We start from the raw sequence: 68,069 nt of genomic DNA on the forward strand, positions 1-68,069 counted from the left end.
GAAGCATCTTAGGCCTTGTGAGAGCCAGGGATCCCGAGGTCTGGTCCTGAGATCCGTGGCTGTCAGAACTCCAGGGAATTAGCTATGAAGAGGGGCCCAGAACTTCAATGCCTCCTGGACAACATCTAAAGGCAGCGTGGCAGGATGTGACCTAGGGACAGTGAGCAATTGGCATCTCCTAGCCTTGGGAGGTCAGTTTCACTGGGATTCCCAGCTGGCTCAGAGGGAAACCACTAGAGCACTCATAGGGACCATGCTCAGGAGTTAGTGGAGTTGGGCCCCTCTCTGATGGGAGCCCCCCCACCTCCTGGTGGCCGACACTCATGAACTGGAGACGATGCCCCTCTGCCCCATAGCGGAGGGCTGCCCCATTGACTCCAGCAGCTAGGCCACCCTGCCCTGAATTCAGGGGCCTCTGGATTGACTCTGGCCACTTGGCCATACTGTCCTGTGCTGGAGGGCCAGGGGATTGACTATGGCCAATAGGCCATGTTGTCCTGGAAGCAAGGGATGCTGCATTGCTCCTAACCATTACACCACACAGCTCAGAACCCAAGCACCGCTGCTTTGGCTCTTACCTTTGGACCTCAGCATGGTGAGACCCCAGACAGTCAGGTAGACATTAACCCACACTAGCCAAATTTGATTGCTTGGGCAGCACAGCTCTGTCTGCTGGACACTGAGGCAGAGCAGGGGTGTGCGTTTAAACCCAACCTGGTCCTAGAATCTTTCTCCCTCCCCAGCTAGCTCTGAGAGTTGGTTCAGAAGCTGCCTACATCGTTATTGGTCATCATGATGCCTAATGAACTTCCACTCACTTCACCCAATGAAACTCACAATTAGGGAACATGTGGGGGCCCTGCTAGCCGAACACAACTCCTCTCTTTTATGTCCCATTCCAGCGGGGATCAGACTTTTGTGCATAAAACCCCAACGCCCAAACCCCAACTCCTCCTGCAGTTTGAGCATTGAGAGGAAAGAGCGGGAAGGTGAACTTGGGAATAGTTTCAGGGCGGCAAATTCCTTTTCCTAAAATTGGGATTCACACATCGGAACTTGATCCTGTAGGGAATAATTCTGGACACTCAGGGTGCAGGTGAAAACAAGCAGAGGATTTATTGTACACCAGCGCTGGTGGAGTACCACCCAAGGGTTAACCTGGTAAGCACTAGTTAAATCAAAACATACAGTGAATTATATAGGCAACAAATGGACGGAGGGAAGTAATTTGATAGGTCTAGCAGCAAAAACGTAATGAGTACATAAGTCAATAAACTACAAAGGTTACAGAGAATCTCCGCCCATTGCCAATTACACATCTTAATAATACAGGTTGTTGTTCCTAACAAACTAAATAAGCCAACATAAACAAAGGCATGTTGTTGGCCGGAAATATAATGCATCTACTGCAGGGGTGATATTGCCTTGGGTTGGCATGGCCCTTGGGATCCAAGCTTATTTTCTAGGAATAAAGCAGACAGTGAAAATAACTCCCGCGCCGTTTGTCTGGTACCGGCCACTCTGATAAGGCCCTCCTGGAATGTGGTTGCCAGGGTGACTAAGGTCCAGTTAACTGCTTGTGCCGTGTTCCCAGGCCTGTCTCAAATTTGGGATTTGAATGAGAGTTCTCAGCAAGATGCCATGGGCTGCTTCAGTTTACCCCTACAATCCAATGCTGCAAAAAAAAAAAAGATGACTGTTCAACCTTTCAGAGATTAACAAGCTCGCTTCCTTTGTAGCAAAAATGAAACTAGAGATGACTGCTTTTACTTGGTTGAAAGATATTTGAGAATCCGGCAGTTCTTATCATGTGTGTCCAGAATGAGCAAAAACTGAAAAAAACTTCTTGTTGGCATGTTGAAAGCTGCCTTGGTCACAGAGCATGAAAGTTGTGTGCACTAAGGCCTAAGGGGTTTCGCACTTTGGGTGGCAGCTTGGAAGGGTAGGCAGCTGCTGTGAGGCTGTGAAATTTTTTTATTTAGCTGAGCATCTGCACGCATGTCCATTTACAGCTCCCAGTAATGTGGTTCGACATTCTAGTTGTAGAAGGTGAAGACATGGGGGGCGGGGGAAACTCCCTTACCTAGGGCTGTGTCCAGACTCAGGGTTTTTCGGGAAAAGTAGCCTTTTCCCGAAAAAACTTCCCCTGCGTCCCGACTCAAGCCGCGTTCTTTCGAAATTATTTCGAAAGAACGCGGCTTTTCTTTCGATGGCGGTAAACCTCGTTTCACGAGGAAGAACGCCTTCTTTCGAAAGTTCCTCTTTCGAAAGAAGGCGTTCTTCAATGTAAATAGGGCTTCCTCGAAAGAGAGCATCCAGACTCGCTGGGTGCTCTCTTTCGAAAAAGCGGATTGCTCTTTCGAAAGAAGCCTGCAGTCTAGACATAGCCTAGGAGTTCGAGTTTTGCTCCTCCGGTTGCTCTGCTGTGGCATGACCCCACCCCCAAGTCACCTTCACAATATATAATATAAAACAGTTTTGGTTTTAACATGAAATATCCCAGGTTTTTATAAACAGGGGAGGAAATTCTCTTGTAAGGAGTGAAGGCAGCCATGGTGATATTTCAAAAAATAAGGGATTGGTTATTAGCACCCCCTCCCTATGGTATTATCATTAGTTACTATACATTTTAGAGAGGTTGTGTGTCTGTCTCTCTGCCTGTGTGTCCGCCCGTTTGTCTGTGAGTCTGTTTGTTGAAGAACTTCTCCTAAACAGTAAGCACCCGAGCCATGACGTTTGGGATGCAGCTTCCTCTTACGGTAACCTGAAGCAAGATCAAGGTTAGGTTGTGTCACGGCTCACAGTTCGTGCTCAAACTTGGCCCCTTGGTTCCTGGGTAGGATCCCCCTCTCCAGTAAGACAGCCCTTTCTCAGGGAGTCCACTCCTGTGCAGCGACCCTCTCTTGGGGGGCCCATTCTCACCTGCGGGGTCTCCACCTCCGAGATGGTGCCTCTCTGGGCCTTCAGCCACCTGCCTCCACCGTGAGCCCAGAAGGAATAGTGCAGCCCTATTCTCCAGCCCAGAGCGACACTCAGCCAACACCAAACAGGAGGGTCTATTGAGCTTTAAACACCGCAATGGATCTCACAGGCCAATCGGCCTTGGCCCTGTCCCCACACGTCAGTCTCCCCTGCTGCCGGCTGAGTCCTGCCTGCTCTGCCTTCTGCCCCAAACAGTCCCCCAGTCTCCCAGAAGAGCCTCCAATATCCCCAGCCACAGCCTCTCCCCAGTCCATTGTCTTTCCAAAACTCCCCACTTCCTCACAGGTTGTGCCAGGACAATGGGATGTGCCTGGAATGGGATTGGTTTACTGTAGAGGACAAGGGAGGGGTGTGATAGAAGGGACAGTTCTACACAGGATTGACCACGGGGGCGGGGGGAGACTAATCCCAGTCCTGGGCAATGCTGGACAACACCAGGTAAATCTTCTAGGGTATGTCTACACTAGCCCCCTAGTTCGAACTAGGGGGCTAGTGTAGACATACCCCTAGTTATCAAGAATAACAACTCAGCAGGCTTCATCTACATTCCCTAGGGGTGTTTCTTGCTCTGTGGTCCCATCTGCACTGAAGGTCCAGGATTGGGAGGGGAGTGGTGCGAGCCCAATGGGAACATTGGACTGGTGGTGTCCCATGCTGATTGAGTGCGGGCCGGGCCATTTCCCATTGAACTAAGAGCTGTCCCTTGTGACACCGGCCTGCTGGTCCTCTCAGGAGCTGCTGGGACAGATGCCCTGAGCAGCTGGAAAAGCTCCAGTGGCCTTAAGAGCACTTGCCAAGACTTTTTCCAGCCATTTACATTCACCCACCCCTTGTCCCGGCCGATGCTCACAGCTGCGGGTTGGTGCGGTTGCCGACTATCCTGTGGCACTCACAGAAACCTCCACAGAAAATAAACACACGTTGCAATTTGGAGACGGCCGCTGGAGTTGGAAAGAGTTAATTGTATGAGTGAGGAACCAGGCTTCTCGTAAAGTAGACAGCAAGGCGGGGTAAGCAGGGTTGGGTTGTGTTGCTTCCTATTTGCTCAGCGTGTGTCTGGGTTTCCCCTCCTGTGTTTCCTGTCAGAGCAGCAGAGAGCTCTACGCAGAGAATGGTGACCAGGGACTCTGCAGCTTACTGGGTCTTGGTGCCCAACCTCACCTAGTAGAGCTGTTTCTCTGTCCCCTGCAGAGTGATGGCTTCTTGGGAGAAACCCACCTGGGTCTCCTTCTGGTTCCTGTCTCTCTGCTCTGTTTCCTTAGCTGGTAAGTGACCCCTGCCCTCCCTGAGTCGAATCCCCCATCCACGTTTCTCTCCTCCAGAGCTGAGGGAGAAGGTTTTTGTCCCAGATGCCTCGGTCCTGTTCTCATTGCTGTCTCTCTCCTTCCTGCAGGAGTTCGCCGTCTCTCTTGCTTCCAGGTCATCTCCCCTTATGCAGACCATGGCCTGCCCAAGCGGCTGAATGCAATGATCGTGAACGACCTGTTGCTTGCAGTCTATGACAGTGACATCGGCAAGTTGGTGTCTCGTAATGGCTACCGCACGGCCCGTCAGTTCTGGAGTGAGAGCTCAGCGAGGTACATGGCCTGGAACTCCTGGGTGGAAACCGAGTATGAGGGCCTGGTGCAGAAGATGAACGCCAGCTCCCCAAGGGCAGGTGAGTCCCTGAGCCCAGCAATTAAGCTTGGCTTCAGAAGGGGATGGGGACAGCAGAGGGATGTAACCCTTCTGTCACAAGGAGTAAGCAGCGACCACAGCCGGGTATCTAAGGGGTCCTCCCACCCATCCAACACAAAACTGGCTCCAGCCCCCACCCAGTAATATGGGAAATTCACATCCCACCCTTGCGTACCTCTGAGAGGCAACAGAGTTTGAGTCCTGAAAAGAAACTTTTAATAAAAGGAGGGGAATAATGGTTTCCCCTAGCAAAGGCAAGTGAAGACAGATCCAAGTACGTAAAGGAGCCAAACTAAACAAGAGATGCCAGCTAATTGTAATATACTTTGGCTAAGTCTACACTACCCGTTTTCTCGGCAAAAACTAGTCTAATGAGCAGGGCTCGACAAACCGCGGCACAGCGCCGGTGAACGGGGCGAATGGAGAGACCGGCTGAAATCTACTCACCACGGGCGAGTAGAAACAGCGATTTGTCAAGCCCTGCTAATGAGGGCCTCATTTGCATGAGTCATGATCTCATTTGCATATTTTCTGCCCTTCCGTTTTTGCACTGGGGTTCTTGCAGAAAAACAAGCCGTGTGGATGTTTTCTTTCTGTGCAAAATCCCCTTTTCCCGCAAGATCCCTATGCCCCAAAAAAGGAGGCTTACCAATCTTGCGGAAAAAGGGGTTTTTGCGCCAAAAGAAAATGTCCACACGGCTTGTTTTTCTGCAAAAACCCCAGTGCAAAAACGGATGGGCAGAAAATATGCAAATGAGATCGTGACTAATGCATCCCTCATTAGCATATGTTTTGCCAAGAAAACTCGTAGTGTAGACGTAGCCTGGAATACTGGCGGAAGTCAATTTTGTCAACAAAGCCAACAGCAAAGTTTACATTGGCTCTTTGCCGACAATAAAGGGAGGGGGAAAGAAAAAAAAGCCTCTCATAGGAGTAGAAGCGGGTTTTGTTGGTCATCAAAACTAGGCATGTTTTCCTGACAAAAGTCTCATTGCGGTGCGTACATCCTCGCTGTTTGGTCTTCCAGATGTGGTTTTGGACAGCAAAGGTCTGTCTGGACAAGGACAAGAGGTCTGAAAGTTGGAACCCAGATAAGCAAGGGTCTTTCTGCTAACGAAGCCCTTTCCTGTGTAACAGAGTCAACACAGTTCCGCGTTCACAGTCCCACAATAATTACAAACATCAGCAACTGTATTTTAGTTGCCCCTGCATGTTATACAATCGTAGCTGGTGTTGGGTCCCAAATGGAATTGATTACAATGAGCAAAACATGGCTCTATCTGCTGAGTATCTAGCAAATCTAAGCAAACAGGAGAAAACTGTGTTTACATAGCTCCACCTCTGGCCCTTTCCACCTTACAGCTCATTGCCAGGGAAGAATTTACATCGGGGTGGGCAATAATTTTTGAAAGGGGGTGTCACGGCGTGTCGGGGTTCCCCCGATTCCTACACCCCTGTAATGGCACAGACAGACTCCACCAGCCAGTAGAATAGAGGGAGTTTATTGCTTCTCCAGGTTACAGCACAGCACGGATGTCATCTGGTTACAGGGCTGGCCTAGGATGCCTCAGTCCCCCTTGAGATGGGGGAGACTGGGCCCCTCAATCCCAACCCCTTGCTTAGGCTGCTTCCTCCATGCTACCAGCCAGAAACTAAAAAAATCTCCTCCAGCCCTGCCCCCCAGCCAGGGGTTAGTCTCCGCCCCCCTCCCTTTGTCTGACTCCCTGGGAGGCAACTGGTCAGACAGGTTGGGAGCCCCTTGCCTAGTGACTCATCTGCTGTCCTGCTGGGCCGTGCTACAAACAGCCGCCAGTGGAGGTCACCCAGAACCCACTGCCCAGCACAGCCACCAGCACTACATCATAGGAGGCCACTTCAAAAATTTTCCAAGGGGCGGTGGGCTGCCCTGGAAGGGGCGTGGCCTAGTGCGAAAGAGGGTGGGGCCTTTAAATAGAAAGGGCTCGCGTCTCCTGGCCCCCCTAATGAGTTGCCTGATGCTTCCTGGTTAGACTGAGGGACAGAGCTGGAAGCCAGGACTCATGGAAACTACATGGAAGAACTTTGGCCTGTCTCTGCCCCGTTGTGGTAGCTTCATACTCAGCTGCTCCGTTGCTCACTAGGCCCCTCTGCCCGCAGAGCCCTACTACATGCAGGTCCTGAAGACCTGTGAGCTGGACGATGACACGGATGCCGTCCGAGCCGTCACCCGATACTCCCTCAATGGGGAGGACGTGGTGTGGTACGATGCCGAACAGAACCGTTGGTTCACGGTGCACCCGGCCGCCTCGCATGTGGCAGAGCTCTGGAACCGTGAAGCGAAGACGTTTGGTGAGTTGAAAGTCCACACGGAGCAGCACTGCAGGTTCGTGATGAAGATCACTGAGGCTTTCATCACTGAGAAGACAGGTGAGGGCTCTGCTGGTGCCCCTCAGTCCCAACCTGCAGCCCCTGCTCTCCCAGTCCCTGTGACTAATGATTCTTTCTCTCCCCCCCAGCCCAGCCCACAGCCCGTGTGGCCCTTGTCCCAGGGACCCAGGCCCGGCCAGGCCGCCTCGTCTGCCATGTGACGGGATTCTATCCCCGTGACATCGAGGTGACCTGGGAGCGGGGGGGCCAGGTGGCCCAGGGGGAGCAGCTGACCAGAGGCATCCGGCCCAATGGGGACACCACCTTTCAGATCCAGGTGTCCATCGAGCTGGGGAAGGAGGGGACTGGTCCCCCAGAGCACGTGTGCGTGGTGAGACACAGCAGCCTGGGCAACACCACCCTGAGGGTCTCTTGGGGTGAGTACCAATGTTCCCCATAAGTAGTGCTCAGGAGAAATTCAAATGCTGTCCAGCTGACTAGCAGAGCGCCCGCATGTAGGTTTTCTGTGTCTGTTATTGCACATACAAATATTCCGCACGTAAACGGAAACGATTAAAAAAATTGTGAGTTCTGGGGAGTGGGGGAGGGGGAACAGTGGGGAGAGGGTGGGAATGGGGCTGTCATGGCTCACAGGTCGTGCCCACACTTGGCCCCTCGGCTCCTGGGCAGACCCCCCCCCTCCAGTGTGGCAGACCCTTCTCGGGGACCCCTCCCCTCCAGTGGCAGTGAGACAGCCCTTTCTCAGGGAGTCCACTCCAGTGCGGCGACCCTCTCTTGGGGGGCCCCCTCTCACCTGGGGGTCTGCCCCTCCACCTCCAGGTCGGTGCCCCTCAGGGCCTTCAGCCGCCTGCCTCCACCGTGAGCCCCTTGGGGGTCTACTCTCTCTCGACACCTGGGGCCTCCACCCCCAGGAGGTCTAGTGCCACCTTGTTCTCTAGACCAAAGAAACTATCAGCCAACACAAAACAGAAGGGTTTTTTCAGCTTTGAACACAGCAACGGGTCTCTCAGGCCAGTATCCCTGGGTCCTCAGCCCCACGTCAGCTTTCCCCTGCAGCCAGCTGAGCCCTGCGTGCTCTGCCCTCAGTCCCCAAAAACAACCACCCCCAGGCTCTGAGCAGAGCCTCCAATACCCCCAGCAACAGCCTGCCCCCTGTCCATTGTCTTCTCCCCAGATAAGAGGGTCACCTGGGCCCCTCTTCTCTTCCGCCCAATGTTCTCCACTCGCTGGGGTCAGCTGGGTTGGTTCCCAGGGTCCCTCTCTGCAGCCCATTGTCTGTCATCTGTCCAGAACTGGCTGTATCCTCCAATCAGGGTCGGGGTCACCAGGGTCCCAGACACCATGGCTCCAACTCTGGGCTGTTCTCTGAAACAAGACTCCCCCCTCCTTTGTCACATTCAACCATTAACTGCTGGGCACTGAGCGCCCCCTCCTGCATATAACTCCCCCCTTTGAACCTCCAAAACTCTCCACTTCCTCACAGGGGCATCTCAGGGAAATGGTTTTGGGGGGCATCAGAGGACAGGCAGATAAAGAGGAGTACTGGGGAGAGGCAGATAGAGACCATTTTGGAGAGGCTTAAAGGGACGGGGCAGGCAGAGTCTCACAGTCGGAGGTGAGAAGGAGGGTTTTTGGGGGCAGTTCACACATAGGAAGGGTGATGCATAGAAGGGGTTGTGGGGAGAACACAGAGGAGGGGAAATGAAAGGTGGGATCTGGGGGGCTACAAACAGGGAGGGGGAGACAAAGAAGGGGACGTCTAGCAGCAGGGGTTGAGTGGCTGAGACTTCAACTGGGGGATGGAGGCACAGGCGTAGAGTTGTCAGTCTGGTAGTGCAGGGGGGACAGGTCCGAGGGAGGCGGAAGGCAAAAGGGTTTTGCGGGACCCACAGCTCAGTCTGTTTTGGGACATTTCCAGATTCCCAGCCTCCAGGCCTGGCTGGTGTCCCATGGATCGTGGCTGGCTGCATCCTCGCTGTCCTGGGAGTCGGAGCCCTGGGATTGCTCCTGTGGAAGAGGCCAGGTGAGTGATGCTCCCAGGAGCACAGCGCCCCCTAGAGACCTACTTGGGTCAGCAGTAAGAGGCAGGGGAGAGCGCCCCCTGCTGAGTCCCCCTCTCCCAGCCAAGTATCCGCCAGCCTGGCCCTGCTTAGCCTGGGATCCCGGGGGCTCCATGGTGGGGCTTGGAGGGATATAGGGGTTGTTCTTGTTAGAAGCCACCCTGATTTATGATCCCCATTGCCAACCCCCACCACAAAAACACTGTTGCTGTGGAAAGCTGGGGCAAGCCTCAGGTTGCACAGTCCCCAGATGAGCCCACTCTTGCTTGTTTTTCCCCTCTAGCGGGCCAGAAAGGGCCGTATCACCTAGCACAGATGCAGCCAGGGACCCTCAACTCTGCTCCAGCCACGGCTCAGCCAGAAGGACGCACCTCATGCACAATAATTACTCTCCCAGATGGAACCGAGTGACCAGACATGGAGCCAGATGGGCCAGGGCCGTCAGCTTGGACTGGAGTCCTGTGGATCCACCCTGGCAAGGAAAAATCCTGGGGGAAGGGTGTCATGGATAAAATCAAAATCCCTGAGGTACAGAGTGAGAGGTACCTGTGCTGAACCTCCATTCTGGTCTCTTCATCATTCTCCAATCACGCAGGTGCTTATATTACTCATGAGAACGTAAGAGTGGCCAGACTGGGTCAGACCAAACGTACTTCTAGCCCCATGTCCTGTCTGCCCACAGTGGCCAATGCTAAGTACCCTCAAAGGAGGGAATACAACAGGAAATCCTCATGCGATCCCTCCCCTCTCACCCACCTCCAGAGAAACAGAGGCTAGGGACACCGTTCCTACCCATCCTGGCTAGTAGCTATTGATGGACCCAACCTCCAGGAATCTATCTAGCTCTTTTTTTAACCCTGTTAAAGTCCTGGTCTTCACAACATCCTGTGGCAACGAGTTCCACAAGTTGGCTGTTCACTGAGTGAAGAAAACCTTCCTTCCATTTATTTGAAACCTGCTATCTATTAAGGATACTTCTTTCCAGTCTCTGTCCCCACACAGACATCATCTCAGTTTTTCTCTGTATGGGAATTGGTGGCACTTTTTGATGCTTGACCCACTGATACAGTTTGCACCTTCACGATTTTGGGGAAACTGCCCCCCACCCGCCTGAATTAGCTCTTGAGGTGAAATCCGTCAGCATGGAGTAAACTCTGGTCTGGCTGCTACCATATCTGAACCTGAGGATCAGTGGCGGAGCTAAGAGTGTATCATTCTTTGGTTAGCTGGTTCTGGAAATTGTTTAGGAGATGTATACCCCCTCCCTGAACTATGTCCTGAAGCCTGGATTTACTGAACATTTCAACTATTCAGTTAGCTAAAGTCTTCTCTCTGGTGTTAACTCGTTAGACCTAATCTTAATGGTCACAGCTGTAAGGGTTAAAATGATAGAGAGTGGGTCCTAGAGAGTCTTTAGGAATGCTAGGGAAGCAGGAAGTGATTTGACCCGAGGCCAGGGGAACCAATGGAAACAGAGTATGGACTTTTGAATTAGAAGCAGTGACCTTCCTGTTCCTGCCATGTGGCCTGAGCAGAGCCCCTGGAAGGACTTGTGAGGAGCCAGGGAGCCAGTCAGGGAGAATCCAGTGATATCTCTGCATAGGGAAGGACTAAGTCTGGAAACTACAGTGATGTGAGTAGAACAGGGAATGTTTAGTCAGATGTGATTAGGTTGTTTTCTTTATTTTGGGATTGGTTGGACTTTTCTGTGCTGAGCACATGTATCTTCCCCCTTACACTGTAGCTTTCCAAACTGAATTCCAGGGAAGCAATTCCCTGTATTTCTAATCCTTGTTTTTTTAAGTTGCTCTGTAAAACCTTGCAACCAAGCAATGCCACACACAGTGTGTGTCTTTTTTTGTAAATAAAAATCACCCTTTTCACACCATGCTCTGATTCCCGTGTCCTAGAATGTGGGAGTTTCTGTGTGCACATGCGTAAGACCGCACAGCTGAGCTGCAAAGAGAAATGACATGTAACCCCCTTTTTCCTCCTCGGATTACTTGGGAGCAGGTCACACTCACAGGTGTGCCTGGATGCCTGATGGTCTTAACATAAAAGGAGATCCTGAGCACCCCAGATGATGTTTAGTTGGGGAAAACCCTATCCATCCCCTTGCTGCAGTCCCTTGCTCATCAAGAATATACAGTGGCAGTGCCTCCACCTGTCTGGCCCTGTACACACTTACTGGTGTGCCTTGGGAACCTCCAGGAATAAACTTATTCCAGCAATAATCTGGGTCTAACTTCAGAACAGCAATTACATATCTTAAATAACGTACATCTAACAGATTACAGTAGAATGACCAACCTTTACTTAACAACTTAAACAGGCTTTAACAGATTAACAGGGAATAACATTAACAAAGTACCCAGAAATAATAGGAAATTTATCTATCTGGCATTTGCACTGGCACCATTTATCCCACTCCAGAGTGTGCCCTCCTCAGGACTCACAGTACTATACACGTGCTTACATGGGTGCGCTTGAAGATTTTTGCAGCTGGATTCTAGTCTCCTTCTGTGTGCTGGGTGCAGAGTAGCTTCTAGCCACAGGTACAGCCGAAGGGTAATCGGAAGCAGCCTGCTAGATTCCAGTCCCAAAGGCTCTCAATCCAAGTCTGTAGCTGCAACCTAACAGCTCCTGGACCGTATACAACTCCTTCATAGCAGCCTGGCTCCTTTTTTTCCCAAAAACAAAGGGAAGAGTCCACAGACTGCTGAGCCACCCTCCACACACATGGAGAGACCCAGACCCCAAACAAAGAAACACTTCCTTCCTGGTTTCCTCAAGGGCTCATGGGAATTGTAGTCTTTGGGGCTAGATTGCAGGACACAAGATCTTCCCAGAGAATAAACAGAGGCACATCTAGTAAGGGGACTACATACAGTTTTCATGTTCACTTCAGAAGGAGGAGCTTAGGGGGGGTAGCTGAGTTATTCTGTTAGGGTAAATCTACACTTGCCCCCTAGTCCAAACTAGGGAGGCAAATGAAGCATACTAAAGTTGCTAATGAAGCGCAGGATTTAACTATCCCGTACTTCATTAACATATTTGCAGCCAGTCACCATTTTAAAATGCCAGTCGCCCAATTTAACTTGCCACGTGTAGACACGGTAGTCTGATCCAAAACCCTTCCCTCGAATAGAAATTGGAAAGGGTACAGAGAAGAGCGACAAGAATGATTAAAGGTTTAGAGAACATGACCTATGAAGCCAGGCTTCATGAACTGGGCTTGTTTAGTTTGGAAAAAAGAAGATTAAGGGGGGACATGATAGCAGTTTTCAAATATCTAAAAGGGTGTCACAAGGAGGAAGGAGAAAATTTGTTCCTCTTGGTTTCTGAGGACAGGACAAGGAGTAATGGGCTTAAAGTGCAGCAGGGGAGGTTTAGATTGGACATTAGGAAAAAATTCCTGCCTGTCAGGGTGGTCAAATATTGGAATAAATTGCCAAGGGAGGTGGTGGAATCTCTCTCTCTCTGGAGATATTTAAGAACAGGTTAGATAGACATCTGTCAGGGATGGTGTAGATGGAGCTTGGTCCTGCCTTGAGGGCAGGGGGCTGGACTCGATGACCTCTCGAGGTCCCTTCCAGTCCTATGATTCTATGATTCTAACCCTGGATTTAGCAGGCCAATGCTCAAACCACCAAGCTAACCCTCACTTCCCAAGCTCATTGACTGTACACAGATTAAGATGGAGTCATTAAAGGGAGATTGACTGCTCGATATCAGAAAAATCCATCCCTTGATCCCGAAAACTCTGAAATCAGATGTGTGTCTAGATACAGAGAAAACTTTTGATTGGGTCGAGTGGCCTTATCTAATCGCTGTCCTAAAAAAATCAGATTATGTGCATTTTTGAAAGTCATTAATTGGTCCAATGTATTATACAAGTCTCCATGCACTTTATGATCAGCTAACAGAATAATTTCTCCCACTTTTCAACTAGAAAGGAGCTGTCACCTCTCATATATACTTTTAATCTCACTCTTGAACCTCGGAGAATGCGCACACATCAGCACTCAGCTATTGACGACTCCTAGACAAATTGGAGGACTGGGCGAAAAGAAATCTGAGGAGGTTCAACAAGGACAAGGGCAGAATCCTGCCCTTGGGACAGAAAAATCCCAAGCATTGTGACAGGCTGGGGAGCGACGGGCTAAGTAGCCATTCTGCAGAAGAAGACCTGGGGATTACACTGGATGGGAAGCTGGAGATGAGTCAACAGGGCGCCCTTGTAGCCAAGAAGGCGAATGGCATATTGGGGGGCATTAGGAGGAGCATTGCCAGCAAATCTAGGGAAGTGATTGTTCCCCTTTATTCAGCACTGGGGAAGCCACATCTGGAGTATTGCGTCCAATTCTGGGCTCCCTGTTACAGAAAGAATGTAGACACATTGGAAAGAGTACAGCGGAGGGCGACCAAAATGATTCGGGAGGTGGAGCACATGAGCTACTAGGAGAAGCTGAGGGATTTGGGCTTGTTCAGTCTGCAGAAGTGAAGCTCAAGGGGGGATTTGAGAGCAGCCTGCAACTTCCTGAAGGGGGTTTCCAAGGAGGCTGGCGAGAGGATGTTCTCAGTGGGGGCAGATGGCAGAACGAGGAGCAATGGGCTCATGTTGCAGTGGGGAAGGTCTAGGGTGGGTATTAGGAAAAACGATTTCCCTAGGCGGGTGGGGAAGCGCTGGGCTGGGTTCCCGAGGGAGGGGGTGGAATCTCCATCCCTAGAGGTGTTGAAGTCCCGGCTTGACCAAGCCCTGGCTGGGATGATTGAGTTGGTTTGGTCCTGCCTTGGGCAGGGGGCTGGTCTTGATGACTCCTGAGGTCTCCTCCAGCCCATGGATTCTATGCCCCTATTATTCTATGACTCAGCGGTCTGGGTCTGAGCCCATGTGACCCACACCCTGCCACCTGGCAACAAGGACATGACTGAGCGTTTCTTGTGAGGCTCATGTTTGCATGGACCACCATAGACATCATGGATGATCTAGACGGTGCATCATCCTGCCGCGGGAGGTGGGGACGGAACTGGGTGGCCTCTCGAGATCCCTTCTCTTTCAAGTGTTCTAGGATTCTATGACTTCCAGCCTGCTGGAAATATGAATTAGGCCCCCTCCTGCACTTGTTTCTCACCAGCGTGTGAGAAGAGGCCAGAAAAGTCCCTGACGACAGCAGAAACTGTCCTGTCCCTGAAAGCTCAGCAAGGAAGCTGGAAGACGGTTCTCACGGGGTGGGAAGAGCTCACACAAAAGCCACAGGCCACAAAGGGGATGGGAACGGTGAGTCCAGGAGCTCCCCAGATCCTTACCCCTTACATCAGCAATTCCACCGAGTCCTGCCGTGACCTCCTGCGGCGCCGGATGCAGAGGTAGTCAGGACAGGGACTCCATTGTAGTGAGACGAGAGCCTGAAACATAAGCCCAGGCTGGGTGTGAGGCTGGAGGCCTAGACAGCAGTGGCCAAGACCTTCCTAACAGAAAGCAGAGTGAAGCTGAGTGAGAGAGGCAGGCCCTGCTCACACAAGTTGGCAAGAAGAGGGCTGATATTACAGAAATACTCGGCCCATTGAGGTGCTAGGTCATAGAACCATAGAGCTGGAAGAGACCTCAGAAGGTCATCAAGTCCTGCCCCCTGCCCAAGGCAGGACCAATCCCAACTAAATCAACCCGGCCAGGGCTTGGTCAAGCCGAGACTTAAACACCTCTAGGGATGGAGATTCCACCCCCTCCTCAGGGAACCCATCCCAGCGCTTCCCCACCCGCCTAGTGAAATAGTGTAATGGGCCATAGAGAGGTCCTCCAGGAAGCTAGAGAGGTCCTGAAGTAACCCACCAATCAGGAGATGGGGAGGACTATAAGGGTACGTCTAGACTACAGGCTTTTGTCGACAGAAGTTTTGTCGACAGATACTGTCGACAAAGCTTCTGTCGACCAAGAGCGTCTAGGCTACATCCAGTTCTGTCGACAAAGCAAGCCGCTTTGTCGACATGGCAGTGTAGACGCAAAGGACAGTTTAGATGCAATAACGTCTTCTGTCGACAGAACTCTATCAACAAAAGCCGTTATGCCGCGTAAAATGAGGTTTACCAGCGTTGACAAAACTGCCGAGTTCTGGCAACGTTATGTCGAGAGAACTCAGCGGTAGTGTAGACGCAGGTTTAGTTTTGTCGACAAAAGTCCACTTTTGTCAACAAAACCCTGTAGTCTAGACGCACCCTTAAGAGAAGCTGCAGCATCAGAGGCAACTGAGTTGCAGCCCAGACCTGAAGGAAGAAGGTTAGAAGGGGGGGGCTGGCAGATCCAGGGACAGCTCAGAGCGGGGAGCTGTTGAGGACACTGTCTCCAGGAGGGGAAGGCCTGGAGACACCGCTCTCCTACCGAGCAGAGAATGAGACAGAGGGGAAACTGACAGAGGCTGGGCTCAGATAGACACTCTACAGAGGGTACCAGGATGGACCCTTGTTAGAGGTCTACCACTCGGTACCAACACACAGCTCGGTACAACACCCTCCCCCCCTACACATAATATTTCAGCTCTTCCGTCCTGAATCATAGGCTGATTTATATTAACTTAGCGCAGGTGGAACCTCTCTAGTTGGACATCCTCGGGACCTGACCGGTTCCGAACCAGAAAATATTCTGGACTGCAGGAGGTCAACATGGTCTAGAAGCTTGACCAACACTTCCACGACCTACTGGGCTCTTAGCAGACATTGAGGGGTAAATTGGAGCTACACACAGCACACACCTCTGGGCGCCAGGCCTGGTGGCTATAAACAAACTTTACGGGGCTGCAGGAAACTTGGCCACATCCATGACACGTGGACATCTGAGTAACTAAAATAATTCCAGACGACGGATGTTTCCGGAGCAGAAAGTGCTGGACTAGAGAAGTTCAACCTGTATTATACCCATTCTTGTATTCATTATATTTAGAAGTGTCAGGGGGTAGCCAAGTTAGTCTGTACCCTAAACTTAAAAAACAGCAATGGTTTGGTAGCATTTTTTAGACCAACAAAACATGGAGATGATATTGTGAGCTTTCGTGGGCACAGCCCACTTCCTCAGATGACTGGAGTTTAGGATGTGCAGACCCAAAATAAAATGGGGAAAAGGGAGAGGGAGGAAGGAAAAAAATGCTCTAGTAGATGTTATGTTAAAGGTATTAATTGCATATAGCTGGAATGCAAGAAATCTACAGATCTGAATCCGATACGATATGGAGAAAGTGACTAAGGAAAACTTATTTATTTGTTCCCAGAACCTAAGAACGAAGGGTCACCCAAAGAAATGAATAGCTTGCAGGTTTAAAAGCCAACACAAGGAAGTTTTGGATCATGCATTGTACACTCAACCTGTGGAACTCCTTGCCAGAGGATGTTGTGAAGACCAGGACTTTAGCAGGGTTAAAAAAAAAGAACTAAATAAATTCCTGGAGGATAGGTCCATCAATACTTATGAACCAGGCTGGGTAGGAATGGTGTCCCTAGCGTCTGTGCGTCTGGAAATGGATGACAGGGGAGGGATACTGGATGATTCCCTGTTCGGTTCACTCCCTCTGGGGCACCTGCTATTGGCCACTGTCGGCAGACAGGATACTGGGCTAGATGGACCTTTGGTTTGACCCAGTCTGGCCATTCTTATGTTACGTTCTTATATTAAGAACAGAAGAACGGCCAGACTGGATCAGACCAACGGTCCATCCAGCCCAATGTCCTGTCTGCCAACAGTGGCCAATGCCAGATGCCCCAGAGGGAGGGAACACAACAGGGATCCCTCTCCTGTCACCCATTTGCAGAGAAACAAAGGCTAGGGACACTCTGGCTAATAGCCATTGATGGACCCAACCTCCAGGAATCTAGCTAGCTCTTTCTTGAACCCTGTTAAAGTCCTAGCCTTCACCACTTCCTGTGGCTAGGAGTTCCACAGATTGACTGTGCGCTGTGTGAAGAAAACCTTCCTTTGGCTCATTTTAAACCTGCTGCCTTTTCATTTCATTGGGTGACCCCTTGTTCTTATATTGTGGGAATGAGGACATAACCTTTCCTTATTCCCTTTTTCAGACCCATCATATTCTATATGAGCAGCGAAAGCATATTGCAGGGACTTGCATAACCAACTTCTGGCCCATATATAATGCTTGTTCAGCGCAGATGTCCCTTACTTTTGGGAACCAAATTAAGGAACCAGTTATTTTGACTTACTCTGCTAGACACCAGAATTAGTCAGTACCTGCAAAAGAGAAAGCAAAGCAAAAACGTTACCGGAATCGTGTATGAGATCATGCTAATGAATATGCAGTAGCACGCATCATAACTAACTAACCTATAGAAATGCACCTGTGCATTCTTAGTGTATGGAAATCAATGAAGGTCATAGTAGGATGGGTTAGAATTTAGCTGCCCAAGACCCTATAAATACACACATTGTTGAGCTGAGTTGGGTTTTCTTTGGGCTTCTTTGTGTTCAACTCTTCTGTTCCTTAAATTTTCTCAAGGCTCTTTAAGTTCTTCTGAATCCATCTCTCTGTGCTCCCCTCAAACTTGTTTAGATTATAGGACTGCTGAGTTGCCTTATACTCTACCTACCAGGACCCTCAACTTCACTGGCTGCGCCGACAGACATCGGTTGGGGAAAACGATAGGAATGAACAGCCCAGCCCTGTCTCACCGGCTCTCTGTGTGACCGTCTCATGTGGTAGAGGATCCTCAACAGAAGTCCCCTGCTCCTCCCACCCCACCAGGAGACCCTCAGACAGGACACCACACTCTGCTCCCAACAGTGAGTATCTACCTTGGGAGCACCCAGCTGGGCTAGCCGGGGTCGACAAGCCAGGAGTGGGGGCTCCGGAGAGGTGCGGGGGGAGCACAATGAGGGATTTCCCTCTCTTCCCCTGAACTCCCTCGTTCTCCTGGGGTCAAAGCCAACCCATGTTGTCAATGCCGACCTTCTCCACTAGATCTAGCTGCTTCAAAATGTTCTAGTGAGGAAAAAACATTTAGTTTTCTGCTGGAAATTTGAATTGAAATTGAAACATTAGCACACACCTAAAAATCCTATCTATCTCCACACACCCCCTCTATCTATCTATGTCCACACACCCCCTCTATCTATCTATCCATCCATCCATCCATCCATCTATCCCCACCCCCCCGTCTATCCATCTATCTATCTCCACACCCCCCATCTATCTATCTATCCCCACCCTCCCCCGTCTATCTATCTATCTCCACACACACCCTCTATCTATCTATCTATCTATCTATCTCCACACACCCCCTCTATCTATGTCCACACACCCCCTCTATCTATCTATCTATCCATCCATCCATCTATCCCCACCCCCCTGTCTATCCATCTATCTATCCCCACCCTCCTCCGTCTATCTATCTATCTCCACACACACCCTCTATCTATCTGTCCCCCCACACACCACCTATCTATCTATCTATCCCCATATATCTATCCATCCCCACCCTCCCCCGTCTATCTATCTATCTATCCATCCATCCCCATATACCCCATCTATCTATCCATCCCCACACACCCCGTCCATCTATCCATCCCCACACACCCCGTCCATCTATCCATCCCCACACACCCCGTCCATCTATCCATCCCCACACACCCCGTCTCTCTTTCTCTCTCTCTCTCAACATAAATTCCAATGCTGACATTGATTGGTCTTTGATGATATGGAAGATGTGAGCCCTCGCCAATGAAAACGTAGAACATTTGCTTCTAACAGCTCGGGATCCAGTTGATCTTTCCTCCCCTCTTCATCCACACACAGGACAGCAGTTTGCAGGTGCCAGGTCAGACGGCGGAGGAGGCATGGCCCAGTCAAGGAGATCAACGGTGGTAAGTGGGCTCCCGTGGGATGTCAGACACCCCCAAGGCAGGATCTGGGTTGTTGCTCTCCCCTCCCTCCCTATCTCAGGGAGACGTCTTCTCATGGAGATGCGGCTGAAAGCCCCAGGCGCATCCAGGAGACCTCACTGCAGACTTATCCCCGGTGTGGGGCACGGTTGGAGCCAGGGGACTCTTCAAGCATCAGAGATTCCCATAAGATCAGAGGAGCTAATGTCAAATGTCTGTGGCTCCGTTTGTGCCAATGGGCCAGCTCCCTGTTGAGGTGTGAATGGCCCATAGCTCTGTTGGTGTCAGTGAGCCAGGCGCCAGCTTGGGTGTGAATGGGCCACAGTTCCATGGGTGTCAATGCCCTCCCCAACAGTGTTCTCTATTGGCTGTAGCTCCATTGTGATGCAAGAGGTCTCATTGTTGCCCGGATGTCATTGAGAAATGTTTCCATTGATCGAAACGGAGAAGTCCCCTGACGTCTCTCAGGCCCACCATGGTCTTCTCTAGCTCCCATACGTCCTTTATTCATCTGCTCCCCTCTCTTCCCCCACCCCGTTTCGTCCCCGCCCCAGGTCCCTCGGCAGGACTCCCGTGGGACAGACATCTTCCGCAATGACAGCGGGGATTGCGTCATCCGCTCCGACCTGGGCTGCTACCTGCAGACACCTGATTTCCTGGAGAAAGGGAGCAACATCACGATCCGCAGACTGCACCCCGCCTGCCAGGGCGGGGACCACTACGTGGCCAGCAGGGAGAACCCCGATATTTACATCCTCAAGGGTGACTCCTACCGGGTGGTACAAGACCTGAGCACAGATAGGGGAGCTCAGATCTTTCAGCTGCATCCCAGGTGCCGTGGAGGGGACCACTACGGGAGGCTTCGTTGGGCTTTCTTCATCATTTTCCAAGGCCGGGGTGTCATCCGCAGAGTGGACGATTTGAGCACAGCTGGAGGCGAAACCGACCTTGTCCTGCCTCCGGAATACTGCAAGGGGCTCTACTATTTCGGGATTGATCAATACCTCACCATCATCAAGTTGGATGAGAAGTGGGGGGTGCAATTCTTCCTGTATGGGGATGAGAGATTTCAATTCCTGGATTCCTACTTCTCCATCCACCCTAACGTGCTGAACTTCTTCCCCGGGGGCCTGGCCTGCACCCAGGGGGCCTCGACCGCTGGCTGGGAGTGCATCAAAACTCTCCACAATACGTCCGACTCCACCATCACCTGGTCTGACAAGGTCGTCCGCAAGGTGGGCTACACCAAGCAGCAGATGTCCAGTATCGAGCACAGCTGGAGCATCTCAGCAGATATGTCCCTGGGGATAGGAGACCTCACCAAACTCATCACTCAACTCCAGTTCTCCCTCAACACAGAGTACGGTGGGAGAAGCGTCCGCACGGAGCAGGAGGACTGGAACGAAGCCCAGGATGAGGAGGAGTCACTCCAAGTGCCCCTGGATCCCCAAAAGAGCCTCTACATCTGGCAGTACCACCTCGGCATTGGCCAGAAGCCCGTCTTGTTCTGTAGAGACATGCAGTTCACCAAAGAGGACATCCCGCCCGACCACATCCCGTTGCCTCCAGTCCTCTAAGTATTCAGGAGGAAGTTGACACCATGTTGCTATTCTGAATGCATGGAGGTCAACTTCTTCTTTGTAATATTTCCCGTTCCGATCTTTCCCTGCCCAACATTTCATCCACCTGATCCCAGCTGTTTCCCCACCTGATTTTCCTCCTGTCTCCAAGCTTGACCCAAATCTTGGGCTGTGTCCAGACTCAGGGTTTTTTTCGGGAAAAGTAGCCTTTTTCCGAAAAAACTTCACCTGCGTCTAGACTGCAGCCGCGTTCTTTTGAAATTAAATCGAAAGAATGCGGCTTTTCTTTCGACGGTGGTAAACCTAATTCCACGAGGAAGAACGCCTTCTTTCGAAAGTGCTCTTTCGAAAGAAGGCGTTCTTGAAAGCAAACAGGCTTTTTAGAAAGAGAGCATCCAGACTCACTGGGTGCTTTCTTTCGAAAAAGCAGCTTGCTTTTTCGAAATTCCGCGTGCAGTCTAGACGCTCTCTTTCGAAAGAGGCTCTTTCGAAAGAGGCTTGCAGTCTAGACATAGCCTTGGTGAGCACAAGGATAGCTTAATTAAAATTCCTTTCCTTCCTAGTATCGTTAATACAGCTGATGAGAAAAAGTGTTTGATTTCCTTATGGAAAATGTGGACTTTCTATTGAAAAAAACAAAACAAAAAAAGGGGCCCAGAACATGCTGGTACTGCAGAAAATTGGGCAGAAAATGACCAAAAACAGTAAAAAAAGAAAAGCAAAAAACATGCCAACGACTGACAGCAAAATGTTTGGCAAAAGGCTGCTCCAACAGATACATATCTATTGGCTGAAAATGGAGACATATTTCATTTCTTGCCAAGCGTTTTTGGGGTTCCTGACTCCAAAAAATGACTCTGTTTTCAAGAAAAGTCCATATTTTTGCAAAACCACCCAATGTCCCTGGAAAACCAATATCTCAGCCAGCTTGAGGAATGACGACACATGGTCCACCCAAACTTTTCTCTCCACCACGTCGGCCGTTTCCAGCCTTTGTCAGCGCCTCACCTAAACCTCCTTCCAAATATCGTCTGCACAGACTGCGATGGAATAGCGTGTTCTCGCTCCAATTTTTACAGTTACTCACAGATTAGAAGTTAATTTGGGCCCCCTGAAGGGGAAGAATCCAATAGAAACCAGAGGAATCGGTCAAGAGTTTTAAGTTTAATCTCTGTAAAAAGTTTTATATAAAAACATTGGCACACTGACCCAACGTTGCTCCGGTCCTGAACTATGATCAGGTTTTAAAATAAAATAAAATAAAATTGTATACGCTTTATGTCAATGCTGATTGTATAGGGCAGGGGATTGTGTGTTTGTGGGGCTGAGGGCAAGGGGTGGGGTGCTCAGTGCAGGGGTTGGGGGCACAGGAGACAGGGAAGTGGATGGGGGCTCAGAGCAGGTTGTGAAGGTGCAGACATCTGGGCAGAGGATTGGATGGTGTGGGGGTGTCTCAGGGGAGGGAATGGGGGTGCTGGATTCATGCAGGAGGCTGGGAGGTGTGGGGGATGGTGAGCTCAGAGCAGGGGGTTGTATGTGGTGGGGGGTTCAGGGTATGGGGGTGCAGGATTCAGGGGAGGGGGTTGGGTGTGGGGGGGCCTCAGGGCATGGTGTGGGGGTGCAGGAGTCATGGCAGGAGCTGGGTGTGGGTGGGGCTCAGAGCAGGGAGGTAGGGGTGCAGCAGTGTGGGCAGGGGGTGAAGGTAAGGGCAGAGGGCCCGTTGTGCGTCTGGGCAAAAGTCAGCGAGTGTTGGTGCCAAAGTCAGGACAGAGGCTCAGGGCTGGGAGCGGGGGTGCACTAGAGAGGTCAGGCTGTTGGGGGCTGATGGCAAAGGGTTTAAGGGGGGGTCAGGGCAGGGATGGGGGGCTAAGGACAGAGAGCAGGGGTGTGTGGGCAGAGAGCCGGGTTGGGGGTGGGCGGAGGATGAGCCAGAGAAGGGCTAAGAGCAACGGAAGTCGGGGCTGGTGGGTGCAGAAATTAAGGCAGAAGGCGGATGGTGCGGGGCAGGGGGCTCAGGGCAGGGGGATGGGAGGTCTTTGGGGACTTCCTGGGGCCTGTCACAGCATTGAAGGGAGTGCTGATCCACGAGGGGAACCTCTTTGGGAATTTCATTCATTTCTTACCATTGAAGTCACAACTAGGGTCAATTCGTGAGCCTTGCTAGCACAAGACAACCAACCCTCTGCCTTTTGTGAACCATTTTCACCTCGGGTCAGACGTTTAGACATGAAACCACAGCCCCAAATGCAACATCTTCTCCCTGTGTAACCCTTTACGGACAAGGAGAGATTCAAGTGACTGGGACTTTTCGTCTTGGAAAAGTGGGGATAGGATCGAGGTCTATAAAAATCACGAGTGGCGTGGAGAAAGTGAATAAGGAAAAGTGATTTACTTGTTCCCATAATATAAGAACTAGGGGCCTCCCAATGAAATGAATGGGCAGCAGAATGTTCTTCACACAGTGCACAGTTGACCTGTGGAACTCCTTGCTGGAGGATGTTGGGAAGATCAGGACTTTAACAGGCTTCCAGAAAGAACTTGATAGGTTCACGGAGATGAGGTCCAACAATACTTATTAGCCAGGCTGGGTAGGAATGGTGTCCCTCGCGTCTGTTTCTCTGGAGGTGGGTGACAGGGGAGGGATCATGTGATGATTACCTGTTGTGTTCCCTCCCTCTGGGGCACCTGGCATTGGACACAGACAGGACATTGGGCTGGACGGACCTTTGGTCTGACCCAGTTTGGCCGTTCTTACGTTCTTGTGTTCTTAAGGAGGGTTATATTTTAAGGCTGGCAAATTCCTTGTCCTAAAATTGGGATTTGCAGATCGTCCCTTGATCCCGTACTGCAGGAAACGACAGTTAAACCTTTTGGATGCAAACAAAGCTGACAGACTTACAACTCGCTTCCTTTGGACTTGAAACTAAACTGAAAGTCACTTCTAGTAAGTGGTTTAAAAACAAGCCAGCTCTTATCCCCGCTTTGGCTGTACGCCCAGGGCGAAGACGGAAAATCTCCCCCTCCCCCTTTCTTTTATTGTTCACACAGCCAAAGCTGGGCCGTTACACAGAGCATGAACGTTGTATGCGCCATTGGGTACGCTCGGAGGAAACCTTTTGCCCTGGTAGCATTCGGACTCAGGCCTGTTCTCAGCTTTAAAAGTTGCAACAAAATGATGCCTTCTTCTAACCACTTTTGGGACTGGGAGTGTGGGGGGAGATGCAGGAGTCAGGGTTGAGGGGCTGAGGAGGGGGTCAGCAGGTGTGGGGGTGCAGGAGTCAGGGTTGGGGGCTCGGGACATGTCCCCCAGCTGCGGCAGGTCCAAGTTCCTCTACCCCCTGTGCTGTCCAGCTGGAGTGAGGAGCGCAGCAAACTGGGCACTTCCCCCTCGCTCCCTGATGAAGGGGAACAGCCAGTAATGTTCCCTTATAAATGGGTGGGGGGGGATTTACCCCCCCAAAGGGTGCCTGAGGTGAGAGACTTTAGTCTGGGGCAGTTCCAGATGAGGGGGGGAGGGGGGGATTGCCTCTCCAGCCAACCTCTTCCACCTGCTTGGTGAGTCTGTCTCTTTTCCGTATTTTTTTTTGAGACGCAATCCCATTCCCAGCACTTCCCATAGCCCGGGCACACCCAACCCGACCTTGCTTTCAGATACGATTACAGGACACTGCCTACCCTGTTTGGGGGGGGGGGGGGTCCTTCACTCTTACCGCTCACGGGGAGTTTTGAACAGCCGGACAGTTGGAGGGACGGACGCACAGACAGATGGATGCACAGAGAGCCCGACCAGCTGATCATTTCAACAGGAGTCACTTCCATTCGCTCCGAGTGTGTGTGTTGCTTCCTGGTATTCTCCACGGTGGCCATGGGTCCCGGTGCCCTGCCTCCCTCACTTCTCCTCCCCAAAGCTGCCGGGAACCCGCAGGGACACTGCTCTGCTGAGGATGTGAGACAGAGAGGCAGTGAGCAGGGAGACGCCCCTTTCCAGACACAGCCCTGCAGGGCACCTCCAGGACGTACAGCTCCGTGCACTCGCCTGTGCCGGGAGAGCACAGGGCTGTGCATTCAGACATGTGCACACAATCCCTTTAGCTTTCCCTGCACAGCACCAAAGGACCCAGGTCTTTCAATAAGGGATGCGTCTTGTACTCAGAGCAGTGATAAGGCCGTAACATCCGGCAGAGAAGGTCTGGAAAGCTGCCAACACAACATGCCGCCCTCCTGACCTCCACGCTAACACCCCCAGATCTAGTGTCCTCGGACAGCCGGGGGTGGGGGTCAGCTGACAACTTCTGCTGGCCTCCCAGGACCCCTCCCCACCAAGTCAACACATGTTCAGCTTGAGCAACCCGGGACAAAAAGCAAGAGGCGTGATGCAATATTTACCGTCCCGTGGGAGAGTGACTCAGGGAGCCGGTTTGTCTGAGCAGAATTTCGCTCCGCCGGCGGGTCGTTTCCCCTCGCGTTTCCTGTCAGAGCCGCGGAGGGCTTAGAGGAAGGAGAGGCAGCCGGGCCTTCCGCAGCGCTCTGGGTTGCGGTCTCAGGCCTCATCCCACAAAGCTGCTCTCCAGCGGGATGGGACCTCCAGCCAAACCTGCCTCCGCGTCCTTCTGGCTCCTGTCTCTCTGCTCCGTCGCTTTGGCTGGTAGGTGGCTCCCTGTTCTCCAGGGACCTATTCATAATCCCCGTCTCTCTCCCCAGGTGCTGCAGAGGGACTGTGTGGCACATATCTAGGTCCCATTTCCATCCCTTCTGCTTCCTCCAGGGGTGCACCGTCTCTCCTACCTCCAGCTCATCTCCCCACCGGCGGCGCCAGGCCTCCCCAGGCGGCTGAGTGTGGAGAGGATGAACGACCTGCTGTTGTCGGCCTACGACAGCGACACCGGCCGGCTGGCCCCGCGCCACGGATACACCCCAGGTGACAAGAGCGGCCACCAGTTCTGGAGCGTGCGCAGCGCACGGTGCCCCGTCTGGGACTCCTGGGTGGAGACCGAGTACCAGGCCCTGGTGCGGGAGGTGAACGCCAGCGTCCCGAACACAGGTGAGTCCCTGAGCTCCAGAAGGGGACAATCAGACGTCTCAAAGGAGCTGGGGAGCAGACGCTAGAGGGGGGCGATTTCCCAGATTCGAAGTCGGGGAGAAGGGGAGGAAGCAAAGGCTCTGGGGTGCCTAGAGGGAGAGAAGTGTAGTAGTTAGAGTAGGGCCAGTTGGGAGCCGGGAATCTTCTCCAGATGTGGTAGGGGAATAGTCCAGGGGTGAGGGTTGAACTCCTCCGTTCTACCCCTGTTCTGGGAGAGGTGGATTGTGTGTATGGGGGGCCGGACGACAGGACTCCTGGGTTCCATACATGAGAGAACATTGCCCCACATCTGCCCTCTGGTGGAAGCTCAGTTGCTCACCCAGCCCCTCTGCCCCCAGAGCCCTACTACATGCAGGTCCTGAAGACCTGTGAGCTGGACGATGCCACCGGCGCCATCCGAGCCGTCACCCGCTATGCCCTCAACGGGGAGGACGTCCTGCGGTACCAGTCGGACCAGAACCGCTGGTTCTCAGTGCACCCGGCGGCCTGGCGGGTGGCGGAGCGCTGGAACCGGGCCGGGGAGATGGTCGGAGTCATGAAACTCTTCATGCCCCAGCAATGCCGCTTCTGGATCGAGAACTCGGCACCTTTCACAGCTCAGAAGACAGGTGGGACCTCTGTGGACGCGCCTCAGTCCTAATCCCTGGCCCCCTACTCTTCCAGTCCCTGGGATAAGTAACCGTCTCTCCCCACTCCTAGCCCAGCCCACGGCCCGCGTGGTCCTCGTCCCAGGGACCCAGGCCCAGCCACGCCGCCTCATCTGCCACGTGACAGGCTTCTACCCCCGCGACATCGAGGTGACCTGGGAGCGGAGGAGCCAGGTGGCCCAGGGGGAGCAGCTGAGCAGTGGAATCCGGCCCAATGGGGACCCCACCTTCCAGATCCAGGTGTCCATCGAGCTGGGGCAGGAGGGGGCTGGCCCCGCAGAGCACGTGTGTGTGGTGAGACACAGCAGCCTGGGGAACACCTCCCTGAGGGTGACGTGGGGTGAGTACTTGGGGAGGGGGCAGGGCAGGGAGAGCCAGGGGCGAGGCTGAGAACAGGGGAGGGACCCCTACTCAGGGTGGGTTGAGGGTGGTATGAAATGGAGAGGAGGAGTTTCAGGGGCACCTGGAGATGGTTGGATGGACAGAGTTCCCAGAGACAGGGGGAGCAAAAGGCAGGATTTGGAGGGCTCAGAAGGCAGGGCTAACCGGAGAGAAGATACCGGGGGGCTGACAGAGAAGGAGTGAATGCGGTTTCTAGCTTCAAGGCATCCCCATGGAGGATGGGTGGCTGGGAGGGGCAGCCTGCAAGAAGGGAGATTGCTTGCCTAGAATTATCAGGCAGGAAATGGGGGGCAGGGTTTTGGGGGGAGCCCATGGCTCAGCCTGTCTTGGGGCATTTCCAGATTCCCAGGCCATGGGCCAGGCTCTGCTCCCATTGATCGTGGCTGGCTGCATCCTCTCCCTGCTGGGCCTCGGGGCCCTGGGCTGGCACCTGAGGAGGAGTCAAGGTGAGCGATGCCACCCTGCCCATGGCAGCCACATCGCCACCTAAAACTGAGCACCCACCCCTTGGTGACGCAGCCAAGCACCGAGGGAGTTCCATGATGGGGCCTGGTGGGATATAAGGGTCCTGGCGGTGGAAAACCACCACTGAGATTGCCCTCTGTTGGGTCCTTCGTTGGGTGGGATGGCCTAGTGGTTAGCAACCCCACAGGGAGGCATCTCTAATTCTTTTGCAAGAGCCTGTGGAGTCTCCACTCCTTCCCAGCCTCCTCCTTCCTGAGCGGGACTGTGCCCTCTTCAACCCCTCACTGGAGCATTCTGGGTAGGGTTGGAAGGGTGTGGCCCAGTATTGCCTTTAACCCCTGCCATCCCAGCCTGGAGTATATACACCAGGTCATCTCTCGACCTGGCTCCAGAGGGTAAGAGAAATCCCCAAGAGGTCTCCAGCTGAATCGATTTCTGACTCGGTTTCCCCCCATAGGAGACAAGAAAGGGCCGTACAGCCCAGCCCAGACACAACCATGGACTCTCGGTTCTGCTGCAGCCATGGCTAAGGCAGCGGGAAGTCCCGTTTCCACCGTATATTCTCTCCCGAATGCCACGGAGTGACCGGATCTGGAGCTGGCTTGGTAGTGGATATCGGCTTCGGCTGGACCACCCTTAGCAGAGGGAAGTCATCAGTAAGGAGAACATGCTACAGGGTGGAATGTGCCTCTGTGAGCCTCCTTCCTGGGCTGTTCTCCAATGTACAATCACTCCTGTATCCCATAACAAGAATCTAGAACCAGAAAGGACCTCAAAAAGGCAGCAAGTCCAGCCCCCTGTCCTCCCGACAGGGCCTAGCGCCATCTAGATCATCCCCAATAGATGTCTATCCAACCTGCTCTTAACACCAGAGCCTGTCTATGAGGCTCCAGTGGGATTTGAACTCTCAACCCCTGTGTTACAAGGCCACTGCTTGAACCCTGAAACGATGGAGACAGCCACTTGATTGTTCTCTGGGGGTTTGTGGCACATTTGGATGCACGACTCAGCAATACAAGTTTCACCTTCAGAACGTTTTTGGTTTCGGCTCCCCATCATGGCCTGGGTTGTCTGGGGGTACTTCCCATGGCTTCCTCTGTGCAGGATTTGAGTCTGTCGGGGGAATAGAACTCAGGTCATTGTGCTGGCTTTTTACCTGTCACGATCGGAAATCGATTTTGTTGTGTATGTTTAAGACACATTTGCAACATTATCGAGAGGTCTATGTAATCCCCACGGAACTTGCCCCGGCCCCAGGGGTTCTGTGTGCATGTGACGTAGGGATTCGCACTCTGTCTTTGGGAGGAACGGGGAGTACCCTAGAGTGATTTGGGGGTCATATTTACTGCTGGCCTATTCAAACAACAAAGGGACTTAACACCCTGTAAGCTGAAGGCTAGTGCGGCAACCCAAGAAAGATTTCAGTGCTCCCCAGCTAATTAGTAGAGCACCCACGGCTAGGTTTCCTGTTTCTCCTGGTGGCGTGCACTCACACGTGCCTCGGTGCACATACAATTATTCTGCACTTGGATGGAAAAATCAGAAGGAGCGTTGCTCATCACATGTGAGTCTTTGAGGCTGTTTAGAAGTCAGAGTCACCAATGGTAGCACAGAAGTTCTCATGGTCTTGAGTCAGCCAAAGCTCCTCGGATGTATTTCCATTTGCTCTATTGGATCATGTGACTAGGGCAATTCAAAGGTATTGAATTAGCCAGGTGGGCACCGGTGAACCTGAGAATACCGTTTTACCTTGTTACGTTACGTTAACTTCTGTTTAATATAATTATTGTGTTAACTATATTGTGCGTGTGCTATTTCTGGGAAGTCTCTAACTATCAAGCAAGTATGGGAGGTTTACCCTGGGATTAGAGCTTTCCTCTCCGGCTGCCCTGCTGATCCACCTGGGGAGGAGCAAGGGGGGTGGAGGCCCAGCCGTATAAATTCATCAGGAGGAAAATCGGGATGTTACACCTGGCCGAGTTGGAGCTGGGATCTAGAACAATCCAGGCCTGTCCATGAAAACCCAGAAGAGGATGGATATTAAAGGAGGTAACTGGGTGGATGGGGGTACTCCACTGATGGGTAGATTGACGCAGCAGCCATCAACCCCCAGGGGGCGATTTTGCAGGTCTAGTGAAGACCCACTAAATCAACCGCCGATCACTTTCCTGTCAATTCCGGAAATCCAACAGAATGAGCAGAATAAGTTGACAGGACCCAGTGTGGGGTGGACCCTGTGTGACATAGGAGGGCTTTTGTCCGCTCCTGTAGTCGCTGTATTCACTCTGATTTGTATTCACTATGTTGGCTTTGTTGTGTTGTGTATGATTCTACTGCCCCGTGCTGTTCTGGAGCAACTCTGTGGGAAGTGTGCATTTGGAGACTAGAGGTACTGATGATCTATCTATATGTATTTTGTCAGGGATGATACTTGGTCCTGCTGTGAAGGCAGGGGACTGGACTCGATGACCTTTCAAGGTCCCTTCCAGTTCTAGGAGATAGGCAATCTCCATTAATTTAATTTAATGTAATTTTTACAAGTCTGTCTGTCTATCTGTCAGTCTGTTCGAGAACTCCTCCTAAAAGGGAAGAGCTGGGACCACCCAATTTCATATGCAGCTTGCTCTTCTCCTAACTGAAAGCAAGGCCAGAGTTTGATTGTGCCAGAAAACGGGAAGTGCCAGGAATGGGACTGTTTTCCAGACCATGGAAAAGGAGAGGCAGACTGACAAGGATGTGATACCAAGTGTGGCCACCAGGAGACAGCTGCACCACCAAGTGATTGGCCAGCAGGGCTGAAGCTTAGCCATCTTGCCTGTTGCCAATGTCATCGTGGTGAAAGCTGGTTAAAGTTTTGTTTTTTTAGTGAAAACTGGATTTTTTTTTGCAAAAGCAAATGTCCACATTCCTAAAAATCGGTGTCGTTTTTTGATCAGAAAACCTGAAAATGCTTGACCACAAATAAAAAAGTTTTCATTTGTTGGCAATATATTTTTGTTTGGTTTGCCCGCTTCTCTCCAGAAGAGGAGGAGAAACATCTGGAAGAATGAGGGAGAAATTAGTAGTCGCCAGTAACAGGAATATACATAGTATAGGTTGAACATCCCTAGTCCAGCACTCTTAGAACCTGACCAGTTCTGAATGAGAGAATTTGCTGGACCACGGGAGGTCTATATTGTCTAGCACAGTTTCTTAAACTGTTTAAGACTGAGGAACACCAAGGATTTTTTGTTGAGAAAAAAAAAAAAAAAAGGCCGGTGAAAAGTTCTTGAACAAAAAAAAAAAAAATGACCCTTACCCCTTTAAGGGCGGCCATTTTGAACTCTGTTGTTCTCCATGGCACACCTCCAACTGCCTCACAGCACACCAGTGTACCGCGGAACGCTGGCCTAGCAGCATTGCCCACACATCCACGGCTTGCTGCACTCTGAGAAGATATTTGGGGTCAATTAGTGCTAAATCACAACACAAAACACGGAGCCAGGACTAGGAGCTGTAAGCAAACTTTATGGGACCACCAGACACTTGGCCACGCCCATGACAAGTGGACATCCGGCAAACTCAAATCATTCTGGACGCCGGATGTTTCCAAATGAGAAAGTTCTGGATTAGAGAGGTTCGATCTGTCTCATGAACTTTTGTGGGCACAACCCACTTCTTCAGACGAGCTTCACTAATTTTGGTCAGTTCAGGGAGAAACCGGAGGGAGCAATACTCTGGCAAAGATGCTCACATGCACACATCCGGAATATCGTTCCGGTACCTTTGTTCTCCATCATCTCAGATACTTAGGGGACTACAGGTAGTGGGATGAGTGTGGGCGGGTGGTTGTCTTTGGTGAACTGGATATCCTTACAGAACAAGATGGGCTCCTGGCTTATGCCAAGGTGGTACTGCCAGATATACAGGTGTTCTTTAGGCCCAAGGGTCACCTGGAGTGACTCCTCTTCTTCCCGGACATCGCTCCAGTCCTCCTGCTCCGTGTGGACACTTTTCCCGCCGTACTTGGCCTTGAAGGAGAACTGGATCTGGGTGATGAGTTTGGTGAGGGTGCCCCCTAGGGACACTTCCGCCGAGACGCTCCAGTTGTGCTCCATGCTGGACCTCTGTTGTTTGGCGTAGCCCACCTTGCGGGAGACCTTGTCGGACCAAGTGATGGAGGATTTGGAGTCATTGTTCAGGTTCTTGATACATACCCAGCCACCGGTGGAGGTGCCCTTGGTGAGGGTCAGGCCCCCAGGGAAAAAGTTCAGTATGTCAGGGTGGATGGAGTAGAAGGAAATCAGTCTGGCCGCAGAGCTCACCTCCTTGTACAGGTAGAACTGAGCCCCCCACTTCTCATCCACCTTGATCAGAGCGAGGAGATCCAAGATCCCAAAGTAGTAAAGGCCCTGGCGGCACTCAGGGTGCAGATCCTCGTTTCGTTCACCGGCAGCTGTGCGCAAATCTGTCACCCAGCGGATTTTGCCCTGCTCTTGGAAAACGATGAAGAATCCATGGCTGTTCCTCCCGTAATGGTCCCCACCTTGGCACTTGGGATGCAAGTCGAAGACATCAGGTTCCTCATCCATGCTCAGGTTCTTCACCACCCGGTAGGAGTTGCCCTTGAGAATGTAGATGTGGGGGTCCCCCTCACAGCCCACGTAGTGCTCCCCACCCAAACACGCGGGGTGCAACCTCAGTATCTTGATATCCTGCCCCTTCTCCAGGAAACCTTTCGTCTGCAGGTAGCAGCCCAGGTCGGAACGGACGATGCAATCTCCGTTGTCATTGCGGAAGATGTCCGTGCCCGGAGAGTCCTTCCGAGGGACCAGTGCTCCAGTGACTGGAGTGTAGCCCTGGAGAGAGGGGAGCAGCTGGCAGAAAGAACATGGCAGCTGGAGAAGACCATGTGTCCGTAGAGTTAGCTCAGGGGACATCAGGGGACTTCTCTGTTTCGATAAAGGGGAAAACTTCTCAAGGGCAGCAAGAGCGAATCCCCCCAGCCAAGAACAATTCCTTTCCCTTCCCCCGTGTGGAGCTACGGCCAATAGACCCCCCAAGGAGGTAGGCACATAATTCATCGGCTCTTTGGTGGAGCTCAAAGACAGCCAGGGTCCAATGGCGACTGGGAACCTGGGATTGGAATGAAGCAGCCCTGGGAGGAGTCCACAGGGAGTCTCTTAAGGGTACCCTAGAGCAGTGGCCCTCAAATTTTTGGACCTATCCCTGCTCCACCAGCCGACCATCCATGATGACGAAATGGGTGCAGGAAGGGGTGGGAGTGGGAGGTCTGGGCAGGAGGGCAGGTGCAGGGGTGAGCTGGAGGTGGGGGACCTGGGAGGAAAGGGTATGAGTGGGGGGAATGGTTGGGACATGAAACTGATGGGTGAGGGTCATTCCCTGGCTCTGCAGCTCCCTCTGGGCCCAGGCAGCAGCCAATGGGAGCAGGCCAATGGGAGCAGCTGGAGGGGAGGAGGAACAGCAGTGCCCGGAGCCGCTTCCTGACCCCATAAGCCAGATCCAAGGCATGGGGCGGGGGGGGGGCACCCCAGAGGGAAGACAGTGCTAGTGTGCCAACCTGGCAGGGTGGGCTCCCCGCTGTGGGGGAGGGGGACCACCATGCCCACAGCTCACCTGCGAGATGGTTGGGGACCATGAGTGGTTCGTGGACCATCCTGGGAGAACCACGGTCCTCCTACCCTATCCTGGGGGAAGGAGGGGAAACCCCATCGCCCGACCCCAGGAAGGTCTCACTTCACACGGGATCCCACTTACCCAGGCGGATGTATCTGGCTGGGGCATGACTCCTCCGAAGGGCTGTCCTGTGGGGGGGGGGTAAAGAAGGGAGAAAATAGCAGCAGGGTCCTGAGCGGGGAAACGACCGAGCCAGGAATAGAAGCTCGCAGGAAACAAAGCACCCAAGTTCCCATGATCTGACCCACAGCTCTCTCTATCCCAGCGTTGGCTCAGCCCCACCCCCCAGCCCTACCAGTGCCCCACACTCCCAACCAGCAGCCCTGCCCCCCAGCCCCGCCAGTGCCCTTCACTCCCACCCCACAGCCCCTGCCTCACAGCCCTGCTGGTGCCCTTCACTCCCACCCCCACCCCTGCCAGGGCCCCTCACTCCCACCCCACAGCCCCTGCCAGCACAGCCCTGCCAGTGCCCCTCACTCCTGTCCCACAGTCCCTGCCCCACATCCCTGCCAGTCCCCTCACTCCCACCCCCCAGCTCTTGCCTCCAGCCCTGCCAGCGCCCCTCATTCCTGCCCCACAGTCCTGCCAGTGCCCCTCACTCCCACCCCACAGCCTCTGCCAGCACAACCCTGCCAGTCCCCCTCATTCCCACCCTCCAGCTCTGGCCCCCAGCCCTACCAGTGCCCCTCACTCCCGTCCTGCAGCCCCTGCCCCCCCAGCCCTGCCGGTGCCCCTCAGTCCTTGACCCCTGTTCCCCTGCCAGCCCGGCCCTGGCGAAGATACTCACGGCGAGTGGCTGAGTTTGAAATCCTGGTCTGCGCGTCTCCCGCTGGAGTCGGCCAAGCCGGGGATTTCTGCCGAGGCCCCGACACAACGGCAGAGACTCACAAGCAGGTCAGGTCTGGGCGAGTTTCCCCACCTCCTTCCCCTGAGCTTCCTGCCTCGGTATCCCCGGCACGCTCGGCGCGCTCCTGGCTTCCTGGCCCGCAATTGCCCTTCGCCCGCCTGCAGGGAACTGAGAACCGGAGAGGGAGCAAGGACAGCACTTATCAGGAACCACCCGCCCCTCCCCTAAGGGAAGGGACGGCTCAGTGATTTGAGCATTGGCCTGCTAAACCCAGGGGTGAGAGTTCAGTCCTTACGGAGGCCGTTTAGGGATCTGGGGCAAAAATTCACCAGGGCTGGTACTTGGTCCTGCTGAGAAGGCAGGGGACTGGACTCGATGACCTTTCAAGGTCCCTTCTGGTTCTACGAGATAAGCAATCTCTATTATTATTGGGCCGCACCTTGTCCTTGGGAACAGCCGCCAACTCCACCTGGCTTGGGGTGCCGCCAAGCCACGTCCTGCACAGCCAGAGAGAAAGGTCTGGGGCACTGTGGGTCGCCTAGGCTGGAGGAACCGAGCTGGGGGGTCTGCCAATAGAACCCGTGCCCTGCACCGTCCCACATGCAGCATGCCCGTCCACCACCCCGTCTTACCCCAGCACCCTCCACCCCCTGTCTTGAACCCCTCCTGCCCCCTGCCCTTCCCTCCCGCCCCTGCGTCCCCCACCCGTCTTAACCCAGCACCCTCCACCCCCTGCCTTGAACCCCTCACCTCTCCTGCCCCCTGCCCTTCCCTCCCACCCCTGCGTCCCCACCCGTCTTAACCCAGCACTCCCCACCCCCTGCCCTGAACCTCTCCTGCCCCCTGCCCTTTCCCCACTCCCTGCGTTCCCCATCTCTGTCTTACCCCAGCACTCCCCACCCCTTGCCCTGAACCCCCACCTCCTGCTTCCCCCACCAGCCTGACTCCAGCACCCCCATCCCTTGTCCTGAGTCCCTCACCATTCCACCTGACTCCAGCACTCCCCATCCCCTGCCCCGAGCCTTTCACCCCCTGAGTCCCCCAGCCCCACTTTACTCTAGCACTCTCCACCCCCTGCCTGACTGTGGAACCTCCCATCCCCTTGTCCCGGCACAACCTTGCTTGAGGTTAGGCTGAGAGGAAGCTAAATGCCACCGTTGGTGGTCCTAGCTTTTACCCATTTCTGAGGTGTTCTTGGAGAGACACAAACACAGACACTCAGACAGACACATGCTCTCAGATAGAGCAGAGTTTCCATACCCTGAGCACTGTTGCTATCTGGGCTACAAAGCACTTGGAAGAACAGTGAGCTGAGGAGGAGGAAATTGGGCATGGAAGGGTGAAGAGACTGGGTTTACAGAGTGAATCAGCGTTCCCAGAAATGCAAACTGAGGTACCTGAAATTACCCCATAACCACTCTCCTGGCAATTCAACACCCACTTGCACGCATACACACACATACACTTGGAAATCCACACACACACACACACACACGCACGCACATACAGTTATGTCTAGACTACACTGGACAACAGAGCCATGACGGCTCAGTAGGACAGGGTCGGGCGGGTGGATCCCAATGCCCTAGCCTGGCACTAGGGGGCACTGAGGGGCTGGGCCAGGAGGGCTCTGTAGGACAGGGTCAGGCGGGTGGATCCCAATACCCCAGCCTGGCGCTAGGGGGTGCTGAGGGGCTGGGCTGGGAGGGCTCTGTAGGACAGGATCAGGCGGGTGGATCCCAATGCCCTAGCCTGGCACTAGGGGGCGCTGAGGGGCTGGGCTGGGAGGGTGCTGTAGGATGGTCTCAGGTGGGTGGATCCCAATGCCCCAGCCTGGCACTAGGGGGCGCTGAGGGGCTGGGCCAGGAGGGCTCTGTAGGATGGTCTCAGGTGGGTAGATCCCAATGCCCCAGCCTGGCACTAGGGGGCACTGAGGGGCTGGGCCGGGAGGGTTCTGTGGGACCGTCTCAGGTGGGTAGATCCCAATGCCCTAGCCTGGCACTAGGGGGCGCTGAGGGACTGGGCTGGGAGGGTGCTGTAGGACCGTCTCAGGTGGGTAGATCCCAATGCCCTAGCCTGGCACTAGGGGGCGCTGAGGGGCTGGCCCAGGAGGGCTTTGTAGGATGGCATCAGGAGGGACTGAGGAGAAGTTGAGGGCAGGAGTCTGGGGGTGGGGGCTGCAGGCGTGAGGATTTGGGGTGCAAGAGTAGCTCGGGGGAGGCATTTGTGGGGGGGAGGGTCCCAAGTCAGGGTTTGGCAATGACGAGGGGGTCAAGCTGGGGGGCATAATTCTGGAAGTGCAGGAGTGCGAGTTTGGAGGTGAGGGCCTCAGAGGCGGGGAGGGAGGTGCAGGACTCAGGCCGGGGGGCTGGGAGGTCAGGGTGGGGCTTGCTGGGGCTGCCTGTGGTGGTGAGGGTGTCTCTGCTCTGGTCTCCTCAAGGTTTGGGCAGGGCGACTTCTCCAAAGGCCCACGACGGACGTGAAGACCCGTCTGCTCTACGCATTGGGTTGGCCAACGTTTTTTTCCCAGAGTCCCATCCGCTCGTGCGAAGCCTCATCCCATGCTCCCCTGCCAAATCGTAACTTGGCCGTTAGCATCCACGGCTAGGCCACGTGCGAGAGGCCAGAGACAGCCACTCAAAGTAGAGTACGAGATTTGCAGGTGACATCGCCCTAGAATCCTACTAGACTCCCAAGGCGGGCAGAGACCTCAGGAACCATCAAGTCCAGCCCCCTGCCCAAAGCGGGACCCACCCCACCTCAGTCCTCCCAGCTGGTGTGGTGACCTGCCTTTCGAGTTCGGTTACGGGAACCACCGTCCTACAAGGACACCAAGTTGAAATGTCTCCATTTGGGGGCCCGTCTTCCCTGTATTAATTCTGAATTTAACAGGGGGGCCCGAGGCAGGTTCCTTGAGACGTGTAACCTCGTTTTTTGTTCTCTTGAGGAGGTTCACGCTGAACCAAAGTGCCGTCAAATTCTACAATTTGAAATTGACAAAAGGCAGCCCATGATGCACGACAGGAAACGTCAGCCGCTAACCTGTCTAATACCAGTAAGGAAGGATAAATGTGGCTCCTAGCCACAGAAAGATAGTCAAGATATTAAGATATTAAAAGGACTTTTTTCCGTTCCCGCAGCTTTCGACTCTCATGTTTGCACAGAGCTGTGGTTTCCCCTCCTCCCAGCGGCGATCCCCCAGCCTCGGAGCAGAGACGATTAATTAACCCCAACGGGACTCGTTAGTCAAACCGTGCAACTGGTTGTTACAGCCAAGGCAAAAGATCCCTGGGTATTTTGCAGAACTTTTGTCCTGGCCTTGTGAGTGTAGCCGGGACAGGAAATGGGTCTGTACCTGGTGTGGACCGTGGTCGTTTTCCGTTTCTCACCGTTCGGAGAGTTCATTTACAAGTGGACTGAGATCTCGTAGGTGGCAGAGGCAGGTGTAAAGTGTCACACTACATGAGACCCAAGGGTTTGATGAGTGTCTGGACGCTACGGACACAAATCATTCACAAACGGGAGCAGAACCCGCCCCTCCTGGGCTCCTGAAGATACAAGTAGACCAGCAAGGATGACGCAACTGCTGTTCATGGTCCTCGCACGTAAGTCCCCTAGTGAGCAGTAGTGGGAATTTAGTGTCTTTGAAGATAAACAAGAGAGAAACACGTCTCTTCTGGGGCTGGTGGGTTCCTGGAGATTCCCCTTGGTTGTGTTTGGGATTTGTGGCTGCCGTATCTGTGCGGCTTCGTCCCAAATGCTTACAGTTATGCATCACTGGGGTCTTTCACATGGTCAGAGCGATTCAGGCCAGACGGGACCGCTACACCGCCCCATAACCAGATCACTCTGACAGATCTGTGTCAGGGAAGCACGGTGCATATTTTATAGGACATCTAGCTGCTCTCAAAACTCATCTTCGCATGAGTGGTTCTCCCCATGCGTACCAACGGCGCTCCAAATGCCGGCAGACGTGGGACATGTTTGAACATGATAAAATGCATTTGTGTATTCGTCTAATGAGAAAAACGACTTTGTTTGCTTGTCTCCCCACATCGCTGCCTGCGTGCAATAAATAGCAAATTGAAAATGTCTTTTCCTAACTCAGCATTTCTATGAGAATGCGCTTTCTTTTCCTCGGGATCCCTATACATCATTTCTAAGAAGCTGAAGTGCATCATAACTCTTGCACTGCCGGACAGTAGGGGCGGGTTTTGTTGTTTTTCTTTGATCAAATGGCAGGATTTGCTCAAACCGACATCGTCGGCAAGATAAGTAGTGCGTCGTGTTGGAAGGCAGAAGGAAGAGGGACATGCATAGGGATAAACCAAACAGCCACTTGATCTGAGAAATGTAGGAACAGACTCTCAGGCAACACGACCCACAACCTACAAAATCAGCAACAAGCTTGACGGCATTGGGTTATTGACACTTGGGCATGCCAGATCTGTAAGGTCTCCTGCAGGCCCCCACCTTCTGCACTCGAAGTGATAGAGGGGGGAACAGAACAGCCATGAGAACCCCAAACCATCCGATGCAGAGGATGACTTCATGTGAGACATAGCTTGTTATTTAATTGTAACAGAGCACAGCACATGAGCAATAACCTACAATGATTAGCAACGCCTCCCTCCCGCTTCTCTCCTCCCTCTCTAGGTCTCTCCCTCCCTCCCTCCCTCCATCAATCCCCTTCCCATACCTCCCTCCCTCCCTCCATCCATCCACCTTCCCATACCACCATCCATCCATCCGCCAGCCAATCAATCCATCCATCCGCCAGCCAATCTATCCATCCATCCATCCATCCATCCATCCGCCAGCCAATCAATCCATCCATCCGCCAGCCAATCTATCCATCCATCCATCAATTCACCTGCCCGCTCATCCATCCATCCATCCATCCATGTGCCAGCCAATCCATCCATCCATCCATCCACTTGCCCATCCATCCATCCATGTGCCAGCCAATCCATCCATCCACGTGCCAGCCAATCCATCCATCCACGAGCCAGCCAATCCATCCATCCACGTGCCAGCCAATCCATCCATCCATTCACCTGCCCGCCCATCCATCCATGTGCCAGCCAATCCACCCACCCATCCACCCGCCCACCCATCCATGTGCCAGCCAATCCACCCGCCCACCCATCCATCCAGCCATCCGCCTGTCCATCCATCCATCCATCTGCCCACCCCATCCATCCATCCATCCGTCTGCCCACCCACCCACCCACCCATCTCCTGCGCCACCCATCTCTCTCTCCTGCCATGCTACAGGAGATGGACGCTGCTCTCTAAGGTGCCAGATGGTGCAGAGTTTTCTGGATCCAGCAGAGATATTTGGAGAGCTTGGTGAACACACTGGGAGTTGACCCATTAGCGCTGCCATAGGAGACGATGCCCTGGGCCTTCCCGTCACACACCAGGGGGCCCCCGGAGTCACCCTGAGAAGCAAACACCAGGTACGGGGTTACTGGTCTCCCAGGAAGCTGCTTTCTGTAGCCTCAGTCCTACCCCCAGTGTTTCCCATCTTGTGCGGACTCACCGACCCAGTGTTGCATTTCTAGCAGCCATGTTTCACTCTCCTCTCTGGTTCTGACTCCTGGTTAACCCCTGATCCTGATTTCTAGGATGTCCTGCCGATTTCTCACATCCATGCCGGGGAGGATGGGGGGGGGGGGTTCATTCAGTAATTCCACTAGGTTCCAGTTCATTCCCAAACCTCATTTCAGGCTTCCTCACTGACTCTTAAAATCCATCCCCTGATTTCCAGGTCGTGGCCGACCCTTCTCCGTGATTTCTAGACCCTGTTGACCATCCAGCTGGCTCCTGCCCCCTGGTGCCCATATTCCAGCCCAAATCGGTCCCCAAAATATTAGGATCCATTCTGCCTTTGAAAGAACGGCCTAGTTCTTGTCCCTGGATTCAAGCCTCCAAGGACCTGGCCCAGTCTGGTTCCCGGTTCCAGGGATCTTCTTGCTCCACTATTGATTCTGACTGTCCCACTTCTGTGCAGCCCTGTCAATCACCTACTAGGCTCCGCCCCCGGTGACCTCACACCCCCATCACAGGTATGGCTCCCATCCCAACCCCTGCTCCCAGGGTGCCAGGGATCCAGACTCGTGCTCACCAAGAAAGGGGTTTTCCTCCCCTCGGGATCCCCCACGCACAGCATCCTGGATGGCACGAAGGGCAGATAGTTACAAGACAGGCACATGTTCCTGTTCATGACCGTCAGGTCCACTTCCTGCAGCGTTGGGGAGGTGGAGCCGTTTATCTTGAAATTCGTCTGGCCCCAGCCGGCCACGGTGCACACGGCTCCACGCTTCACCTTATTCCCAGACAGGGCGATGGTGCCCACGGCCGTGGTCAGCTCGGCCTGTCTCTGGAGCTGCGAGGGGCGAGGGAGAAAGGAAATCAAACTCCTCTTGGAGGTGGTTCCTGCACAGGGCAGACGTTCTTACGCCGGCTTCTTGCCTGACATGATCAGTTTAGGTGGTGAAAGGTGTCCCAGTGTCTGATGTGGGCCATGTGTCAACTGGGGTGGGATGGGATGGAGCGGTACCTGCAACAATGTGAGGTCACTGGGGGTGGGGCTACAGGCTGGGGGCGGTACCTGCAGCAGTGTGAGGTCACTGGGGGTGGGGGATGGGATGGGGGCGGTACCTGCGGCAGTGTGAGGTCACTGGGGGTGGGGGATGGGATGGGGGCGGTACCTGCGGCAGTGTGAGGTCACTGGAGGTGGGCGATGGGATGGGGGCGGTACCTGCAGCAGTGTGAGGTCACTGGGGGTGGGGGATGGGATGGGGGTGGTATCTGCAGCAGTGCGAGGTCACTGGGGGCGGGGGATGGGATGGGGTGGTACCTGCAGCAGTGTGAGGTCACTGGGGGTGGGGGATGGGATGGGGGTGGTACCTGCAGCAGTGTGAGGTCACTGGGGGCGGGGGATGGGATGGGGGTGGTACCTGCAGCAGTGTGAGGTCACTGGGGGCGGGGGATGGGATGGGGCGGTACCTGAAGCAGTGTGAGGTCACTGGGGGTGGGAAATGGGATGGGGCGGTACCTGCAGCAGTGTGAGGTCACTGGGGGCGGGGGATGGGATGGGGGCGGTACCTGCAGCAGTGTGAGGTCACTGGGGGTGGGAAATGGGATGGGGCGGTACCTGCAGCAGTGTGAGGTCACTGGGGGCGGGGGATGGGATGGGGGCGGTACCTGCAGCAGTGTGAGGTCACTGGGGGTGGGGGATGGGATGGGGGCGGTACCTGCAGCAGTGTGAGGTCACTGGGGGTGGGGGATGGGATGGGGGCGGTACCTGCAGCAGTGTGAGGTCACTGGGGGCGGGGGATGGGATGGGGGCGGTACCTGCAGCAGTGTGAGGTCACTGGGGGCGGGGGATGGGATGGGGGCGGTACCTGCAGCAGTGTGAGGTCACTGGGGGCGGGGGATGGGATGGGGGCGGTACCTGCAGCAGTGTGAGGTCACTGGGGGTGGGGGATGGGATGGGGGCGGTACCTGCAGCAGTGTGAGGTCACTGGGGGTGGGGGATGGGATGGGGGCGGTACCTGCAGCAGTGTGAGGTCACTGGGGGCGGGGGATGGGATGGGGGCGGTACCTGCAGCAGTGTGAGGTCACTGGGGGCGGGGGATGGGATGGGGGCGGTACCTGCAGCAGTGTGAGGTCACTGGGGGTGGGGGATGGGATGGGGGCGGTACCTGCAGCAGTGTGAGGTCACTGGGGGCGGGGGATGGGATGGGGGCGGTACCTGCAGCAGTGTGAGGTCATGGGGGGGGCTACTGGCTGGGGGACGGTACCTGCAGCAGCATGAGGTCATTTTCCAGCGTGGCATCATTGAATTTGGGGTGGGGGATTCGACGCCTCACCCCGATCTCCTGCGTCCCCTGTTCCTTCCTGGAAACGTTGTGGGCCCCCAGCAGCACGGTGAGGTTGCTGCGACACACAAGGGGAAGCCGGCAGTGTGGATGGGGGCCACACGCCGGGGTCCCTCCCTACAGCGGGTGGGTCTGGACACTCCCTTCGACTGGGCCCTGCCTTACCCCAGGTTGCAGTTACAATGGGCGGCCGTCAGCACCACGTCCTCCCGAATCAGGAACCCTCCGCAGATGCCTTGTGCTTTTCTTTCTCTCACTAGGTTCACCAAGGCCATGTAGGGTCTCGAGTGGGGCCGGGCTTCCCGGCCCCCGACGATGCCTCCTGGCAGAGATGCCCAGAGAAGGAGTTAATCCAGCCAGTCCTTCCGCTAATTGAGTTCCCAGCTAATAGCCGGGACCCCTTTGTATCCAGGGTCAGTGCCAACGAAGGACCGATCCTCGTTACACAGATGAGGAAATCGAGGCAGAAGTGGGAAGAAGACTCCTTCCCGAGCCGTGAGGTGGGGTCGAAAGGAAAAGAACCCTGGTGTTCTGATCCCCAATTATCCACCAACATGCTCATTGCTCTTTTCCAGCCACGCACAACTTTTCTATTCATGTGCGGAATAATTTTACATGCGCCAAGGTGCTCGTGGATGTGCACCACCCGCAGAAACAAAAACCAGCGGTGGGCGCCCTGTTCATCAGCAAGATGGCATCAGAATCCCCGCCTGCTTCTAGGGATCCCTGCCGTCCCCTCTCACCATTAGCTCCTGCTTCCCTCCCGCCGATGGAGACACAACCCAGGACGCGCCGCCCCAGGCGCAGCCCCTCCCCCGCACTCTCCCAGATCCGGAGAGCGAACCCCGGAGTCCTGCTCCCCCCCTCGGTCCCCACCCTGCTCAAACCACAGCGGCTGAATGGAGCTGCACTTCCTGTCCGGGAGCTAGCGTACCACATCAGCCGTTACTGAGCATGCATGATGCCTCCGTCTCGGGGGATCTATGTGAATAGTCCCCTGCCCTTTTATTCCTTGACCACCCCAGCCCCCCAGTTGGGACCCACTCCCTTGCCCCACATCTCACCCTTCTGGGGGTGCCTCAATTTTTGGGGGGTGCCCCCTCCCCGCAGCCTCCGACCTGGAGACTTGTTCATTGAGATCTGGGCAAACCTGGTCCCCCCTAGGCCCAATGACACCACAGATGGGTGCTGGGTTCACCCCGTCAGATGCGTCTGGCTCTGGGGAGGAGCCGTACTCACCGGCCTGAGCCCCGGGGGGCAGGAGGCAGATCACACAGAGCAGCAGCAGCAGCATGGTCAGCCGAGGCCCCGGGGAGGATGATGCACCTGCCTCTGGGGTGGCCTAGAGAACTGGCAGAGGAGAAGGGAGAGGAGAGGCTGTCCCTCCCCTGGCCCCACCATGGGCCATGCCCGCCCCCCTGCTAACCACACAGCATCCTGCCAGGGAGGAGTTCACACCTAGGGGCAGGCACTCGCCAGCTGCCCGGAGACCCAGCAAGGCTTTCAGAAATGTACGTCTGGGGCTCAGTGTCCCTGGGGGCTGGGCATGTCTGGGGCTCTGTACCCCGGGGGGCTGGGCACATCTGGGGTCCTCTACCCCTGGGGGCTGGACACGTCTGAGTCCCTTTACCCCTGGGGGCCAGAGCTGGGCACATCTGGGACCCTGTACCCCTGGGGACTGGGCACATCTGGAGCTCTGTATCCCTGGGAGTTGGGCACATCTGGGGCTCTGTACCCCGGGGGGCTGGGCACATCTGGGGTCCTCTACCCCTGGGGGCTGGACACGTCTGAGTCCCTTTACCCCTGGGGGCCAGAGCTGGGCACATCTGGGACCCTGTACCCCTGGGGACTGGGCACATCTGGAGCTCTGTATCCCTGGGAGTTGGGCACATCTGGGGCTCTGTACTTGTGGGAGCTGGGCATGTCTGGGGCTCTGTACCCCGGGGGGCTGGGCACGTCTGGGGCTCTGTACCCCAGGGGGCTGGGCACATCTGGGGTCCTCTAAACCTGGGGGCCAGGGCTGGGCATATCTGGGGCCTGGTACCCCTGGGAGCTGGGCACATCTGGGACCCTGTACCTCTGGGGGCCAGGTCTGGGCACATCTGGGATCTTGTACCCCTGGGAGCTGGGCACATCTGGGGCCCTGTATCCGTGAGAGCTGGGCACATCTGGTACCTTGTGTCCCTGGGGGGTGGCCCTGTACTCCTTGGCACCATGCACATTTGGGAAACTGATGTGATGGGGGGGTGCACATTGGGGCCACTCCCCCCCGCCCAGCAGTCCTGGGGAGCAGGACTACGAGCGGGAATGTCATGGCACAAGCGGGGAGGGAGCATCGGCCCTTGGCCCCCCCCGGACACTGCACATCAGCCAGGGGTGGAGGGTAGGACAGAAGAGTCTCCCTCTGGGGTCTCTCAGCCCCTGGGTCCACCCTGGCAGGGCCCCAGGCCCAGCCGTGCTGCGCTCACCCCTGGAGCAGTGCCCTGCCGCGCCAGGCGACATAGCTCCACCACCAGGAGCAGAGGTGCCTGGCTGGACCCCTGGCTTGCGGGGGCACCGAAATGGTGAATCAGATCCTCAGCCGGCCAATATGGGAGAGGAACTGGTGTCCCCTAGAGGAACCCATCCCAGGGCTTCCCCACCCACCTCGGGAAATCGTTTTTCCTCATCTCCAACCTAGACCTCCCCCACTGCAATGTGAGACCACTCATATCTCTGTGGGCACTCTTCCCCTCCCCAGATGCTCAGGGAGGGTGGAAAAGGGGAGCCACCAATGGCAGCCCCTCTACCATCCAGTGGGGTAGTGGGCATGGCCATGCTGCGCTCACCCACCTCCAAGGCAGCAAGGGGACGGATAGCTTGGTGTTTTGAGCACTGGCCTACTAAACTGAGGTTTGCGAGTTCAATCCCTCAGGGAACCGTTTAGGGATGTGGGGCAAATCTCTCAGGGGTGGTACTTGGTCCTGTCATGAAGGCAGGGGGCTGGACTTGATATCTTTCAAGGTCCCTTCCAGCCCTACAAAATTGGGCAGAACATTCCATGCCCGTATCGGCTTTATCAGCCATTTGTGGACACACCATGGACAGTCCATAACCCGTTAGATGTCAAGGTCCTCTTTGAATACAATGGACGAACAACAACCTCCATATTAAAAAAAAATCTCCAAGAAGTCTCATTTCTCCATCAAGCTCTGAGCATGAGAATCCATCATCGGTGTATAGGGTGTTGGTCAGGGAGGGAGGAGATGTTGAACCCCAACCTGGGTATTTAAAGCTATCTTTCACACTTTACAAGGGAAGTGGTTTTAGTTGCCTGGGCAATTTGCAAACATTTAAAAAGAAATACACTCCATTTTATAGACCCAGCCTCATCCTTTGGAAAGCTATAACGTGCCAACAATAAGCTGTTGTAAAACCCTTCTTCAGGTGTGCATGGTGAATAATACTTCTATTCCTCAGGTCCGTATTTCTTCATAATTTACATAATTGTGTAATCTGTTTTTATGGGGGGGAGGGTGATCTTTTGAGGTAAGTCAGACTAAAATCTTCGTGGCCCATAGACTCATTATTTAGTCCTGGGAATTGAGTAAGCATAGCATCTTCTCACATTATTTCATTTTAAGCCTGAGTTTTTTCGAAAAACGGGAAGAGCTTAAAAAAAACACACACACACGCTGCTTCAAATTGTCCTCCCTGCATGCCGTTGTGTTTTTTAAACAAAAATGTAAACTCCCTTTGCCTGGTAGTGTGGATGCTCCGCTTATAAATTCAACCTTGAAGGGGGTTATTTTGAAATCAAGTCTTAATGTAGATGAGGGATAACTGACCCTTAATTGGCCCTCACTTGAGCTTGAAGGTTCTACATCCTTCACCATAATGTCTGTTTCAACGTGTTCAGTGGGGCAAAGTGTGTGTGTGTGTGTGTGGGGGGGGGGGATTCAGGGCATCTGGGGGCAGCTCTGGGAATCTCTCCCCTGTCCCAGGCTCATACACATCTGGCCTATACCCACACCGGGGTCAGCCACACGGCCGGCCAGCCCTGCTCCCATTACTGGAGGGAGGGGTGTATGGAGTCACCCAAATTGGTTCTGTCAGTATCTGCCCCACAGCTGCTGGATTGGGGGGTGGGTGTAATTCCAGCCCAGTGGAGGTTTCACCCGCGCACACTCCATCAGAGCCAGCCCCAGAAGTTCTGGGTCAAAAGGGATCTCAGTGCTAGAGATATTTGGGTCAGATCTGTGCCGATGGCAGCAAAGCCAAGACGGAGTGAAATTAACAAGCAGTGGGGTGGAAGGAGCCGAGGGGGGCAAAGCGTCTGGAAGTGAGGTAGCAGCGTGGCCTAGTGGCCACAGCAGAGGCCTGGCCTTCAAGCTGATGGTTTCGGTGCCTGGATCCGCTGGTGGGTGATCTTGGACAAGTCGTTGTGCCTCAGTTTCCCCATGTGGACCCAATGGTGCTTAAAATGCTTTGAGGCCAGCTTGGGTTCAACAGCCTTGCCGTTATTCAGGCTCTTGGTCATTGCAACGGGAGTTAGGTGTCAAAACACCTCTCAGGATCAGAGCCTGGTTTGCCTCATTTCGCTCTAATTTTGTTTGTGACACAACAGTACTTCCCTCCATCCTTCCCACGGCCCCCTGGTCCTGCACAACCCTGGCTCATTCACACCATCAGCATCCAGGCTGCAGACCAGTGACAGAGAAGGCAGTGAAACCGTTCAAAGAAAACGTTTTTATTCATAAAAACAAAGGACTTTTATTCGCCCTTTCAAGTGTCATTGGTTTTCCAAACCAGCATCTGTTTTGGACATGTTCCAAATAGCTGGCAACACCCACTTCTTTCTCTTGTCCCCATGTCTCCCAGCACACTTTCTGGGTTCCCATCCTTTGTGGAGTTTCCAATCTCCCGTCAGAATCACAATAATAAATAATTAAATAGACATAGGCGTAGGAGAGGAAAACACTAAAAAAAAAAAAAACTTGAAAAAAGTAGAAGTTGGGTCCAGCTCAAAATGTGTGAAAAAGTTTTGAAATTTCACAGGTTTTTTTCACGTGGCCATTTGAGTACCCAGTGTTGATGTGCTGTTAAGTCTGACTCTCCGTGCTTTGCGATGGCAGGTTGGCCTTCTAAGCCACAAGGCTGCTGTGCTACTCTCTGGCTGGGTGAAAGAAAGTTTTTAAGCCAGGTAGGGAGTTTAATGGTGGAAAACCTTTGGAGAAAGGATCAGGTATAAAGAGGAGACACATGGGTCCACGGGCTACAGAATTCAACTGAGAAAACTCTACCCCACTGCAGAATCCTCTCAGCGGATGTCATATCCTATACACGTGAAAATCTGAAAAAAACAACAAGTAGTCGTAAAGACTAACAAAAAAATGTAGATGAGATCATGAGTTTTCGTGGGCAACGCCCACTTCTTCAGATGACTGGAGTATTAAAAGTCCAGACCCAAGAAGAAATAAGGGAAGGAGGGGAGAAAAGAAAGAGAAAGAGATAGTGGATTAGATTGTTCAAGTTACAACAAGCTGGTAAGTTGTTTTTTAAGTTTCTCCAGTTACAGACTAACGCGGCTCCCCCTCTGAAGCTTCACTACATCTGAAGAAGTGGGCTATGTTCACGACATCCCATCGACATGTTTTGTTCATCTTTAAAGTGCTGCTAGACTATTTGTTGGTTTAAGTTTTTCCAGTTGCAGGCTAACTCGGCTCCCCGTCCAAAGCTTTTATACAAACACGGGAATTCTATCAACTCAGGAGAGAAAAAAATTCACTGATTATTGGTCTGGGGCCGTGGGGCATTTGCATCGGCCAGTCACAGCACAGACGGAGAGACCTGAGGAAAGAAGGAAGGGAAATGCAGGGCAACAGCCAGGCAAACACAATGCAGAAGTATATGATTGTGGCTGTCAGAGGCAGCTTTTGGGGCACAGAGTCAGGCTCAGGACAGCAAACGGGACCTCTCTGTGGCTGTTTGAATCCCTCTGTGTTCAGGGAATTCTTCCGATATTCCTCGTCAATAAACCAGATTGCACCAAAGGAAATACTAAAATTATTGTCAATTTCTGCTCCCAGCCGGGCCATCGGTAGGACCCAAATATTGACCAGCCGTTTGGGGTGACAATACAACAGAACAAATTTCCTAATATCAAAAGGCCTTTCCAGCCCCAAAAGTGTTTCATGACGGACCCATTCATGACATCTCTAATGCTATTATAAATATTCTAATGTAAACTCCCTCAGGGTTCCCCACAGGTATGGAGACCCATCTGGGGAATTGGGCCCTTCAACGGGAAGTGTCTCCTTCAACTCAACTTCTCCAAAGTTGCATTGATCCAAGGGATGAATTTGGAGATCCTTGTGTAGATGCTGGGGGGGCGCCCGTCCGGATCTCCGTTGGAGACGATGCCCTGCACCACGCCGTCACACACCAGGGGCCCGCCGGAATCGCCCTGCCAAGAAGAATAACATCGGTGATCAGCAAGGGAGGTTGAGGTTGGACGTGAGGAAAAACTTCCTACCTGCCCGGGTGGCGAAACACTGGAATAAGTTGCCTAGGGAGGTTGTGGAGTGTCTATCCCTGGAGATATTTAAGGGCAGGTTGGATCGACACCTGTCAGGGATGGTCTAGATGGTGCTTGGTCCTGCCACGAGGGTAGGGGACTGGATTTGGTGTTCTCTCGAGGTCCCTTCCAGTTCTAGTGTTCTCTAGTTCCATGATGTTGTGTCACTTCCACCCAATTCAGAATTTTCCATAGTTTGGAATCAGCTGAACAAAATATCAAACTGCTTTTTCCTATCGGCGCTGTGGCTTATGGGTGTTGTAGTTCAGGTCTTCATTCCTTCCAAACAGCTTGGCTCCTTTGAGGACTTTCTCTCCCATCCTGCCACCCAGATTTGCCTCTGACTGAGCTGTTTGGGGCCTCATGGGAATGGCATGACTCAAAGCATTATGGGAGATTTCTCTGGCTAATTAAGAGAAATGAGAGGTCTCAGCGATGGCTCCCAGAAGGCATTGCGACAATAAGAAAGTGCTGCTGCATGTTGACATGGCTTGAAACGAAGCATTTTGGATAAACTCAACAACCGAATTCCTAGATTCATAGAAATGCCAGGCTGGAAGGAACCTTCAGAATTCCTCTCTCCCTCTACTTGGAGAACAGATGAAATTGAGCATAGACCATCCTTGATGGGTATTTGCCCAACCTGGTCTTAAAAAACCTCCATAGATGGAGATTCCACCGCCTCCCTAGAAAACCTTTCCCAGAACTTAACTGTCCTTAAAAAGTTTTTCATAATATCCAAACTACAGCTCCTGGGTTGTAGATCAAGACCATTATCTTTAGTTCTAACGTCAGTGGACATGGAGAATATTTGCTCCCTGACCTCTTTAGAAGAGCTGTTAAAATATCTGAAAATACATAATATTCCCCTCCGTCTGTCTCCTTTTCATTAGTTTAGGAATGACACAACTTCCGCGCCCCCCTCCTCTCCAGGTCGAAGTTTCTAAACCGCTGATTTTTATTTTTCTCCTTGTTTCTTATAGTTTTTTCATATGGAAGCAAAGATCTCCTTCATCTCTTAGCCTGGTCCCTTTCAATATTCAATGAAAATATTGGAAGACACATTTTAACATTTCTGAGTCAAACCTGTTTTTTCTTGGGAATTTCCAGTCTGACCAAAATGTCGCCAGCAACTTTTCTCCAAAAACAAACACTGAAATGTCTCCATTTCTCATTGGACAGGAACACTGAGTTTTCTCAGCTCCAGTTGCATCCTGGCCCTACAGTAAAAGCCCCTCCACACTTACGGGACCAGGCTTTCACCCCAGGTCTTGTCTATTGGGTAGCCCCAAGGCTGAACCCCCCAGTAGACCTTTCCAGTGGTGGGGAAGAGTAGAAAAGTTTGCAAACTGTTGTTCTGAAAGTGGCGGAGGAGGCGGGTCTCCTTTTTCCTCAACACCTTCCCAGAAATAGTTTGTCTCAAAACCTGCTGACATGAAAGCCCTTTATCGACCTCTCCGGTAAACCTCATCCTACAAGGCATAACGGGGAGGTCGATAAAGGGCTTTCAGGTCGGCGCGGGAGCATCCAGACTAGTGCGCTGAGCCAACCAACAGCCAATCAGCTGTTTGTCGGCTCAGCGCGGCAGCCATTTAAATTTAAATGAAGCTGCGATTATTTAAATTGCGGCTTCATTACCCTTTGCCGATCAGCCTAAACTACATGGCTCCATCGATGGAGCCATGTAGTTTAGACACACCCTGATGGTCCTCGTCCGATGTAGTGACACCCTCAGGTCTCCCTCCTCCTCTGTGGCTCCTGGCGCATGGGCCCTGGCTCAGAACAGCAATGGTTTATGGGTCTCTACGGGCCTGAGCTCAGGATGAAATTTCATCCTATTTCTACCAGAGTGCTAACTCTGGAGAAGCCTCCCTGGAGATACTCACTAAGCTAGGCTGCTGGGCTGGGCTGTATCTCCCAGGATGCTCCAGGGGCTCCCTTTTTGGGCATTTGGAGCATGGGAGGGACATATTGGTCTCCCTGTCCTGAACCTCTAGTGGTGCTGGGTGGAGGGATATATACCTGGAAAGCTGCCTTCTTGACGTAGGGGCTGCCAGCGCACAGCATGCGCGAGGGGTCGTAATGCCAGTACCGGTCCTGGCACATGTCGTCCGACATCACCTCCTGCTCCGCCTCCTGCAGCCTGTCGGTTCTGGTGTTCGCGCCCATCCGACCCCACCCGGCGACGCTGCACTCGGCACCTGGGGTGACAGGGACATCGGCCTCTGGCAGAGGGATGGTCCCGACCCATTCGTTCAGCTCTGCAGCGTGTGTCATCTGCCGTGGGTGAGAGAGAGAGAATGGACCTGGAGCAGGGCAGGGGTCAGATCTGGCAAGGGGTAGCAACAGCCAGCTAGATCATAGGCCTGTATGACCAGGGAATGAGTGAGAGGTCACTGGGGGTGGGGGATGGGATGGGGCGGTACCTGCAGCAGTGTGAGGTCACTGGGGGTGGGGGATGGGATGGGGCGGTACCTGCAGCAGTGTGAGGTCACTGGGGTGGGGGATGGGATGGGGGTGGTACCTGCACCAGTGTGAGGTCACTAGGGGTGGGGGATGGGATAGGGCGGTACCTGCAGCAGTGTGAGGTCACTGGGGGTGGGGGATGGGATGGGGTTGGTACCTGCAGCAGTGTGAGGTCACTGGGGGTGGAGGATGGGATGGGGCGGTACCTGCAGCAGTGTGAGGTCACTGGGGGTGGGGTATGGAATGGGGGGTACCTTCATTAGCATAATGTCATTGTCATAGTTCTCGTTGTTGAAGTCGGGGTGCTGGACCCAGCGACGGACCCGGATCCGTTGCCAGCTCTGTCCTGGTTTCATGAAGTCTTGGACTCCCAGGTAGACAAAGATGTTGCTGGAAAATCCAAGGGGAGAATATGGGGGTGATACAGCCGATTGGACAGAGGGGTGGAGCTATCGTAGTTCCTTAGAAATGGACTGAAAATTTCCCTGTGAAAATTTCTACCTCCCTTTAGGCAACTGAATAACGCAAAGACCATCTGATTCACCTTTGTGCGTAGACTTCTCCTCTTCTCTGGTTGGCCAAAAAGACCTGAAAATACTGACTGATAAAATGCTTTCCTATGTGGGGTGACCTGTTGTCCATTTCTGTTATTGATGGTTCAAAAGAGATGCTGATAAATTGGAGAGGTGTCAGGGACAAGCGATGAGAACCATCAAAAGACTGAAAAACCCGCCTACTGCCGAGAAACTCTACAGCAGATGGCTTCACAACCAGTGCGACTACTACGGAATCCGTTGGTTTTTCTGCCTCAATGCTGTTTTCCTGTACAAATTTTTCACCGGGATAGAAACCAACCATGGGAACAATTTCCCAGTGATCCTGCTTGATTCTTCATCTCTGGCAATTTTGAACCCAGATTGGATTGTTCAAGATCTGCTGTAGATAAAAATGAGATTATTTGGGAGATAATCTCAGGTCTGCGTTGTGCAAGGTGATCAAAATAATATTGGAATCTGTAGATCATTGACGTGCATATGGCAGAAGGAAGAAAACGTCCATGGACAAGTCGGAAGCCATAACTGGTGTGTTATCTGTAAGAATTTGGTTCAAACCAGGGAATCTCAGATGACTAGGCTGGGCGGAGACAGAAATTAGGGTGTTTCAATGAGTGAAACATACAAATAAGTCAACCAGAGTTTTTTAGTGCACTGCTGCCATCTCTTGACGATGGATAGCAACAACAGGAAGCCCTGATCTGCCAATTCAAAGGATCTTTGGAGACGCCTCCTCATACAGTTCACTGGGTTCATCAGAGAAGATGTTGAAGACCAGAAATCAACCCTGACACTTGGCCCAGCTGCCCTGGACAGACTGTTCCCTCCCCCACGGTTAGCAGGTCACGAGAAGAGAGATAAGGCCAGAAAATGTATCGCCTCGTCTCTTTCACCCCTGCATCTGGGTGTTCCCCTTCACACCCCGAGTAACATGCTAAAGCCACAAAAGTACTGACAGCCGATGATCATGACTGAAGGTGGTAAGAAATACTCGAGTACAACTATTGATCCTCAACCCCGATCTATGTGAATTCCCAACCGTGTTGTTCTCGTCAGGCCCCAAAGACAACGACGAGACTTCTTGATGGGCAAGAATTCTTGTGGACACATTGGAGAGAGTCCAGCGGAGGGCAATAAAAATGATTCGGGGGCTGGAGCACATGACCTACGAGGAGAGGCTGAGGGATTTGGGATTGTTTAGTCTGCAGAACCGAAGAGGGAGGGGGGATTTGAGAGCAGCCTGCAACTCCCTAAAAGGGGGTTCCAAAGAGGGTGGAGAGAGGCTGTTCTCAGTGGGGCAGGTGGCAGAACAAGGAGCGATGGGCTCACATTGCAGTGGGGGACGTGTAGGTTGGATATTAGGCAAAACGATTTTCCTAGGCGGGTGGGGAAGCGCTGGGATGGGTTCCCTAGGAAGGGGGTGGAAACTCCATCCCTAGTTCTGGCTTGACCAAGCCCTGGCTGGGATGATTGAGTTGGGTTGGTCCTGCTTTGGGCAGGGAGCTGGACTCAATGACTCCTGAGACCTCTGCCAGCCCTGGGAATCTATGATTCTAGACAGAACCACGTCACATCCAGGTTTGGGAGGCGGCGGCTGCGGGAATAGATGCGAGGAGACGCTAGGTTGCCGTTGGGGGAAGTCACTCGGCGCCGGGGTTGTCCGTATTGGATGGAGGAGCAGTGTCGGCTGGAATGTTCATCCCGGCAGGGGAGTCTAGCTAGGTGGGGTTGGGATTTGGAGTCTAACAGGCACCTAGAGAAACGTGCAATTGTCATGTCCCAGAAACGTGTCGTATGTGGGGCAGCTCTGATCCCGCCTCCAAGTCAGGGCTTGGCTGGCCCCTGGGGGGTGGGAAATGGATCCCTCCCAAGGCACCTACTTTGGGCCAGCCCCAAGGCTGGGGGCACGGTTGGCTCGGGGCAGGGGTGAGGGGATGGGAATTGGTGCAGGTCCTTTCGGGGGGCACCAGGAGGGGCTAAGGGGTGTCTTACCCCAGGTTGCAGTTGCAATGAGCCGCCGTCAGCACCACGTCCTCCCGGATCAGGATTCCCCCGCAGCTCCCCACGGAGCCGATTTCCACATGGGCCATGTAGGGTCTAGAGGTGAGCGAGGCCTCCTTACCCCCGATGACCCGAGCTGAGGAGAGACAGAGAGGGGGGAAAACGGGAGGGTAGAATCAATATCCCAGGGGAACTCAGACCCGCCTCCCTCAGCCCTGTCCCCATCTCGCCTGCGTTAACTCCTCGCCCCACCCCTCCCCAACCTCCCCTCTGATCAACCCCACCCCCCGTCAGCGCTTTCCATCCCATGCATGTGCCCTTTGTACATCTACCTAGTCCCACACATACCTCTGCATCCATCCATCCATCCATCCCATACCCCATTCACACCCACCCATCTCTCTGCTGTGGGGCCGCCCCCCAGGCACTCAGAGAACTAGCCACCAATTCCCTATCACCTCCGCTTGTCCTATTGCCCCATCACCTGAGCCTCATGGCTAATCCTACCCCATGCTCCTGGGGTGGGCGGGTGGCCCACCACTCCAGATCTCCCCTAGTTCACCTCCCGAGCCAGGCAAAAAAATATAAGCCATTGGCAAATTGGCCATTAACAATAGAATAATTTTGGTGTCTCAAAACTACCTGCAAATTCCAATGAAACTCATGGAACTATTTAGATCGCAAATAAATACATACATACAATAAAATAGGATTTTTTTTTGAAGTAGAGAAATTTCTTTCCTGCCATTGGGAAATGAAATGTCGCCCCTTTCTGGTTTGCAATGTGCCATTTAGCAACGGAGTGAAATTTTTACAATATTGATGCAGTGAAATTAATCCTATTAAATGAACTGAAATCAAAGAAAAAAATCCTAAAATATTTTTACAGTAAAATTAATCATAGAATCATAGAATACTAGGACTGGAAGAGACCTCAAGACGTCATCGAGTCCAGTCCTCTGACCCCATGGCAGGACCAAATACTGTCTAGACCATCCCTGACAGACATTTCTCTAACTTACTCTTCAATATCTCCAGAGATGGGGATTCCACAACCTCCCTGGGCAATTTATTCCAATGTTTGACCTCCTGACAGCTAGGAACTTTTTTCTAATGTCCAACCTGAACCTCCTAATGCTATCAAAGGAACTGAAATAAAAATTAAACACAACCCCTAAAACATTTTTCAGTGAAATTAATCCTTATCAACTAAACTGAAATGAAAGCAAACAACTCTCATTAAATATTTTACAGTGAAATTAATTCTATTAAATGAACTGAAAATCAAAGTAAAAAAACACCCCCTAAAATATGTTACAGAGCAATTACTCCTATCGTCTGAACTGAAATCAAAGCAAGAAACATTGCCTAAAAATTCTTTTACTTGGAAAGTGGGACCTGAAAAAAAAGAAGAAAAAATTGGTTTTCTATCAAGTTTTGCATTAAACTCGCATGTTCGGTTCAAAATGCAACACATTAAAAAAATAAGGGTTAAAGCAGCACAAATTTGGAACCAAAATTGCACCAAAAATTGTTTCTGATTGATGGAAATGCCCCAAATCAAATGAGACCCCCAAATTAGGGTATGTCTACACTAGCTCTGTAGTTCGAGCTAGGTAGGCAAACGAGGGCAACCGGAGTTGCAAATGAAGCCCAGGATTTAAATATCCCAGGCTTCATTTGCATCTTCCCGGGCGCCGCCATATTTAAATCCCCCTTAGTCTGAACTCCGTGCCTGTGGAATGAGGTGTACCGGTAGTTCAAATTAGAGATCCTAATTCTAACTACCTACTCTGTGCCGCGTGTAGCTGCGGATATGGAGTTTGCACTAAGGGGGATTTAAAAATGGCAGCACCTAGGAAAATGCAAATGAAGCCCGGGATATTTAAATCGTGGGCTTCATTTGTAACTCCGGTTGCCCTCGTTTGCCTACCTAGCTCGAACTACCCAGTGTAGACATACCCTTAGATTTCAAATCGGGGAGTTTCTTTGGGAAGAGAAAACAAAACAAAGATTTGGGGAGGAATTCATTTTTTTTAAGGGTTTTACTGTTTGGTCCCTTAACTAAAATCTCTGCCCCACGTCCAGGGTGTGCCTGCCCCACCCCCACAGGGGCCAGGGAATCAGATTGCCCGTCGGCTCTACTCACCGGAATGCAACGGGATAAAGGCCGTGGAGAGCAGCAGTAACAGCAGCATTCTAGGTGCAAATCCAGGGGCCGGGACTGGTGTTCTGTCCCCGTCCAGGGGTTTATATAGAGCGGGTGGTGAGGAGGGGCCGCTGGGGAGAGGTGACCCAGGAAGGGCAGGGTCAGGTCCCCAGCCGGCGAGGAATTCCCCAGCTCCGATGTGTCAAGAGTGGAGATTCCCCAAAAGGACAGAATATTTGAAATAACCAGGACACGGTTCACTGAGGACACATGCACATCACTATCCTGAGGCAGGAAGATCCAGTCACACACATACAAAGGAGACGACTTCCTGGGATGGAGGACAGCACATAAGGAGCTGGTGGATAGCAAACTACCGATGAGCTAACGGTGGAATTCTCTTGCAAAACCAAAGCACTTTATTCTTAGCAGGAAAGTTGTCAGCCAGACACGGGGAGAAATTCTTCTGCCTCACACAGCGCTGATAAGGCCTCCGGAATCTTGTGCACAGCTGAGGGCCTGGCAGGTCAAGCAAATTGTGGAGAAATCGGAGCAAGTCCAGAGCAGAGCAACAAAAAAGATTAAGGGATTAGAACATGTGGCCTGTGAGGAAAGAGAGAAAAATCCTGGATTTGTTTAGTTTGGAAAGGAGAAGGCTGAGGGGACAGGATAGCGGTTTTCAAGTATCTAAAAGGGTGGTACAAGGAGGAGGGAGAAAAATTGGTCTCCTTGGCCCCTGAGGACAGGACAAGAAGCAACGGGCTTAAACCACAGCTTGGTCCTGCTGTGAGGGTAGGAGACTGGATTTGGTGACTTCTCAAGATTTCTTCTCTTCTAGTATTTTACAATTCTATGATTTAATCGAAGTGAAATAAAATCCACACCTGTTTATAAATACGCCAGTTATGAAGAAATCACAGTATTACCCTTTAAAATTGTTTAGTATGACTTTTATATAAAAAAAAGCAGTTAAGGAGGTCTTGTACAATTAAGGAGAGAAATTATGTAGTAAGAGGTCCCCTTCCCTTTCTGTCACTTGAAGACAACCGGGCGAGGGAAGTAGATAAAATTAATTTCTAACCGTTTTTAAGATAATCTTGTTTCTTAATTCTTTGAGTAATAGTGAGTTTGACAATACACCTTCCAACCGTAGACTGCGTCCTTCCCCCCCAAAAAACCTTGACTCGCTTCTTCAGCTTTTTCCAAAGGCAAACTATAAATACAACGTTTATTACCAATGGCCCCTCTTTTAAGATGCAGCCAATCTCAAATTGAAAAACACATACTTGCTAATCTTTGTAAACTGTGAAAGAACTTTTCCCATCCCTGACAAGAAATGTTCAAAACCACCTATATTAGCAGGTTTTTATTCTGCATGACACTAAGAGGGTGTCATACAAAAAATAGCTATTTTTTAAAACATTGAAAGGAAAACTTTATAATCTATATTAGGAGCCATCTCTTCCAAGATGAACACAGCTATAACACAGCCAGTCTATTTTTTGGGAGGATTTAGCAGAAGTTTAGTGATATAAACGTGTTTAAGATACACCCACCTAAAACAACTGTTCGTTAAGGGAAGTTTACATATGTATTCCAATTAAAAACTTAGCTTTTAGCGGCAGTGGTACATTTTACTGAATGCACAGAACAACATCTCAGTCGAATAGGAAAGCTCTCACTTGAGGGGAATTTGTGTAGGTGTTCCAATAAAAAAATTATTTGTAAGTCTACAGGGCTGCCAAGCTTTACAGAAGACACAAAGATTTGAATTCAGGGCCGTCACAATTTTGTAAGATCAGCCCCTGTTTACAGACAGGTCGATTGTGAAGAAATAACGGTATTTCCCAGCATATTTTCCCGTTTAGCACGGATTTCATATACAATAAACATTCAATGAGTTATTTTACTATAAAAGGGAGAAATTACCTAGCAAGACAATGACAGACCTAGAAGAGAACTGTGCGAAGGAAGAAAATAAAATCGAACCGTTTTGAAGATAAGCACATTTCTTAATTTTTTTGGCTAACCGTGGTCACAAACAGCTTGTAACAACGGACATTCTACGTGCTCAAAAGAAAACTTCTGTAAAGACATTTTTTTTTCAACCAAAAGCCCCTCTTCTAAGATAAAGCTATAGCCCAACAAACCCAATCTTTAAAACACAATCCTTCTGTAAGGCCACATACCATTAACATAACATTAGCTGTTACCTTTTCACAGCATGAAAGGCCTTTTCCTCATCATGGACAATAAAAGTTGGAAAGAACCCGCAGGAGCAGTTTTTATATCAGATGGCATTAAGAAAGCAGCTGATACAAAAAATGGGTATTTCAAAAAAAAAAAAAAACATTAAAGAGGAAACTTTATTATTTACACCTCTTCTAAAATAACCCCCCACCCTGATTAGCTGAAGAGACACAGGCCCTGAGGGAGCCATAAAGACCAGTTTTGCATGGGCTGTGACAACAAAGATTCTATTTTTAGGAATATTGGTAGAAGTTCAGCGACATAAATATGTTTAGGATACGCTAGCCAAGGGCTGAGCCAACATGACCCGTGGGCTGGATTCGGTCAGGCAGGGTCAGCCCCTGGAGGGACCCCACACGGCCATATTTACCAGCACCTCCGCAGGTACGGGGTCTCTCAGCTCCCATTGGTTGCAGATCGGCATTCCCAGCCAATGGGAGCTGCAATTGCCCGTACCTGTGGAGGTGCAGGGAAATATATTGGCAGTGCCCCACCGGGGGATTCCAAAAGCCTGGGGCTAGCTCACAGGACCAAAATCAGACAGACGAGGGCACAAAATGGGTCTCACCGACTAGGGAACAGAAAAGGTAACGAGAAGAGGGGTTTGAAATGCGTTAGAAGGAAGAGAAAGATTCAGGAAAGTGTCGGCCCACTGCTGAGCTGGGAAGGAGAACAAAGCACCCATCACATGACCATAAGAACATAAGAATGGCCGTACTGGATCAGACCAAAGGTCCATATAGCCCAGTAGCCCGTCTGCCGACAGTGGCCAGCACCAGGTGCCCCAGAGAGGGTGGACCAAAGACAATGATCAAGCAATTTGTCTCCTGCCATCCCTCTCCAGCCTCTGACGAACAGAGGCCAAGGACACCATTTTATCCCCTGGCTAATAGCCTTTTATGGACCTAACCTCCATGAATTTATCCAGCTTCTCTTCAAACTCTATCATAGTCCTAGCCTTCACTGCCTCCTCTGGCAAGGAGTTCCACAGGTTGACTACACGCTGTGTGAAGAAGAACTTCCTTTTATTAGTTTTAAACCTGCTACCCATTAATTTCATTTCGTGTCCTCTAGTTCTTCTATTATGGGAACTAATAAATAACTTTTCTTTATCGGCCCTCTCCACACCACTCATGATTTTATAGACCTCTATCATATCCCCCCTCAGTCTCCTCTTTTCTAAACTGAGAAGTCCCAGTCTCTTTAGCCTCTCCTCTTATTCTTTGATAAGATAACGAGCCTTGTGGATAAGGGAGAAGTGGTGGATGTCATATACCTAGACTTTAGTAAGGCATTTGATACGGTCTCGCATGATATTCTTATTGATAAACTAGGCAAATATAACTTAGATAGGGCCACGATAAGGTGGGTGCATAATTGGCTGGATAACCGTAGTCAGAGAGTTGTTGTTAACGGTTCTAAATCCTGCTGGAAAGGGATAACAAGTGGAGTTCCTCAAGGGTCTGTTTTGGGACCCGTACTGTTTAATATCTTCATCAATGATGTAGATATTGGGATAGAGAGTACGCTTATTAAGTTTGCAGATGATACCAAACTGGGTGGGGATGCGACTTCTTTGGAGGATAGGGACATAATTCAAAATGACCTTAGCAAGTTAGAGAAATGGTCAGAGGTAAACAGGATGAGGTTTAATAAAGAGAAATGCAAAGTGCTCCACTTAGGAAGGAACAATCAGTTCCATACATACAAGATGGGAAGCGACTGTCTAGGAAGGAGCATGGCGGAAAGGGATCTAGGGGTCATAGTGGACCACAAGTTGAATATGAGTCAACAGTGTGATGCTGTTGCAAAAAAAGCAAATATGATTCTAGGTTGTATCAACAGGTGTGTTGTAAGCAAAACTCGTGAAGTCATTCTGCCGCTCTACTCTGCACTAGTTAGGCCTCAGCTGGAGTACTGTGTCCAGTTCTGGGCGCCACATTTCAAGAAAGATGTGGAGAAATTGGAAAGGGTACAGAGAAGAGCGACAAGAATGATTAAAGGTCTAGAGAACATGACCTATGAAGCCAGGCTTCATGAACTGGGCTTGTTTAGTTTGGAAAAAAGAAGATTAAGGGGGGACATGATAGCGGTTTTCAAATATCTAAAAGGGTGTCACAAGGAGGAAGGAGAAAATTTGTTCCTCTTGGTTTCTGAGGACAGGACAAGGAGTAATGGGCTTAAAGTGCAGCAGGGGAGGTTTAGATTGGACATTAGGAAAAAATTCCTAACTGTCAGGGTGGTCAAATATTGGAATAAATTGCCAAGGGAGGTGGTGGAATCTCCCCCTCTGGAGATATTTAAGAACAGGTTAGATAGACATCTGTCAGGGATGGTGTAGGTGGAGCTTGGTCCTGCCTTGAGGGCGGGGGGCTGGACTCGATGACCTCTTGAGGTCCCTTCCAGTCCTATTATTCTATTCTATTCTATGATTCTATATGGGACCCGTTCCAAACCCCGAATCATTTTAGTTGCCCTGAGGTGATTGATGTGGGATTCACTTCCATGGTCACTAAAAAGTAAATACTGATCAGATACATGACACATGTATATAAGGTTCCTTGTCCTCACACAGCTGGGGCTGGAACCCCCCTGGGACCAGGCTGCCTCCTTATATGAGCCATTAAGATGCCACTCATGGAAGAGTTGGAGAAAACCCAATAGGAGACACTGGGGGTTCTCATGCTCTGTGGCTGCTGTCTCAGGGGTTCTGGGGCACCCCAAGGGAGTGGGACGGGGGAGGAGAAGGCCTTATGGATGTAGAGGCCAGGTCTTCAACTTCTGCCCCACAGCCTCGAGGGCTCCAAACATGCCATTTTACCAAGATTTGCAGGGAGGTCCCTCGACTCCCAACACTGGAGCTTTATGAAACACATGGAGCCAATTCAGAGGGCTCGGGTCTTGGTGGAGAAACCAGGCCAGGGCCTCAGGGTGATTTTAAGTGGCTTTCTGGGGCCCAAAATTGTAGGTATGGGAGAGATTTGTCAATCTGGACAGCCAAGTTCCAGGTTCCAAGCACTCAGCCTGTTGTGTGGGGCTTTTTGCTCTGTATTTAGCCGTGCCAGTCACGGGGCAGGCCCAGAGGAACACGGCTCCAGCACTTTCTGCTGAGGGCCTTTTCTGTCGCCCATCACCATGGTATCTGTGCTCTCCCACAGGCACCGCTTCGTGGGTTACATGCTCCCCACCCTCTGGGAGAATTTCTGCCCTGGGTTCCATGGCCGGGCTCCAGCAACTCCCAGGCGAGTCCCCATCCCTTGCTTGCAGCTGTGATACATGCATTGGGGAGGAAGTAGGGAGCCCAGCCAAGCCAGCAGGTGACTCAGCATCGCCCGCGTTCTCCACCAGAGGAGCTGCTGCAGCGGAGGAGATGGAGGAGCTGAAGATGAGCCAGAAGCCAAGGGTGCAGGATCCAGGCAGGCCCCAGGGAACGGGGGTGGGAGGAGGAGGAGGGTCTATCCAGAGAGGGTTGACCCTGGTCTCCTTCCTCTAGACAGAGGCTGTTTTCTAGCCACCCCCTCCATCCTCTGCCGCTCCTACCATGTGTCACCAACGTGATGCTGAGGTTTCTGTGGGCACCTGTCTCGTGCCAGTGTCCCATGTGAGCTGAGCACACGGCAGCGGCCGTTTGCTGCTGGCTCTATAAAGCCCCCGGGGTGAAGTACAAGTCCTTGCCCAGCTGGAGACGATGCTGATCCTCATCCTGCTGTCCACGGCCTCTCTCCTGCCCCCTGGTGCTGGGGCTGGTGAGTGGGGGGGGGGGAAATCAAGGGTTGTGGGGAGCTCTCTGGGCTTGTTGCAAATCCCAGCTCCTCCCCAGAGTCAGCTGCTTCTGCCAGGATGATGGCTGGTTCCTAGGACCCAGCTAGTCCAGGTTCGGAGGTGGGGGTGAGAGATCCTGGGTTGCAGAGCTGGAACAGAGATAAAGACCCTGAGAGTAGGAAAGAGCATCAGGGGGCTCTTAATTCTGGGTTCAGAGCCAGGCCTCCAGGGGTCTCTCCCTACCTGGGAAGTGGGGTCTAGTGGTTAGAGCAGGCAGGGTGCGAGGAGCCAGGACTCCCTTTGTCAGTGCGATTATTGGAAATGGAAGCTCTTCAGGGAAGGGTCTGGGTGTGTGTGTGTGTGGGGGGGGTGGTTGCACTTTTCACTTGGGCTGTGTCTAGACTGCAGGGTTTTTTTTTTTTGAAAAAACGTCACCTGCGTCTAGACGACAGCCGCGTTCTTTCGAAATTAAATCGAAAGAACGCGGCTTTTCTTTTGACGGCGGGAGTCCGCGTTTCACGAGGAAGAACGCCTTTGTTCAAAAGTGCTCTTTCGAAAAAAGGCGTTCTTGAAGGCAAACAGGGGTTTTCCGAAAGAGGGCATCCCGACTGCCTGGGCGCTCTCTTGCGAAAAAGCGGCTCACTTTTTCAAAAGAAGAGGTTGCAGTCTAGATGCTCTCTTTCAAAAGAGGCTGGTAGTCTAGACATACCCTTGGGGTCTGTGCCCCATATGCAACTATCAGGAATAGATTTTGAAAACAGCCTCTGGGATAAGGATGCCAAATGAATATTCATGAGTCATCTCCAGAAAGACTCCAGTGGGAGCCACGTGCCCACTTGTCTGGCTTTAAGTAGCCAGATTTTGGAGCACATCTGTAGCTCAGCTGGGTCATCTCCCGCCGTGGCTGCCCTGATATCGATTGGAACCTGGCCCCTCGCTCTGGACTGTTCCCAGGGGCCCGTGAACCCCACAGAACCAGCGTTGGGTCCCCCCATTGGGGCGCCTCCTGGTGGGGGATCACCGGGGTTAATGCCAAGTGAGCACGTTGGCCATCCCAACGTCCAACATCGCTCTGATGGTCAGAGATCTTCCTATTTCCACCTCCAGCTGTCCCTGCCCAGCTAATCCTTATGTGTCCCCATGGCTGTCCATTACCTGTCTGACCCCACTGATGCCTTTACACCGATTGTTGAGCTTTTTCACTCACCCAAATCGAGTCATTTTCAGAGCTGGTGTGAAGCTATTTTTTTTCGGTGGGAAATTTCAACATTTTCATTCGAACCCACCCCCCAGGGAATTTTTTTTTTCAGGTGACTTTAAGGATTGTTTAAAAGTCACTTGGACAGCAGGAGAAACTAGACAGCAACATGCACATAAGAGCTCATAATGCCTGATCATAGAATCACAGAATTCCTCTGTCGACAAAGAGCATCTAGACGACAGCCAGTTCTGTCGACAGAGCAAGCCGCTTTGTCAACGTGAGTGTGTAGACGCAAAGGACAGTGTAGATGCAATAACGCCCTCTGTCGACAGAACTCTGTTGACAAAAGTCGTTATTCCTCCTAGAATGAGGTTTACCGCCCTCGACAAGACTGCTGCGTTCTGTTGACGTTCTGTCGACAGAACTCGGCAGTCGTCTAGACGCAGGTCTAGGTTTGTTGACAAAACCCTGTAGTCCAGACAAAAGTCCATCAGGGTATCAAAGTCTGCAGGGCTAAGCAGACGGGAGACGTTATATATCCATTCCTGTCCATTCCTTCTTAGTTTCCAGAGTGACCAAAGGTCAAATTGTTTAACCAAACTCCTACAAATTGTCAGCTCAAAATGCAGAAAACTGGAGGGCGGGGGGACGTAGGATCAGCCTTCCTGGCAAAATGCTGACGTGTTGGAGGTGAGGAAACACTGCCTGGGAAGCCTGTCGTTGTCTTGAAAACCCGATGGAAGGGAAGCCGTGCTGAAGGTCAGTTTGGGAGCTGCCTTGGCTTATCACGGTGGGCTGATGAAAAACGAGAAACATCAGCAGGGGATGAGTCAATGGTGGTCATGGTGACTTTGGCCCCCAAAGCCAATAACTGTCCCATACCTGGTGTGCTTGTTGCCAACTCCCCACCCAGCAAGATCAGAGCGGTAGATTTAGCTCGGGCCCCAATGAGTGTCCAGTGTGGGGCAGAGTTGAAAAGGAGCACCGTTACGGGCATAGGGGCAGGGCATTACACAGGACGGCATGAGGTCCCCTTCAGGAAGGGGAAGTTGGTGCCATCCCAGCCCAGAGACACAGAGGGGATCTTTGTATGGGCTGGGTCTCCCCGCAGGTGAGATCATCGGGGGCTGGGAAGCCAAGCCCCACTCCAGACCCTACATGGCCTATTTACTAAGACAACTTGAAGGCAAGGCTTATATCTGTGGAGGGTTCCTCGTGAAGCCAAATGCCGTGCTGACGGCCGCTCACTGCAAAGGAGAGTAAGTGCCACCGGGCAGGAAGGTGGGGGGCAAGTGCGGTAAGTAGGGGAGGGGAGATCCTGGACCTCTGGTGCTGGTGTGGGGGGCAGGAAAGAGACAGGGGGCAGGCCAGGCTGGGGGAGCAGAGCCCAGGGGTCTGACTGGCTCAGAGGGTGTCGATGAGTCTCTAGGGGCCTCTGCGACCCACAGCCCAGCCCCAGCGCTGGGTAAATCATCTATGGGCCTCTGAAACCCACAGCCACATCCCATATCTGGCCTCTTGCCCAGGGTAGGGCAGGGAGGGGTTCCAGCCCCAGGGCAGCTGGACATGGACCCCTGCCTGGAGCCACCTGGGAGGGGGAAGTTTCCTGGAGGGGAGCTAGGATTCAGGAGTCAAAACAAGTCTGAGATGGCCAGAAAGGCGAAGGCTGCCCTGTTCTCACAATGTATTTAGACAGAAAGACAAGTGTCTGTCTCCTGCCTTTAACACCCCATGTGCTGCTCTCGGATTGAACAGCAGAATCACTGTGATCCTGGGAGCCCACAACATCCGACAATGGGAACCGAGCTGGCAAGTGATCGGAGTACGACAGCAGATCCGCCACACGCAATACGAAAGCAAGACTTCAAAAAACGACATCATGCTGCTGCAGGTACCACCCCCATCCCATCCCCCCACCCCCAGTGACCTCACACTGCTGCAGGTACCGCCCCCATCCCATCCCCTACCCCCAGTGACCTCACACTGCTGCAGGTACCACCCCATCCCATCCCCCACCCCCAGTGACCTCACACTGCTACAGGTACCGCCCCCATCCCATCCCCCACCCCCAGTGACCTCGCACTGCTGCAGGTACCGCCCCCATCCCATCCCCCACCCCCAGTGACCTCACACTGCTGCAGGTACCGCCCCCATCCCATCCCCCACCCTCAGTGACCTCACACTGCTGCAGGTACCGCCCCCATCCCATCCCCCCACCCCCATTGACCTCACACTGCTGCAGGTACCGCCCCCATCCCATCCCCCACCCCCAGTGACCTCACACTGCTGCAGGTACCACCCCCATCCCATCCCCCACCCCCAGTGACCTCACACTGCTGCAGGTACCGCCCCATCACATCTCCACAGCCCTAGCGACCTCACACATGGTGCACGGTTCCCTTTGGCATGACAGCTGAGTCGCAACGCAACACTGACCAAGGAGGTGGGATTGATCAACGTGACCACTGCGAACGGCACAGCGAGCCCCAACAGTGTGTGCAGCGTGGCTGGCTGGGGTATGACCAGCTTGACCAGAGGAACCCGCACCCTTCGGGAAGTCAACCTGACAGTGATAGCCGATGTCCATTGTCAGAAGCGGTACCGTTACTACTATCCCTCCAGCATGCTGTGCGCAGGGCTGCCCGGCTCCCCGGGGTCCTTTTACGTGGTAAGTGATGTTCTGGCCTATTCTTTTCCTGTGTCTGGTCGTGCATCCAGGTAGTGTTCCTTTGTGTGCTTCTGCTGGCTCTCTCAATATGTTCAAGGTACAGTGGGTGCTTTTGGGGTTTCTCTGCTCAGAATCCCCTTCCAGTTCCTTGATTTGGCTCTTGGACCTTTCCTCTGCCTCTTTGTTTCCTTTTATTTATTCATGCCAAGTAATCATTTCAGTTCCTGGGCTCAGTGGATCCACCCCGTAGGCTCGGGAAGGGTCTTTTAGCTCTGGGAGGGTTATATCCACCCACGTCCCAAGTTCCAATGTGTCGGGGACTTGAACCCGGACGGCCTCTGTTCGTTGTCTCACCGCAAAGAGACAGGCAACACCAGCAAGATCCAATCACAAGCTCTTTATTGAATGGTGCACACAACAATAGAGAGCGGCCCGTCTCCAAAGTGAACCAGCCCCGATTTCATTAACAGGTAGGCTTATATAGACAGTTCCGTCGCGTCATAGACTATTCGCCCAAGCAACCCACCCTCCTTTATCGGTTAGAAACTTTAGTACCCATGCACACCTGGCCAACTATACATCATGGCCTTAAGCAATTCATAATACATCAGCAATTTCTTATCAGCCCAAAAGACAGGTACTGGGCAGCAAGGAGACAGTTTGTTACGGCCAAAGGAGAACATAAACAGGGAGTCTCCTTATCAGTTCTCAAAACAAACTGTTCCTCATCACAGCAGGTACAAAAATGCAGCTTCTTACTTATCTCATTTTGCAACTTGAGCAAGCGTGTAGGGTGCATCTCTGCTTGAACCTGTCTCCAGTTCTGTCCAGGGACTACCCAGAAACCTTTGTTACATTTGCTTTAGCATAACTGCACTAGGCCTAATTCTCTAGGGCCTAACAAATGCAACCTCCACCTCCGATGTGTGATTGAAAGAGACTCCTGGAGAACTGAAGGTCTGGGCTTCCACAGAGAGCGCTACAGAGCTGTTAAATGTCACCCTCTTCCATCAGCTGCAATGAGAAAGTCACTGTGAACTGGCGACTTTTACATCAAGCCTGGATGTTTCTTTTTCAGCTGATCTGTTCTCAAGTCTCAGAGGGCGCCTTGTTCATCTGTCCACTTCAAAATAACAAGTGGCGCCCTATTTTTGTGAGGGGCTAACACAAATATTGAGAATCGTGAGCTTTCGGGGGCAAAACCCACTTCATCAGATGTGCCGGACCTAATAAGGTTTATTAACTGGGTCCTATTTGTACCATTTAATGTGAAAACATGGATGGTAAAGGCAGAAGAAATCGACTTTGTAATTCACCAATCAGTTAATATCTTTAGTCAAGCCCAGGGTAAGAGGGTAGATGAATTCCAGTTCTGAAGACTTTCTCTGTAACTGTGATGAGGAGTCCTGTGGCACCTTGTAGACTAAGGGTATATCTACACTACAAAGTTAATTCGAACTTACAGCCTTTAGTTCAAATTAACTTTAATAGGCGCTACACATACAAACCGCTAGTTCAAACTTAATTTGAACTAGCGGAGCGCTTAATTTGAAGTAGGTAAACCTCATTCTACGAGGACTAACGCCTAGTTTGAATTAACTTGAGCCCCAGCGCATGGAAAATTAATAGAAAAAGGTGGAATTGTACATCCTAGGTGTTTGTCCCATGTCCTTATGCGCCTTGCTACGTCACTGGGCCTGCACTGTCCATGTGGCCTTCCAGGAGACCTCGGAAAGGGACATTTGATGAGTGGATTTTCCTTAATTGGCCATCAAGACACGGCCGGCTAGTCTGAGGTGGAAATCCCTTGTGGGTGTCACTCAAGAGCCAAACATAATTGAGTTGCTCACAGCCAGCCAATGCTCACAACCTCAGACACAGCGACGTGTCATGGATTTAAACAGGACAATGACACTTACGAGATGATCACCTGTCCAAGGATAGTGTACAAGACATGCCTTGTGTAAGACTGATTACCATTGTGTCACCATGGGGACTGTCTACGTGCAGCTAAACTTAAAAAATAACCAATAGTCTGATAGCATTTGTAGAACACGCAGAGGGTATCATGAGCCCACTTCAGATGACACGACAGCTCATGAGCCCATGGACATGGTCTGTTAGTCTATAAAGTGCTACAAGACTAGTTGGTTTTTATGATGATCCTGTGCAGACTAACTCGGTTACCCCCTGAAGCTAAGGGTAGCTAGTCATCTTTCTTTGTACATCGCATCAGATAGGAGGTTGGGGTAGATCACGACAGGGGTATTTCTGGCCTTAGTTCCCTGAGTCCTTCCTTTTGGGCTTCTCAGTGTTAATTCAGTTTTCACATGCCTTGGGTTTAATGGCCCAGACAGCCCAGGAGACCCAGGTCTGATCGAGGCATTAACTCTTCCCTCCCGGCTTCTTCTGGGACAGGGCGATTCTGGGGGACCTCTCGTGTGCGGTGGAGTAGCCGAGGGCATCGTCTCCTTTGGTTTCAATAACAGCACTGCCCCTCCTGTTGGGCTCACTCGGATTTCCCACTTTGTGCCCTGGATCAAAGCCAACCTGCCGTAAATCTAGCTACGCAGATCCGATGGTCGGCCACCGGTTCCTGCTACACCACCTGCTCCTGGACACCTGAGGTCAGACCTTCCTCTGCAACTGGGCCCAGTACCCATCATTGGTTGGTGACAATGGCCCCATTCCCCACCCCTCTGAGCCAGCCACTCCACTGCCCCGGGGCCGGACCTGAGCTGGCTCCCCCTAGAGCGGAAACCCCATGTACCGTTCCCCTTTCTGCTTGTGTCCTGGGGGATCCCTGCACAGTGCTGAGGAAACTGTGCAACGTTCCCTGCTCACGATGCATTAAATGGTGTCTGGACTCGTGAGAGACTGCCTGGTTGTGACAGCTGGGCTGTCCAATCC

The 68,069-nt window shown here is 52.4% G+C and overlaps 6 protein-coding genes across 7 annotated transcripts; 3 read left to right on the forward strand and 3 right to left on the reverse strand.

Annotated features, from left to right (window-relative positions):
- Window positions 1-4,041: 4,041 nt before the first annotated feature.
- On the forward strand, window positions 4,042-10,974 carry LOC149520998 (DLA class II histocompatibility antigen, DR-1 beta chain-like). Its single transcript, XM_089774292.1, has 6 exons — window positions 4,042-4,247; window positions 4,376-4,639; window positions 6,796-7,065; window positions 7,155-7,442; window positions 8,945-9,049; window positions 9,370-10,974. The coding sequence occupies exons 1-6, from the start codon at window positions 4,178-4,180 to the stop codon at window positions 9,495-9,497; spliced, it is 1,125 nt and encodes a 374-aa protein (XP_089630418.1). The 5' UTR covers window positions 4,042-4,177; the 3' UTR covers window positions 9,498-10,974.
- A 5,806-nt stretch (window positions 10,975-16,780) lies between these two features.
- On the forward strand, window positions 16,781-20,543 carry LOC112546365 (uncharacterized). 2 transcript variants are annotated; one of them, XM_089774293.1, is made up of 3 exons: window positions 16,781-17,868; window positions 18,881-18,948; window positions 19,521-20,543. In XM_089774293.1, exons 2-3 carry the CDS (start codon window positions 18,922-18,924, stop codon window positions 20,541-20,543), a joined length of 1,050 nt encoding a protein of 349 aa, XP_089630419.1. In that variant the 5' UTR covers window positions 16,781-17,868; window positions 18,881-18,921. The 2 variants fall into 2 exon arrangements, with proteins under 2 accessions (XP_089630419.1, XP_025042214.2); XM_025186429.3 differs by lacking the exon at window positions 16,781-17,868 and having other exon boundaries at window positions 18,770-18,948.
- Window positions 20,544-24,937: 4,394 nt separating this feature from the next.
- LOC102454729 (DLA class II histocompatibility antigen, DR-1 beta chain-like) lies at window positions 24,938-30,375 on the forward strand. The gene is made up of 6 exons (XM_025186430.3): window positions 24,938-25,191; window positions 25,312-25,587; window positions 25,965-26,234; window positions 26,326-26,613; window positions 27,017-27,121; window positions 27,598-30,375. Exons 1-6 carry the CDS (start codon window positions 25,122-25,124, stop codon window positions 27,723-27,725), a joined length of 1,137 nt encoding a protein of 378 aa, XP_025042215.3. The 5' UTR covers window positions 24,938-25,121; the 3' UTR covers window positions 27,726-30,375.
- Window positions 30,376-30,417: 42 nt separating this feature from the next.
- LOC149520999 (uncharacterized) lies at window positions 30,418-34,060 on the reverse strand. Its single transcript, XM_089774285.1, has 3 exons — window positions 33,604-34,060; window positions 32,898-32,944; window positions 30,418-31,978 (listed from the first exon to the last, which is right to left on the reverse strand). Exons 2-3 carry the CDS (start codon window positions 32,922-32,924, stop codon window positions 30,929-30,931), a joined length of 1,077 nt encoding a protein of 358 aa, XP_089630411.1. The 5' UTR covers window positions 32,925-32,944; window positions 33,604-34,060; the 3' UTR covers window positions 30,418-30,928.
- Window positions 34,061-38,905: 4,845 nt separating this feature from the next.
- Window positions 38,906-43,018, reverse strand: LOC102454985 (mast cell protease 3-like). Its single transcript, XM_075912051.2, has 5 exons — window positions 42,792-43,018; window positions 41,718-41,874; window positions 41,475-41,610; window positions 39,794-40,054; window positions 38,906-39,107 (listed from the first exon to the last, which is right to left on the reverse strand). The coding sequence occupies exons 1-5, from the start codon at window positions 42,844-42,846 to the stop codon at window positions 38,958-38,960; spliced, it is 759 nt and encodes a 252-aa protein (XP_075768166.2). The 5' UTR covers window positions 42,847-43,018; the 3' UTR covers window positions 38,906-38,957.
- Window positions 43,019-46,260: 3,242 nt separating this feature from the next.
- On the reverse strand, window positions 46,261-55,471 carry LOC102450564 (duodenase-1-like). Its single transcript, XM_006126699.5, has 5 exons — window positions 55,279-55,471; window positions 53,121-53,265; window positions 50,829-50,964; window positions 50,131-50,385; window positions 46,261-47,997 (listed from the first exon to the last, which is right to left on the reverse strand). Exons 1-5 carry the CDS (start codon window positions 55,325-55,327, stop codon window positions 47,851-47,853), a joined length of 732 nt encoding a protein of 243 aa, XP_006126761.2. The 5' UTR covers window positions 55,328-55,471; the 3' UTR covers window positions 46,261-47,850.
- Between the last annotated feature and the right edge of the window lie 12,598 nt (window positions 55,472-68,069).

This window comes from Pelodiscus sinensis, chromosome 30 (genome assembly GCF_052426305.1).
Source record: "Pelodiscus sinensis isolate ZL-2025 chromosome 30, ASM5242630v1, whole genome shotgun sequence".
In the NCBI taxonomy this organism is placed as follows: Eukaryota; Metazoa; Chordata; order Testudines; family Trionychidae; genus Pelodiscus; species Pelodiscus sinensis.

What these genes read in the sequence shown, in the direction of transcription:
- LOC149520998 (XM_089774292.1), top strand. Translation starts at nt 4,178, where the DNA reads ATGGCTTCTTGGGAGAAACCCACCTGGGTCTCCTTCTGGTTCCTGTCT. An exon ending in CGCCAGCTCCCCAAGGGCAG is followed by an intron (nt 4,640 to 6,795) that starts GTGAGTCCCTGA and finishes CTCTGCCCGCAG; the next exon opens with AGCCCTACTACATGCAGGTC. An exon ending in TTTCATCACTGAGAAGACAG is followed by an intron (nt 7,066 to 7,154) that starts GTGAGGGCTCTG and finishes TCTCCCCCCCAG; the next exon opens with CCCAGCCCACAGCCCGTGTG.
- LOC112546365 (XM_089774293.1), top strand. Translation starts at nt 18,922, where the DNA reads ATGGCCCAGTCAAGGAGATCAACGGTG. An exon ending in AGTCAAGGAGATCAACGGTG is followed by an intron (nt 18,949 to 19,520) that starts GTAAGTGGGCTC and finishes TCCCCGCCCCAG; the next exon opens with GTCCCTCGGCAGGACTCCCG.
- LOC102454729 (XM_025186430.3), top strand. Translation starts at nt 25,122, where the DNA reads ATGGGACCTCCAGCCAAACCTGCCTCCGCGTCCTTCTGGCTCCTGTCT. An exon ending in CGCCAGCGTCCCGAACACAG is followed by an intron (nt 25,588 to 25,964) that starts GTGAGTCCCTGA and finishes CTCTGCCCCCAG; the next exon opens with AGCCCTACTACATGCAGGTC. An exon ending in TTTCACAGCTCAGAAGACAG is followed by an intron (nt 26,235 to 26,325) that starts GTGGGACCTCTG and finishes CCCCACTCCTAG; the next exon opens with CCCAGCCCACGGCCCGCGTG.
- LOC149520999 (XM_089774285.1), bottom strand. Translation starts at nt 32,924, where the DNA reads ATGCCCCAGCCAGATACATCCGCCTGG. An exon ending in AGCCAGATACATCCGCCTGG is followed by an intron (nt 31,979 to 32,897) that starts GTAAGTGGGATC and finishes CCCTCTCTCCAG; the next exon opens with GGCTACACTCCAGTCACTGG.
- LOC102454985 (XM_075912051.2), bottom strand. Translation starts at nt 42,846, where the DNA reads ATGCTGCTGCTGCTGCTCTGTGTGATCTGCCTCCTGCCCCCCGGGGCT. An exon ending in GCCCCCCGGGGCTCAGGCCG is followed by an intron (nt 41,875 to 42,791) that starts GTGAGTACGGCT and finishes CATCTCTGCCAG; the next exon opens with GAGGCATCGTCGGGGGCCGG. An exon ending in CATTGTAACTGCAACCTGGG is followed by an intron (nt 41,611 to 41,717) that starts GTAAGGCAGGGC and finishes TGTGTGTCGCAG; the next exon opens with CAACCTCACCGTGCTGCTGG.
- LOC102450564 (XM_006126699.5), bottom strand. Translation starts at nt 55,327, where the DNA reads ATGCTGCTGTTACTGCTGCTCTCCACGGCCTTTATCCCGTTGCATTCC. An exon ending in CATTGCAACTGCAACCTGGG is followed by an intron (nt 50,965 to 53,120) that starts GTAAGACACCCC and finishes TGGATTTTCCAG; the next exon opens with CAACATCTTTGTCTACCTGG. An exon ending in ATGACATTATGCTAATGAAG is followed by an intron (nt 50,386 to 50,828) that starts GTACCCCCCATT and finishes CACCCACGGCAG; the next exon opens with ATGACACACGCTGCAGAGCT.